The 72,089-nt window shown below is 41.9% G+C and overlaps 1 pseudogene; it reads right to left on the bottom strand.

The window, feature by feature from the left end:
• Positions 1 to 54,133: 54,133 nt before the first annotated feature.
• LOC134488641 (thioredoxin reductase-like selenoprotein T) lies at positions 54,134 to 54,793 on the bottom strand (annotated as a pseudogene).
• Between the last annotated feature and the right edge of the window lie 17,296 nt (positions 54,794 to 72,089).

Raw genomic sequence — 72,089 nt, 5'->3', positions numbered from 1 at the left:
CCAGGGGCCCCCGCGAGTCCGAAGGGCAGTACCTTGTACTGGAAGGCGCCTAGGGGGCAGTTAAACGCCGTCTTCCATTCGTCCCCCTCCCTGATTCGGATGCGATAGTACGCCTCGCGAAGGTCCAATTTGGAAAAGACTTTGCCCGTGGAGAGGTGGGCGAGCATGTCCTTTACCAGGGGTAAGGGGTATTTGTTGGACAGGGAAGCCGCGTTTAGGCCCCGGTAGTCGGTGCAGAGCCGTAGGGTCCCGTCTTTCTTCTCCCGGAATAAGACGGGGGCTCCGACCGGTGAGCATGCTGGCTCTATGAATCCCCTGTCTAGGTTTTTATCGATGAACTCCCGGAGGGTTGCCATCTCCTTCGGGGTCATCGAATAGATCTTTGGTCTAGGTAGGGGGACGTCGGGCAGTAGGTCGATCCGGCAATCCGTCTTGCGGTGGGGGGGTAGTTGGTCTGCCTCTGCCTCTCCGAAGACCTCGGAGAAGTCGGCGTATTGTTCTGGTAGGTCTGCTGTGGTGGCGGCGTTGTCTTGTGTGGTCGCCTCCGCTCGTCCTACCGTGGGGTTGCTTTTGCCAGCTGGTGCTGGTGCTCGATACTCGCCGTCGCCGAATGTGAAGGTGCGGGTCGCCCAGTTGATCCGCGGGTTGTTTTTCGCGAGCCATGGCATCCCCAGGACTGCAATGGGCCGTCCGATGGGCGTGACTACGAACGATGTGCGCTCGGTGTGAGTGCCCATTTGCAGGGTGACCGGCTCGGTTTGTAGCGTGGCTGGTTTCCCTCCCGCTGTAGAGCCGTCCAGCTGGTGGAATGCCAGCGGCGTGGGGAGGGGGAAGCAGCGGAGGTCGAGTTTGGCAACTAGGTCGGGGTGGATGAGGTTTTTTGAGCACCCCGAGTCCACTAGTGCCGCGGCCGTGGTGGCTCCGTTGCCGGCAGAGAGTTGGATTGCTGCCAATATTACGGAGCTTTTGTCGTTTCGTTGAGGTGGTCCGCGTTGCTGTCCCACCGCCTGCCTTGCCACGCGTCTCAGAGCAGGCGGGGAGCATTTCCCGCCGGCTGGTCGGGGTCGGTATTGTCCTCTTCCCCCCAGTGCGCGTCCCAGCCCTCTTCCGGTGTCGCTGTGGCCACGGTCATTCGGCGGTGAGGGGGCGGCCCCGGGTTGGGTGGTTTGGGGCTAATTTTCGGGGCGGGCTTGGGCGCGCTGGTCGGCGGTCGGTTGGCGAAGCAATCCGCCGTCTTGTGCCCTAATTTACCACACCTCCCGCAGGGCTCCCGGTTGAACCTCTTTTTTGAGTATATGGGGCCGGCCATCCCCCCGTGTGGTGCGGGTACCTTTTTCCCGACATAGTTTGTGTCTTCCGTGGTTGTCATAAGGAAGGTGCGGTGCGCGTGTTCGGCTCTCCCCGCGAGGTGGATCCACCCGTGTAACGTTTCTGGGTCGTCGCGGTAGAGGGCCCATTGGAGAACGTCGCGGTTGAGCCCCCTTTTGAAGATTTCCAGCAGGGTGGTCTCAGACCAGTCGCAGACCTTTCCCGCGAGGGCTTTGAACTCCAGGGCGTAGTCAGGGACCGTGCGTGTGCCCTGTTTAAGTCTCTGGAGTGCGCTTTTCGCCCGTACTTTAGCTAGGGGGTCTTCGAAGTAGTTTTTCATCTCTTTGATGAAAGCAGGGAAGGTGGCGAGGGCGGGGGAGCTGGACTCGTACAGTTGGACGTACCAGTCCGCTGCCCTGTCTTGGAGTTTGATCGCCACGGCGGCGATCTTGTCGGCCTCGGAGTCATAGGAGTGTCCGTGCCTCCCCATGAACTCCCTAGCGTTGGTGATGAAAAACGAGAGCTTTGAGGGGGTCCCATCGAAGAAGATGGGGAAGTCCTTTGGGGCCCGGGCGTTTTGTGCGGCCCCGCCTCTCGCTTCCTGGGGTGTGGTGTCGGCCGCCTGTGCCGTCTGCTGGCTCTCCGCTGGCCCGTGTGGGTTCGGTGCTTCGCTCGGGGTGTGGGCTTGTGCGGGGACGTCGTTGGGTGGCGTGGGGGGCATAAGCGCCTGGAGCATGGTCCGGAGTTCCGTCAGCTGAGCCCGCATGGCCGCGAGTTCAGCTCGTGCTTCCTCGTCCACAGCCCGCGCCGCCGCTGGGGCCGGTTCCGTTGGCGCGTCCTCGGGGGTGGGTTGCCGGTGGGGTTCATCGTCCCTCCGCCGCGGGTCCGCTTCCTCCTCCGTCTGATGGGTGTCTCCGTCGTCCTCCTCCGTGTTGAGCACCGTGGGGCTGTCGCTCCACGCCCGTTGCTGGGGTGCGATGTGGGGCGCGGGGTCCTCCGCTGGTTTCGGAAGTCGTGCTGCTCCCTCCCGCGGTCGGGTTGCCTCCGTCGCCATCTCCCCTTGGGGTTGGAGCTGAGGCTCGGGTCGGGTGGGGTGGGCGTCCATGGCTCCGGGAGTCCGCGGTGCCTCTGGCCTCGGTCGGTCCTCCTCTGTCTCTTGCCGCGCGGCTCGCCCTCCTTGCCCGCGCCGTTCCGGCCTCATCTTGCTGGTCTTCTTGCCGTCTACTCCTCCCGCGGCTCGTTGTCGTCCGGTGGGGCTCGGCGAGGCTGAGTTTATGACTCTCAGCTTTATGTCATGCGCTGCCTACCTCTGAATAACATTCAGACGCTGGTTTGCAAAGCAGGTTCTGGTTTATTTCAGGTTAGGTACAACGTTGGTAGAAAAAAGCTGAGAGTGACAGGAGCGCGCCGGTGCGGGGTTTAAATACCCCGCGCCGGTCAGCGCCCCCTCGCTCACAGTCACGTCACCCCCCTTTGTCCCATGCGTTGCCCTGCCATTGGTTGAGGGTTTCCAGGATCGCCCATCCTCAGGTTTCCATTCTTCTGCTGATTGCTTTCAGCTGGGCGATCCCCGTTGTATTGTCGCTGATGGCTTGGGTGGCTCCGTGATTCGTTTAGCTATTGTTTGTTAGCCGTTAGTCGTTGTGGGTTGATGGCTACTTAACTTGTGCCCCTTCACTTATTTCCTTGTCATTGTCATGAGTGCCATTGCGCTGATGACTTTAGCTCAACGGCACTCATGACACTAAAGCAGAGAGAGGACTTGCCCTGCCAGCAAAAATACAGTATAGGAAACGCAAGAGCTAGAAAGAAAACAACTCAGCTTTGTAAACCAAGTGCCTTTTCAGATATAAGAGATGTTGCCTGCCAGTGGAAATAGAGCACATGGGTTTTTCTTGATAGGCTATTCCTAAATCCAGACCCAACCAGTACGATGGGTCCAAAGGATACAGAAGAAAAACACTTCTTGTATTCCTTTCAGAGATTTCTGCCATCTTATTCTCCTGTTTTATTTAGCTCTGGCAATTTAATCCATACGCTGTTACATACTCTCCTATAATTTAGCTGCCATTGTAGTTTGGGCAAGACAATGATTACTTATGGCAGAACTGTAATACGTTGTCAGCCCTGGTTACTCAGTGTTTGTTGACAGTGGTCTAAAGTTACCAGAGATGCAGTGTCACCGCAAAATTGTTTGACAACACCAATGCCATGGTTAACGGTGAGGGTGAACAAGAGCAGGGGTTGAGGGAGGGCAGAATGAAAAGCATCCTTTGGGGGAAAGGGGAAGGAAAGGAAAGGTGGAAGACAGCCAAGACAATTGAGCAGTAGATGGCAACCCAACAATGCATTTATTTTTGTTCTCAACCCTTTGCTTGGGTTTCAGACTCTCCCTCCTCCAAAAGCCAGCCTGGTGGAAAATGGCTGGCTTTCTCAATGTGGCTCGGGAACCTTTGTAGAATTCATCCCCAGAGGTGCTGTTTATGTTCAGTTTCTCCAAGTGATCCACTTGCTTGCTTTTTCAGAGCACACAGTGGCAAATGAGCATTAGCATGTGGGTGGGAAGATTACACGAAACAGCTGGAAGTTTGGGGTCTCCTTGTGCACCTTGGTAGGATGGAGATGGGTGGTTGTAGTTCCACAAATTCATATCACAACTTGAAAGGACTTCATCTTCGTAGTGTTCATTGGTGCCACTACAACAGACAACTATGGGGTGGGGTGGGTAGTCCAGATGGCTTCCACATGCAGTTGTTATATGGCCGTGTTTCTTGTCTCCAACACCTCCTTGCCTCTCCCATTACCAGATAGGAGCAAACAGAATAGTATTAGTTTTCAAACGTTGTTCTGAGACCTAGGGAAGAATGTGAGTGCAGTTTGGCCTAGCAGCTTGATTTACCAGTACATGGGGCCTCAAGTGGGAAGTGGTAGAGAGAAAGCATCTTATAGAAACATAGAAAGGATAGGGTTTGAAGAAATCTGGGAGATCATCAACTCCAACCCCTTGCCCTGTGCAGGAATCCACCTCCATAGCTGACAAGCTCCTAACTGCAGCAGACAGCCAAGGAAGCAAGAAAACAAGAGTCTCATTAATCAGGTTTAATGCCAGGAGAAAGGGTTTATGTCACAGAATCTCAGAAACTAGATACTTCAGTCCTCACTTGTTAGCAAATTCATTAAGGTCTCTGTATTGTTTGAATTTCTTTCTTACAGGATCCTTAACAGATGGACTGATGACTCGCTTAAGAGATAAGGGTGGAATGAAAAGTCCATCTGCTCCTCATCTGCCACACTTTGAAACTCTGCTTTTTCTTTCCCAACCTCAGCGAATCCCCTTATAATAGCACTGCTTCACAGGGTAGTAGAGAGGAAGTTGTTGCTATGGGTTCACCAAAAAAAGTGACTCCATTTTATTTGTTTGTTTATTTATATAATTGTCTACACTTGTGTGCAGCCTTGTCAGATGACTTTAGGTGGCTTACAATATGTACAGTTTTTAAAGCATCAATAATAATATCTGTTAAAAACACTACTTAATGAGTTAAAACGGGTGCTCTGAATGCCTTTCAGAAGAGGACTGTCTTGAGAGTTGATCTAAAGGACCTAAGGACATCTGACCTCAGAAAGACCATGTTCTGTCCTGAGAATATGGTCTGTCCCAACTCCTGACCTCTCTTTGAAGGGCAACCAGAGTGTCTTTTTTTTTTTTTCTAGACTATGTAGGGTGGGCAGATTCTACTTGGAGAAGAGGATCCTAGTCACAAGGGCCCAAGTGATATAGGGCTCTATAGATAACCACCAGCACCTTCACTTGGGCACAGAAACCTATTGGTAAGCACTGCTGCTCTTCCAGGACATATTTTATTTTCCTTAACTGAGTAACACCAGTAAGCAACTGCTTTCTGTGCCCGCTGCAGCTTCGGCATTGTCTTCAAGTTCAGCCCCATATAAAGAGAATTGTAGTAGTCTAACTGAGAGATGACAAAGGCATTATTGTCTCCAGCACTTCATGGTACAAGAAGAGGCACAATTGGTAGGCTAACTGGATATATCAAGGAAGAGACACCTGTAGCCTCCAGCCTATTTTTTCTAGCCCCTGGAGTCAATGCTGAACATCAGGAACACAAGGTCCTACCATCTGTACCACCTGGGTGCAAAGTACGCACACAAAAATACACTTTAAGCCAGGAAACCCTTATCTTTTGTGCCAGACTGGGAGAATAGAAGGAGGAAGGAGTATTGGGTATGTTCCCCGCCTTGAGTTATTTATAAAAATAATAAAGGTGGGATAAAAAAAAATTCTAAAAAAAATTCTGGGTTAATAGTAAAAGGACATCTGAAAAGGGCTTGGCACAGAACCATTTCGAAAATACCAATTTACCGCAATGCCTTGCAACTCTGTTGCCATTTGTCTTGACCATGAAAAAATGATTCCCTGGCTTCTGCAACCTCTTTTTTCCTGTTTTGTTTTGATTTGGTCTGGGTTTTTTTGGAGCAGAAATACCACTTCCTAGGGAATTGGTGCTACCAGCTGCGCAGCAGTTTTTTCTTTTTTAATAAATGTTATTAAACGTTTTTAAAAGAACATAAAAAACTAATACAAACTAATACAAAATGGAGAGAACAAAGAGAGAAAGAGAGGGAGAAAAAACAAAAACAAAAGTGCCATGAGAAAGAATACAAAGAAATAGAAAGAAGCTCTCAATTTTCTCTGCAGCAAGTATAATTATGATTACGAAATTATCTCTTACTCTATCATGACAAAAAAACTCATTTTTTTCTATTATCCATTTTTTTTCTAGTCATCAAAACCACAAATCATAAGTGCATTTTTTCCATTTCTATGCGAAAAGTCCATAAGGGGTTTCCAGTCAGCCATAAATGTAGATATTGTCTTTTCTCTGATCAGAGAAGTCAATTTAGCCATCTCAGCAAGTTCTATCATCTTCACCCACCACTCCTCCATTGTGGGTAGTGTCAAACCTTTCCACTTTTGAGCATATAATAAACTCGCTGCAGTTGTCATATATAAAAACAAAGTTCCATGACTTTTTTCTAGTTGGATGTCCAGCTATACATCAGTTTTAAGCACCGTTCCCAAGGAATATCGATCTCAGAGAATGTGCAGGGATGTGTTCATTCATTCACTTCTCTGTGGGAATATCATGAGATCAATGTACCTGTGAAAAAGTAGAAGAGAAAAGGAAAATAGTAGGGTTCCCCCCCCCCCCACTGGTTAAGGTCCCTAGATGGGAGAGAAAATGAAACCTGGGAATCTATCTGTCATTACCCTGAAATTGTTCCACTTTATGCCTTGTAAAACCAGAAACACTCCCTGGCCATATGGCCAAGACATAGTAAGGTTTGGCTATAGGGGTAGCAGAATTTATACTGACATAATTTTCTGCCAACCCAAGGACAGGAGGAATCCATGTTATTGAGCTCATACAAAAAAGCTTTCTCTGCCTCTGTCAGCCTTACCAGATAAACAGGAAACAAGTCCAGATGAGCTAATTCTACTTTATTGTAAGGCTACATTAACAGAATCTTGCATGTCTGAAAGTACAAATCTCCCACCATCACCTTTACAGCCTGATAACTTAGGGAGGATTCCTCCTGAGCCTCTTGCTCCACCCACTATGCAGCTGTGGGCTATGCTCCCTTTTATCTGTTTCCTAGATAGCCTCCCATTTTGCCTCTTTCCCTCTCGTAACACCAAGTAAATCAGGGTTCTGCTTAAAGCTTTTGTTGGGACTCTAAGTGGAGCCCAACCACACAAGTACATGGCTGGATTTATGAAAGAGTTTGGAAACTGTTTCTTGTTCTTTACTGTGAAAGGCCTATATTAATTTCTTTCATTTAACCCCCACAGCAATTCCCCAGGATGGTTTACAGGAGTTACAACAACAATTAAAACATGTTCAGCGTTTCCATGTGCTTCCCACCTGAGGATGGTGCTGACTGTGTTTAGCACTCAGGGCCACAAGATCCTGTGAAAGTAACCAAAAGGGCACTTGAATTGTATCCGTTGGTTTTACCTAAATCAGTTCAATTTCAGATCAAGGAAATTTATTTTTAATGTTTATTGCTGTAAGCAGGCAAATGGCAGTGATGCTATTTTTTTTTCTGTTACTCTTACCATCATGCTGCAACCTCCCTGTTGTCTTATGCTTCCTAATTTTGCAGGAAAAAAAATATATTCAAATATTTATAGACCACCCACTTCTGAGGGCTTGTGGCAGTTTACAAGAAAATGTAATAGCAAATAAGAAAAGAAACAATAAAACAAATAAAAACAGTACATAAATCTAATCTTATCTCCAGTCTAATGCCTTCTCTAATCTCATCTAACCACTGCAAGGTAGCCCTTTAATCTACAGTGCACAAATATTATGTGGAAAAATAAGGTCTTTAGTGCCTTATCAAAAGCTAACTTTTAGCGTTATCTCAGAAGACAAGTTGTTCCAAAGGGTCAGGAGAACCATGGAGAATGTCTTTAGTAGTTGGGCAGTGGTCTCCCTCACTTCACATGGAGTGGGAACCTGCAACATAACCTCCCCGAGTATGCTGCACGGGATAGGCCAAATCTGGGTGGGAAAGATGGTCTGAAAACATGGAAGTGTTCCCTCCTAAATTCCTTCTTAGGGATTGAATGGAAGTGTGGGAAGTCATGGAGGGTGGAGAACCAACAATATGATGAATGAAACTTAGGATATCATATATATTCCTCAGCTACCTTGTGCCAGATTTCCACATCTCACCCGTGATAATTTCATCAGCATTTTCCTATCCACCGGGGAAAAAAAGAGGAAAAGAAAGTAATTTCCTTTCAATCCAGCTGAATGAAAAACAGACCAAATTTTAGGCACTGCAGTGTGACTGTCTCTTTTGGCATATCCACATGGACAATGTTTAACAGAGCCATCTGCTCATTGATTGCATCATGTTGGAGATGTGCAATTGAACTGACAACCAGTTATTGGCATGCGTGTGTAACTCATTACAGCATCAAGGATCTGGCTGTTCTGCTGAGAAAAAACCATGTGTGCTCCATTGACACCCAACTTCCCTTTCGTTTTGCATTGTCTGATACAGCCAATCTTTGTCTCGTAATCCTTCACGCCAGGTCCCCCTCACTCCATGTCAAGCCAGGAACTTGTCAAAATAATGAGTTACGGTTCATCCAAATCATTCTGTGGCAGATGCCTTCTTGGGTGGTCTGCTTTTTTTAAATATTTAGCAATTTATTAAGCAGTGGGATGGAGAGCTGAAGGTGTTTTCATTTGCATTGGACAACCTTGGCTCATATCTTTCCTAAGGCAGTGAATCCTCATACTTCTTGCCTTAAATGTAGGACTTTTCTTTCAGCTGAGTATCATAAATCACAATGTCGGTGGCTTATAGGTAAGGATGAACAAGTGCAGCTTATTCTTTGCCTTGTCAGTTTTGCACATTTGTACCCAGTGTTCTGCTTCATTTCTGCCTGAGCCTGTAATTTGTTTTTTTAAAGAAATGTTCTCAACATAGCATATTGTAAGAGATATACATTTCATTAATTATGTATTCTGTTGCATTTGCAAAGTCAGGAACTGTGTTTAAACATTCAGGGAAATCTATTGTATAATTCAGTTCTGGAGGTCTTCTAGACAATGAGACTTTCTGTCGCCTAACTCTTCTGAAACCAGTTTAAAATGCATCCAAGACTGATCTGGGCTTTTTTAAGTTCCTCAGATCTAGTCCAATGTCAGGGTGCTAAGAACCCAGGTAAGTTTAGGCGATTGCAAGTCTAGAGTCTAAAGTTTAGCGATCCAGCATGGTATAAACTTTAAGATGTTGGACTAGACATCCTTAGCCATGGCAGGTCACTGGGTAACTTAGAGCTTCTCAGGGATGTTCTTCTGGAAATCAAATAAAAGGAAACCCCCAACTAAGTTGTGTTGAAATCCCGGAGAAAAGAGAAGATGGGATGTAAATCTAATAAATAAATAATATATAAATATCACCACCAACCAATCGGTGCTATTCTTTTTTAATCACTATTGGAACACAGACATTTTTCAGCCAATCAAAGCTTATTTGCTGGCCAGTAATTGAGTTCCTTGTCTCAGGTCCACACCTTCATCTTTTTTTTTTTTTTAAAAAGGGATCCTAGCATTTCTCCATGATTCTGTAGTAGCAAACTCTTGTTGCCTTCCAAATTCCTAATGTTGGTTTGTCAACCATTCCTCATATGGATTCTGTAACCTAATCATGCCTAACCCTTCCTGAGCCATCAAATTTTCTAACGATTATCCATGGTTACATCCTGTTTTGAATATTGCAGTGAGCTATATGTAAGCTTCTTCTTGAAAAGTTGCAAAAGGATGGAAAATGCAGCAGTTTGATTGCTAACTGGTACAAAGTATATGGATCACCTGATGCGCCTTGAAAGAGATTCACTGGTTGCCAATTGCTTACTGGGCAAATGTTTAAATGTTGGTATTGATCTTGAAAGTCCTAAATGACTTAAGGCCTGCTTATCTGAAGGATCTCTTTGCTATTATAAACCTGCCCATCTCTTAACACCTGCAATAACATATTGTTTGTTTGTTTGTTTTTTTATTTGAAATTTGTATGGATGCCCATCTTAACTCTGGGAGGCTCCCAATAGCAATTAAACTATAAAAACATATGATAAAAACTAAGAACCCAGCATCTCAGTCAACCACCCAGGGTACCACAACAACCATCTGCAGGCTCCACCACTCTACCCCGATCCCTGGGTGAAAAGCCAGGTTTTAGTGGCCTTCCAGAAGACTAAGGGGGTGCGAGTCTACCAGAGTGCTGTGAAGAGTGTGTTCCATAAGGTCAGGGCAGTCACGGAAAAAGCATGCTTCCTAGGTCCCACTAGATGGCAATATTTCAGGGAAGGGACCTGGAGCGTGGCCACTCTATCTGATCTAGGGCGACTGGCAGATACCCTCAGGGAGAGGCAGTCCGGCAAATAGCCTGGTCCCATGCCAGTCCTATACTGACTGATGTAAATTATGGAATTTGCATTATTTGCTCAATAATATCATGATCCGTGTGATGATATTACAGTCCTTGCAGACACCTATGAACTTGGGCATTTGAAGGGAGGCAGGTAACATCCTTGGGTAAATCATGCAGATTATGTACAGCTATTTATAGCCTGACAGCCAGTTTGGTGTAGTGGTTAAAGGCACCAGGGTAGAAACTGGGATACTGTGAGTTCTAGTCCCACCTTGGGCATGAAGCCAGTTGGGTGACTTTGGGCCAGTCCTCTCTCAGCCCTAGGAAGAAGAAGCCAAGGAGAACCACCTTTGAAAAATGCTGCCAAGAAAACTGCAGGGAGTCATCCAGGCAGTCGCCATGAGTCATGAATGACTGAAGGCATGCGCGTGCACATGTGCACACACACAGTATAGCCCAGTGTTTCTCAACCTTGGGAGCTTTAAGATGTGTGGACTTCAACTCCCAGAATTCTGCTGGCTGGAGAATTCTGGGAGTTGAAGTCCACACATCTTAAAGTTCCCAAGGTTGAGAAACACTGGTATAGCCTAACTGGGAACAAAGTGTTGTCAAACAGATTCAGAAAGACTTGGTTAGATAGACCAGTAGCCTGACTCCTACCAGGGTAGCACCCTGTCTTGAGAATGGAAGTGTATCAATATATTATCTTAACTTTAAATAAGCCTAGATGAGAGAAGGGTCTTGCTTACCTCCCATTTTACACCCTAGAGAAAATTTCACATCTGATTAAATAGTTTACATAAACTTAATTTCTCCCCCCCCCTCCCATTATAGACTCAGATATTCTTCTCATTGCTATTCCTGTGGGAACCATTAAGTGTTCATTTCTTCAAAATGAATATGAGATCTCCAAAGCATTAGTCATCTAAAGAGCATTTTAAAAAAGGGTTTATTGCTTTGCGTTTAACATTATTTTTCAAGTTTCTGTTTAGAAACTTTTTTTTTCCTGTAAGATGAAGCTAATTTTGCATTTAGATTAATGGGAGATGCATTCCATCCGAAGTACTAACATGGGAGCAATGTGTATACACCCACCCACCCACCGACATGGGGAACAAATCCAACCTCCAGGTTAAAACTCTAGTGTGTTACATTTTTACTAGAACTGTGTTGGCAAAACAATCAGTTCTCAGCAAGGAAAAATGGTGTAATTGGTCTAAATGGCTAGAATATGGAAACAAGTGTATTTTCAAGAAAACTAATATAGCTCTATTTAATAATTTCCTTCAGGGGTTCAAACTTCATGTGCATTGCACCCAGCTTGAGGCCAACAATTTGCACCAGTGTTGTAGTGGAACTTACTGGGGGGTCAGGTAATCTCTCTGATTTCTAGGGAGTTTTCTAAAGAGTGCCCAAGTTAATTCTCCACTTGCAGTGTCCTTTCAATAGAAGAGAATATCTGTAGCTCAGGGTTGAACTGTGGAGTCCTTGGTGCTCTCTGAGCTTGGTTGCTTGCTTGGAGACATTTCATTACCCAATGAGGTAACATCATCAGTGTATAGAAACAGGGAGCAAACCCCACACTCACTAGCACTGATGTTACCTAGTTGGGTAATGAAACGTCTGCAATTTTGGATAGAGGGATTTAGTTAGAAAAGCAGCATGGGTGAACAATTAAACCTCTCTTCAACCAGTGCCACGACCCAAACTGGATTCTCTACCTGAAGTGTACCCACAACTGCAATTGCCATTTTAAATATATGCAGATCTAATGATGGACCACCCACCAACTTGTCCAGTTGTACAGTTTGCTTGTAAGTTTATTCATAACATTGTCTGATTCAGACTGTCCCAGTTTCAGTTCAGTTCACAAAAAGGACTTTTTTTTTAAGGGATCAGGATAAAGGAGATGGGAAGGACTTTCTCTAAGACCCTGAAGAATCAGAGCAGACAGTGTTTGGGATGGCAAATGTATCAAGTTTAGCTTCTCAATGATTTTTGCAAATACATTTGTTTCAGTTTCAGATTTTCACAAATATGTCAATCTTTGTTTTTCTGTTTCTCATTTCTGCAAATCAGTCAAGGTTGTTTTTTCTCAGTTTCTCATTTTTGCAAACATAGTTTATTGAACTTGAAAGTTCAGATTAAAACATGTGTGCATTTGATGGTTTTTTTTTTGTTTGCAATTTTACTAATGCGTTTTGCCTATGTGTGTAGCCTGCAATTTAACCTAACATACACAACTCTGCAAACCATTTTTCCCAACAGAATGCATTTTTACATCTAATTTTTTTTAACGTATGCATTTTTACGGACTTCTCCTTAATACTTTAAAAAAAAAAAGAGATTGGCAAACTGCAATTCAAAATTCATAAAACCGAGAATTCCAGTGTTACTAAATTACAGTCTGTTTGTTTGTTATCAGATCGGATATATCCCACCTTTATTTTGTACAATTCAAGATGGTGAACATAATGTTCCTGCCTCCTATTCTCCCCACAACAACCACCTTGTGAGGTGGGTTGGCTGAGAAAGAGAGGGGATTAGTTTGTGGATCAGTATAAGAATGGAAAATTAGATAATTTGTGTTCAGATGCAAACTTACTGAATTTCTTTTCCATGCCTTGATAGCATTAAGGTAAATGATCAAATCCTCTGAATGGTATTAACGAAGGTTTCTGTGTCTCTATGCAAATTATTTATTTAGACTAAGATGTTCTCTTAGGTGAAGAACAAAGACTGACAAGAATGAGCAGAGTGGTTGTGTTCTTGAACGTACTTTGATCTTGATGTTGATGAGGCAGTAAAAAAAAGTTTCTGAATTTTATTTGTATCCCATATTTCTTTGTAAGCTAAGAGAAGAAAGGATGGTATGTTTAGCATGGAGTAGGCAAAATAGGCTGGCACAGATGAGGGAAATTTATTTCCAAGTTCTCATATTGGATTGCAAAATTGATCTTGGCCTTTATGTATTTGAACAGACTGAGACCTCCAATTTATCTCATATTAAAATTAGAAGAACTTTATACTGCTGTTTTCTCTCTAAACAAAACATTGAGGTCACATATTTAAAACACTCTTACTGAATTAACCTAATTTCTGGCTTCACCGAGTCAATTATAGACCCAATGGCTGCATTTGCCCCACAGGCTAAACTTGGTTAATGTTAACCTTAGTTGAGTTTTCATTCATTCCTTGCAGATCCTTTAATGATGCTTTAATTGTTCCAATTCTAAGCACTTCACAGCCAAAATAAAGTAATGCAATATAAATGTAAGATTGTCCTAAAGCAGATACAATAATTATACAATAATAATGCAAACATGTTATACCCAATCCTATAGTTACAACATAATCAGCATTCATCCTAAAGTCCTCAGTCATCCCAGGTACAACCACCTACAAATACTCTTTGAATTAACACAGTTTCCACAAGCTTTCTAAATACCCATCTGTGAGGGTGTAGGTCTTATTTCTGCTGGGATGGGCATTTGGATATGGGCTTCTGAAGAAAATGCTTGCTTCTAAGTCCCCTCCCATAGCACCTTGTCAGGGAGAGGACTATCAGCAAACCCCATCTGTGGGCACACCTTAGACCAGTGTTCCTCAACCTTGGTAACTTTAAGAAGTGTGGACTTCAACTCCCAGAATTCCCCAGCCAGCATGACTGGTTGGGGAATTCTGGGAGTTGAAGTCCACACATCTTAAAGTTACCAAGGTTGAGGAACACTGCTTTAGACAGTGTCAGCCCTGAGGCAGGCCACCTTAGGAAACAGACTCTGCAAGAAATGCTGGAACTGCTTTATTAATAAAGGCTATAATAGCAGACTCTTGAAAGCCTGACAATATTTTCCCTTCCCTTCCTCTTATACCCAAGGCAGAGCCAGTTTAAGTTGCTTTCTAACTTTTTCTTCCTTCCCTGGACTTGATTCACATTTTGCTAACTGTTCATTCCTTCTCCAAGGTCATCTCTGTAGTTTTCTGCAGGTAGGAAGATTTAACTTGGTAGAAGCATAGACCATCAGGCCTCAAGCCTTTGGAGGACTCTAAAGGTGATCACCATCACCTTGAATTGCCCCAGGCAACAAACCCACAACCAATGAGGTTTCCACAGCATTGGTGTTATTAAAAGAATATTGTGTGGTCCCTAATAATAAAGCATTTTGCTGTAGTTTGCTTGTTTGTTTAATAAATTTATATGGCTGCCCAACTCACACACAGTAGTTCCAGCTTCCAGATGGAAAGCAGAGAGGATTACGGGAGCCAGCATGTTTTCAATGGCCCGTTTGATTGGCTCTTGGTTCAATGGCGTGTGCACAACCAGAAAATAGATGAATTCAATCATCAGGTAAGGCACATTCTTCCTGCCGTGTAGAATCTCTCACCAACAAACACAACTTCTCAACAGCAACCTTGAAAACTCAAGGTCCAGCCCACCTTCTTGGGAGTTGAAAAATGATCAAGCAGACTTCCCCAGCCAGGCACTTTCTTTCCAGGGGAGTTGGACTCCAGCTTCCATCTCCCCAGCCAGTGCCATCAGGCCACCCAGGAGGTAGCTGTCCATTTTACTCTAATGGCTGGGAGCTCTTTTAAGCAGCTTGTGGTGCTCCCTCCTCCCTTCCACCTGCTTACAGGCCACAAACAAGGATTGAATTTTGTCAGGGCTGTGATGAGGAGAGAGATAAATAGGTGTGACATTTATGACTGATGTGCTGTCAAGCCTTTCTACACCAGACTTGAGAAAAGTGACACCACTGTCAACCAGCCACTGCAGAAGGAAGAGGTCTCTGATGAACCTTCTAATGTGGTAAATGGGACTCTTAATTCTTCATTAACTGGGAAGAAGGAGATTTGGCTATGTAATTTTCTCCATGCTGCCTGTTTTAACGATTCCAATAACCCAGCATTTACAGTTGACTAAGCAAAGATTGCTTTTGCTTGCCTGCCTGCCTGCCTGCTCTCACTCCCCAGCCCATGCCTTCTCCTGGACCAGGCTTACGGATTCGAAGGAAGCATTGCTTAAACACAGACTTATTGCCTTAGTTATCTTTAATGACTTTGAAATGTATTGGCCTCATTATGAAGCAGTGAAGTTACCAGTTCCTCTAATTAGGTGATGTGGTCCCATAAGAAATTCAACATTAAAGTGCCATTTTAAAAAAAAAGGAAAGAAAAAAGAAAAAAAGACGGAGTTAGTGGCATCTGTTACTGGCAGTGGAGGGCAGAGTGAATTTTCAGTCGCAGTATATCCTCTCCCCCAAGTGATGAATTGCATTAGATGGCCAGACATATACCCTGTGCCTGTCTTTCCAAGTGCATGAGGAGAGAGGAAAGGATGCCTTTTTATATACAGCTTTCTTGAAAGTATGCAAAGAAAGTTTGGTTGAAGACCCACTGGGGAGCGTGAGTGGAAACACTGCAGATTTTGTTTGCCAATCTCTTATCCATCCTGTTTTTTTTTTTTTAATCCTTTCATTAAAGCTAAATGAATGAAAAAAATAGCATGCGGCAAAGCATCCTTCCCCAGGCATATATATTTTCCAAAGGGATTCTTAAAGGTAAAGGTAAAGGTTTCCCTTGACGTAAAATCCAGTCGTGTCCGACTCTAGGGGGCGGTGCTCATCTCCGTTTCTAAGCCTTAGAGCCGGCGTTGTCCGGAGACACTTCCGGGTCATGTGGCCAGCATGACGACTCGGAACGCCGTTACCTTCCCGCCGAAGCGGTACCTATTGATCTACTCACATTGGCATGTTTTCGAACTGCTAGGTTGGCAGGAGCTGGGACGAGCAACGGGGGCTCACCCCGCCGCGCGGTTTCGAACCGCCGACCTTCCGATCGACAGCTCAGCGGTTTAACCCGCAGCGCCACCGCGTCCCAAAGGGATTCTTAGCAAATGCAAAAAGAAAAGTGGTGGATGATGGCTATTGACCAGAGCTTTGTTTGCAAGGGGGAAAAACTGCCCCAAAGCTGGCAAAGGTCAGCTGAAATGAGAGAGAACATCCTGAAAAGCTAACTGGGTGGTGGGGAGCAGTGTCACTAAGTTGCCTTTTAATTTAATAACAGAGTTTTCCAAGAGTGAATATGGTCATGGTCTCAAAAGTACCTACTGGTCACCGAAGGAGGGACTTCTCATTTTCTGACACAGGACAGAGGCCACCTGTTTCAGATGCTTGTTGAGCAGCTGCAGGAGTATCACATCATTTAAGGTAGCAGCCAGCAGTTCCCAACACTTTCTTTATTCCTTCTAAGAAGGATCATCTAATCACTCTCCCCCTTTGCTGTTGATCGATCCTAAGGTGCTTGGAATTTTGTGGAATCTCTTTCTTAGCAATGATCAGAAGTATGGTAAATGGGCATCACAGCTGGCCCCAATACTGGGATATCCTGAGGGTTTGCTTAAGTTGCTCAGCTTGTTAAGCAGTAGCAGTGCCTGATCCAAATCTGCTCTCACTAAGGGATGTAAATGCAACCACTTGAAGCTGAAACAGGTTTTGAGTGAACTCAGTTTCAAAAATGACACCAAAGGTCTATGGTAAACTATTCTGATGGAAATTAAAAATGATTTTGGAAGTGGGTGAGGAGGGCTAAACAAGGAGCTTCAGGCAGAGTGAATGGAATGGAAAACACACATTTGGAAAAAAAAATGGTATGAAATTTAAGAAATATAGGTGGAAGTATATTAGAGACAATAAGGATATATCAAGGAGAACTGAAACAAAGGTATAAACAATAGTTTCCAAGAAACCATGAATGTAAAGGAAATCGTAAGCATTGTGAGAATGTTGACAAATGGTAAGGCTCAGGTGCAGATGGTGCACCTGGAGAAATATTAAAATGTGGATGGGGTGGCTTATGTATGTGTGAAGGCTGCATCTGTACTTAATAATTCGGAAAATGCTGTAATTGTCTCCCTATACAAATATAAAAGTAATAAGAGTATCAGCCCTTTGAGGTAGACTGGATCAGGAAGCAGACTTCTCAAGGACTACTAGAACTCAAATTGATTGTTAAATAAAAAACAGAATCATGAAATCTTGACTGAGATCTTCTCTTCCCCTTCTTATACCAAAGAGCATCAAGTTGGGGCAGTCTTGACTTTCTTTCTCATTCTCTTCTCCCTTTCATGGCTAAGCTGGGATTTACATAATGGCTGTCTAATACCTCCTTCAAGGCCATCTCTGTACTCCTCTACAAAATGTGAAGGCAAAAACAATAAGGAGATACTGTAAGTTTGTTAAATTTGCCTAGGAAGGTGTTCGGAGAATTCTGGTTGAAAGGTATGAAAGATGCAACAGAAAATGGAATGGGAGTTTTTATCGAACAGGAGGTGTACAGACTACAGTTTTCCTCAGCAAGTCACTAAGAAATGTATACATGTGAGAAAGAAAATGTATTGTACCTCTGTTGAATTGGAAAAATTGTATGATAAAGTGAATTGGCTTGAATTATGCAATGTTTTGTGCAAATATGGAGTTAAACATTAGTCGCTGAATGTGTTAAGAATGGTCTATGCTGGAAATAAAGCATGCACAAGTATAAATGGAATGTTTAGTGAATGCTTCAACATTGAGAAAGGAGATGTATGATGTCCCCTTGGTCTTTTCATGTATTTATGCATAAATGTTTAAGGAATGCTTGTAGTGATGTTGGAAATGTATTGGCTAGGGACGTGAATATATATTTACTTTTGTATGCAGATGATGCTGTGTTGTTCACTAAGAACCTGGATGACTTGTAGCAAATATATGTAAATTGTATGATGGAATGGGAAGTATGGATCTGAAAATTAATGTTTTGAAGACCAAGGTTGTTATGTTTGACAGGGAAAATGGAGTGAACTATTGCAAGTTAAATAGTGAGATACCAGAGCAAGTAGATGAATTTTTATACCTTGGTAGAACGTTTGCAAAAGATGAGAAAATTGCTGGAGGATTTTTTAAGACATAGAAATGCTGCTTTAAAAGGTAGTGGATAATCCTCGCTCCTTCTGAGGAATGCATATTTGTCAACAACAGTAAAAATGGTTGTGTGTGTTTCTGCCCACTTTGTTTTATTGACGTGAAAGCTGGATAAGTCAGGAAAAACATTACATTAAGTTGAATGCAGTGGAACTGGGGTACCTAGGAAGTTGTTGTTTACTCGTTCAGTTGCTTCTGACTCTTCGTGACTTCATGGACCAGCCCACGCCAGAGCTTCCTGTCGGTCATCACCACCCCCAGCTCCCCCAGGGATGGGTCTGTCACCTCTAGAATATCATCCATCCATCTTGCCCTTGGTCGGCCCCTCTTCCTTTTGCCTTCCACTTTCCCGAGCATCATCATCATCTCCAGGGTGTCCTAGGAAGTATGTGTGCTAAAAGGTAGGCTCAAGCATGATTGCATGCTGCATTAATGTGGATTTAATAGAACAGTGAGCGCTCCCATCACCTGCCATATCGTGAGAGGACATGTATATGCGGTGCCCCAGCCATCAAAGATATTGCTCATGTTTTGTTTGACTGTCAACTGTATGCCCCTTTTAGGCTTAGAACAGTATGAAAGAAGTGCATTCAGATGAATGAGGATCAGACTACAAAATAAAGATAGGAAGGAAGAGTGACTGGGTTGAGAGGGAGAAGAAGACCAACTTGGTTGGTTGGTGTTGATGAGACATTAAAAAAGAGAGAAGGAAGGTTTTTTTCTAAGGCAATGATGTATGGATATGGTTGAAGCAAGGATGGTTTGCAAGGACAGAAAAGTATGGAGAGGTACACTGAATGGTGTTGGTGTAAGATAATTTTAGTTATTTGCACCATACATTTCTTTGGTTTGCTATTTATTAATCCCCTTCTGCAATCTGCATAATATTGCTTACCTCAAAATTTTTTGGATTCCATGGCCAAATATGGGCACTTCCCATCATTTGTCATATCATGAGAGGACATGTTTATGAGGGGCCCCAGCCATCAAAGATATTGCTCATGTTTTGTTTGAGTGTCAACCCTATTCCCCTTTTAGGCTTAGATATTTAAAATCCCTACTTGAAAGAACAGCCCACTGGGACCTGAATCACAGATGGTCCTATTTCCTCCTGGGCTCTAACATATACATCGTGAACAGAACTGGTACATTTATAGACAAAGTGGTTCAGCTAAGAATCCGTTATATCGAACAGATTGGGATGTCATGAAGAGGTGATGTATTTATCTGAATATTGACTATTTGTTTTTAGCACATATATATTTTATTATTTTATTTTATTTTACCTATTTTCTCCTCAAAATAGACCTTATATTTCACCTTTATTTTATTTTCTTTGATATGATTCTTTGATTGATTAAGACTAATCAATTTTAAAAAAATCAAAATCAAAAGGGAATAGTGCGATGGATATGTAAGTATGTAAAAGGTCCTGGTTCAATTCCCACATCTCCATAAAGACAATAGTAGGATGTTGTTAAACCCTGGAGAGCCATTACCAGTTAAGCAGACAAGAGGCTATATAAAGCTTGACTGGAATGATCTATCAAGTGGCACTTAGTGGATCAGAGTAGTAAGGTTGTTTTGCTTTGGTGCCTCTCCAGCCCTTTCATGATGTTATGCGTAGCATGGCATAGAAGCTGGGTATCTGGAAGTGAAGAAACCAACTGTGGTGGATTAGCTCCACTCAGTTCTTCATGGAAGAAATTGAGTCCCTCAAGGATCTGTGTTGGGAAGGGTGTATTATCTAGACTGACCCCTGCATTGAGAATGATACTAATCTATTTGGGGAGGTAAAAAGCATAAGAAATTGTGAAAAGGTCCAGAAGGACCTCTAACTTTATTTTTTTTATTTTTTATTGATTTTATTGTAATTTCTTTCTTTGATTGTTGTGAGCTGCCCAGAGTGTTGTTGAGAGTACATACAAGTTTAAATAATAATAATAATAATAATAGAATAATGAACCAAATAGCAAATATAATTCAATTTATGTATGTGTAAAGTGATATAAAAATGACATGTTGGGCAAAATACCATTACTTCATATATACAATGATGGATACTCAGCTCTCTGTAAGAACCAGGAAAAGGATCTTGGGGTCAAAGTAAATAGCTTAATGGAGTCATCACAGTGTGCAGTAGTTGTAAGAAAGGCAAATTCCATGCTAGGAGTCATTAGGAAAAGAGTAAAAATTGTATTTATTTACTTACTTGATGTCTAAACAACTGCAATCATAAGAGTCTTGTAATATAAATAAAATTAAGATGCCATAATTATAAAGACCCTATACATCTGCATCTGGAGCAGTCTGTACAGTTCTTGTCACCACTTTTGAAAGATGACCTCCTAGAATTGAAAATTTATCCAGGAGGGCAACCAAAATGATAAGGTGGCTCAGTGTATTCCCTACAGGAGAGGAGAGAATATGTGGGACTCTATCTTGGAAAAAAAGGCCTTTGGGTGGGGATATGATCAAGTTGTATAAAATCACACCTGGCATAGAGAAAGTAGATAGGGGAAAGTTTTCTTCCTTTCTCCTAATAGTAAGTCCATGGGTCCTTCAAAGAAGCTGACTAGAAGGAAAGCTCATAACTCACACAGCACAGAATTTAACGTGTGGAATTCATTGCCACAAGATGTGGTGATGGCCAATAACTTCGATGGCTGTAAAAGGAGATTGGAAAAATTCATGGAGGACAGGTCTATCAAGTGCTATTAGACCTGAACGTCATGGTTACTTCTGGGGAGCTGGGGAACTTGCTTCTAATTACCAGTCACTGAGGAGGAATAGCAGGAGAAGAGTTTGTCTCTACCAATGGCATCTGTTTGGCCACTGGGAGAAACAAAATGCTGGACTGAGATGGACCTTGGCCATCTCTTATGTTCTTATATATTGCATTTAGGAGGTTTGAAGCTTCAATGTTGGCTCCCCCAGTTAAATAAAAAGTTTTCAGCTGTGAAAACTAGAAAGAATATCCCAAGATGTTGATGTTGGAAAGGTACCATTGGTTAACATAGCTGATATTGGGCAAGATAGATGAGGTAAAGGTAGCTTTATACATTCAAGGTGACTTCAAAAACTTGTGAACAGAGACAAATCTACCCATGTTTCTTGCACAAAAGGTTTGTTTCACTTCCATTCCACTTTCAGTTCTAGAAATCCCAGTTCCTTCTTGGTTATCTTTCGTTAACTTGCAGTGTATCTCTGGACATCCAGTAGATTACTATCTGTGAGGACTTTTTGTACACATTAGGTATCTCTAATCATTCTAGCCTGAATTCAAATACTATCCTTAAAATTATATATCAACATAAGTGAGAGAAGGCTGTGTATACTATCTTGACTTTGAATATAATCAACTTTCCCTTCAGTGTTACTTCTTCCTCAAGTTGAATGGAAGTTGGAAAAAAACACACCCTTCATTTGTGTTCACTTGAATGTGGGCAAAATATGAGCATAACCCTTTCCAAGTTTATCAAAAAACATTGCTCCTAGTCACATGGACATTTCTACTGATGCTCAGAAGATGGTCTATAGATCTCCATAAAGGAAGGTTGGAGACAATGGAGGGGGTCTGACATGTGTGTCTCCCTTTACTCATACTCATGTATTGTTGGAACATAGATAATATAATAGTATTTTGTCTCCCAGCCGTGAGATTCATGTTCTCTGATGCTATCAACAGAGATGCAAAACAAAGCATATGGAGTGGAATAAATGAAGAAAATGCACCCCTCAGTGAAAATACCTTTGAAAGTGAAACCTGAATTGCCTTCCTTATCCCCAGTAGATTTCAAAAGTACTTCTATTATTTAAATGGATGCATTTAGCAAAGATGGTGTGTTGTGCTTGATTGTTGTTTCTGCGCCTTAGGCTACCTCAGTGATGAGCACCAGACCTGGCAAGCACAGAGTTTTCAAAGGAATGTAATTTAAGTAACATGCTTTTCAGATACTGCAGGTATGGTCAGGCACTTCTGGTTTCCTTGAAACAATTCAAGGTTCTCCACTTCTCCAACTGCTAAGAGCATTGCATATCCTTGAATTGTCTTCACATTCTTGCACCAGGTGTCATATATACTGTACATGTAAGCTCTAGAAGGACATTCAGAAATTACCATTTCTGGAGGGATATCTCCAGGAAACAGGAGTGTATCTCTGTCTTGGAATCCAGCCCTCAGTGGAAAATGATCTCCTATGAAATTCTTAGCATCTTTACAAAGAGCTGAAAAGATTCTAGTCTAAAATTTCAGAGATCCACTGCCACTCAGTCAAGACATGTGTAGACAGTTTATGAGTTCCTTGGGCAAAAGACAGAAGACATCTTTCCTGATGGGCTTGAAAATATAAAATAGCTTTCTGGGTTTTGTCTGAGAACTTCAACAAAGACTTCTTCAAGAGACAGAGAGAAAGTGATGAAATACATGGGATTGATGGTACTGGATTAGAGGGGAAAGTTGTGTATTAATGGTGTAGTGTGATTGTCCACAGTCTGTACACCTATCTAGAGTGGCTTGGCCAGATAGCAGGATTATCAGATCAGGGTTGGTGGGGAATGGGAGGTGGGTGGAGCTAAGGCTGTGGATTTTAGGTGGAATCTCAGGACTTGCCAATGATATGGAGTGGTGCTATAGGTGAACTAATGGAGTGGAAAGCAGGTGAGTACACTTCTTTGTGATGGGTTGAGGAGGTGTGGTGGGGCATCAGGTAAGACATTGCAGGGGAAGACCAACAACCTGTTATTGATCCCCACATCTTGTGATAATCCCCCATTCCCACATCCAGGTGTCTAGATGACGGGTGACCCTGACCTCAATGTACTGATGTTGAATGTCAAGTCCGTTTGCAACAGGACGTGTGGGCCTGGTGTACATTGCTGAAAAATGATTGGGCAAGGGAGGTGGCAGATCTTGGATCATGACATTGCTTCTGCCATCTTGCCTTTTCTGACTCCTTTATATAGCCATCCAGCTCTTATAATTGCCATTCCGGGCAGCATACATCAAATAAAACAAACAAAAAATGATTACAGGTAAGAAACCATACTAAATCAAAAGAAAAGCAATCCATAAACAACTTATATACGGTGGAGGTCAACAAATGCACACAGCACCTCCAGAAAATGTACTTATATATCATCCTTGCCCAGTGCCTGGGGGGGAAATCATGTTTTTAAAACTTTCTGGAAATCTAACAAGATTGGAACCATCCAAATCTGGGAGTGGGGTGGGGAGACTGTCTCAATGGGCAAGTGTTGCCACAGAAAAGGCATACCTCCTAAGTCCCACCAGATGCCATTGCCTGATGAGAATTCATTAAAGCAGGGTCTCTTTGAAGCTGTTGAATCTCCTTTTTCCAGAATGTTTGCATAATGAACTAAGAGTCCATTTCTTTAATAAGCCTCTAATGGGGAGCCCCATTTGCTGACTGGCTGTATTTAAAGATACCCCCCTTTCTTCCTCAGCCTCAGCACACTCTCTTACAACTATCCCCATATTGATCAAAACATCTACGCCTGCTTGTTCTTAATCATTTTCTCTAACATAAGGAGGTTTTGCCCACAACTTCCCAAATATGCAAAGAACCATTTCATGTATTGTGCTAAGTCACAGCTTACTTAAACATTGTTTGTTGAATAAATCACAATTCCTTGAGTTCACACAACAGCTTAAGTCAAAATCATGTAAAGCATATTCTGGTTTAAGGTGATGTATGAACCAGATCAGATCAGAGTTTTTAATACATATCTCCCAAGGTACAGAGTTGTTTAACATACATTTCCCTGTAACCCTGTAATATTTTTACATAATTACCCTGAAGATATACTTTCAAAAAATGCAAACTTCCCAGTATAAATTCCTTTGCACACTGCTTTCAGAGACATATTCTTTTTCCACTGATCTTTTGGAACTCTTTTTTATTTCATTTTATTTTAATGTGGATCTTTTGATTGGAGAATGATAGGTCCTGGTGGACTTGGTACACTGCTGCGGTGTATGCCTGAGTCTGTTTCGGTGGCTCTTTTAATTCCAATCCCACAGAAATTTATGGCAGGTTTATCTTACATCCCAGCTTTGGAAGAAATTGAGTAGCTGTAGAGTCAGGATTTCCATTATTATGTAAAGCTGAGGTCCCCAACCAGCTACCTGGGGAAACCCATGCATCTATATGCACTCCTTATTACTGATTATTACATTAAATAATATGTTCTGATTTTTTTAAAAAATGGGAAGCTGGCATGCTACAAAAGAAAGTGGCAATCTTGAACAACACCTTCATTTCTAAGTATGCTTCTAGTTCCCAAATGGGCCCCACAAGCTTTCTTAGAAAAAGAAAAATCATAGTCCATTGTTTGTTTAGGAATGTGTCTAGCAAAAGTGGGGAACAGAACATTATCCAGGAAGGAGGGCTAGAGGAAGAGGTGAGAAACAGTCTGATAAATTGATAAATTGTTGTTGATTATGTTATTCAAGGCACTTTTTTTTTTGTGAATGGGCAAAACAGTCTAACAACAATTTCCCCAGTGCACCCACAACTGAAAATCCCAACCTTCCCTACCTGATGCAAAAGGAGTCCCCCCTTGGGGGAGATGGGCAGTGACAGAAATTTCAAATATAAATAAATAAATAAAATCCCCTGTAGGGGAGCTCCTTCTTCCAACAGCAGACCAATAGAAGGTGGATGAGAGCAAAAATCTAGATAAATAAAAAGAGCAGAGCTGAGCATCCAATTTTGGAGTCCATATTACTCAGCTGCTTTATAGTATCTTCGGTTTGGCAAAATCCAGATTAAAAGCAAGTGGGATCAAAGGCTGTTTAAAGGCAGGTGAAGTCAAGTGAGCTGGATTTGTCTGTGTTACAGACATTTTAGCATCTCAGGACCTTTCTTGCCAAGTCAGCAACTGAGGAAAGCATAAAATGTGAAATGGTAAACCCAAGATTGTGTTTATAGACAGAATTTCATATTTTAAGTGGCATGTGTATTTTTTCTTTAAGAGCAGCATCTGGTGTTTTGAACCAGGGGCATTGAAGGTGGGGGAAGGCATCAAAAGTCAAGATGGCCATGACTGCATGATCAAAGACCTGTCCCTTTTTTACATGTGTCACATGCAGCACACATGTAATGCTTCAATCATGCACTCACAGCCACCATACTGACTTTTTTGACCCTCCTCGTGGACACCCCTGGTTTGAACAAAATTATAATTCTGGTATGCTGTCCCTTTAACACCTCCCTCTTGTTCCTTGAATGGAGTTGCTCAACCTTCCATCCCAGAACCATCTCTCACTCCCCGATACACACGCGTGCACACACACACACACACTTACTTTCTCCCTGACTTTAAAAAACAGCAATTATGTGCAAATGGCATCTGATTTATTTGAGCCCAAGTCACTGGCCAGTTGTGAGTCACTACAATTTATGGCCAAACGTCACTTGTACATGATAGGTTTGTAACAAATATCTGCCGCATATTGTTAAATTAATCTTCCATTTAAAATTAATGGAGTTAGACTCCCCAGGTTCAATGTAATTTCGTGTTCATGGGTAGGGAGCGGCGTGTGCCGCATACTGAATGAGGGAAGGCCAAACAGCCTAATTTTTCATCACCTTGAACCTGGTGGCTAGGACAATTCCCGGCACCAACTAATGAGATTGAGCTGGTTTGTCTCTCCCGAGGACGCAGTCTCAAAGCCATGTCTCTCCCTACCCCCCGCCCCCCGCAATAGCTGCCTTCATCTTATTTTAATAATTCCTCAGATATGACAACCCTGATGTTGTGTATGAAAGAGCAAGGCTCAAGATAAAAGGCAGAGGGGAGGGGGAGAGATGACATGAATTTTACATCCTGGCTTCGGAAACGGGATTGGCAAAAAAAGGGGATCGGTTGTGGTTTAAAACAGAGTAAGTATTTTAGCTGTGAAATATGATGACAATGGGCAAGAATCAGGCTTGCAGGTTCTATAAGGAATCGCCTTTGCAATTCTGGCTTGCTTTTCCCCCTCTTCATGTTTATTCCTTCTCCCCCCTTTATTTCTTATTTCCATTTGGGAAGAAGAAAGAGGGATCACAATGCAGGAGATTTTCATTGAACCAACCATGAGACTGGTTGCATCTGATGCTAATTGTGTTTCTTGCAATCCCCTTCCCTTCCCTTCCCTTCATCACAGCCATTGGCCCTGGGTCCTGAGTTTCCTGAGGGAAGGAATTACAAATACAAGGGAGCATGGATATTTTCTCCTGCCCCCAACTTCAGAAGTCACCCCACTGCAAATGGAATTGCACTTTCATTGACAACAACATGGTACTGACAACATCATTTCTTTAAAGCCAGGTTTCTGAAGAACCCCTCCCCACTGCTTTTGTGTTATATATTTATTTGTAGCTTGCCACTGCTTTCAGTCCAAAAGTTTCTTGGGAGGGCTCATAAATTATTTTTCAAAATCCAAAACAATCCCTGCTTTGAGGTTTATAATTCCAGCTCTAAAATTATTGTTAGAAAGAAAAAGGGGAAAGGAAGAGAAACCAGGAAACAGATAGACACACACCTCCAAATTCAAGCACCAGCTCTCCTCACAGGGCTCATAATGGTGAGATGTAATGGAAACTGGCCATGGGGCATTAGTGGAGAGGTCAAAAAAGTCAAGATGGGGACTGTGTGTTCAAAGCCCTGCCCTGTTTTATATGCATCATATGGATGTAAAAAAGGGATAGGTTTTGACTGTATGGTCATACCTACCATCTTGATTTTTTTAAAATACCCCTTCCCCCAACTTCTCTGGACAGCTTCCAAGGACACAGTCAAAACCTCCATAAACAGATCATTACAGATATAAAAAAACAAAACTAAAATAGCAGCATTAAAAGGCCTGGGTAAATAAATATGACCAGCTAAGTGGAAGCTTCAAGCCAACCTTGGCTGATGTCAAAAAGGCTAAGCAGGTTTTGTGCTGGTTAGACATTGGGACCAGGTTGGATAGTTATCTGTTATGTCTGTCTGTAACTGATCTGCAAGATGGGGAAAAAAAATTATTTGGCCTCTGGCACACTGTATATTGACCGTTGTAATGGTTTTAAAATGCTTCCTTCCTTCCTTCCTTCCTTCCTTCCTTCCTTCCTTCCTTCCTTCCTGCCTTCCTGCCTTCCTGCCTTCCTGCCTTCCTGCCTTCCTGCCTTCCTGCCTTCCTGCCTTCCTGCCTTCCTTTTCAATAAGTTTTTCCACAGAGTAAAAACAGTACCACCCAGAGTCATACATGAGATGGGCGGTCAATAAATATGACAAATAAATAAATAAATACAAATTTTGAGTTAAAAATAAGAGACATGGAGAAAAGTAATAGAAAAATGAAAAAGAAATATAAAAAAAGAAGTAGAAAAGAAGGAAAGAAAGAATAGAACTGGATTCTGGTTTTCTTAATAACAGTTATAAGTACATTTATATTTTGCCCTCTCTCTCTAAGGTTACATCAGTTTCTTTCTTTCCATAATCTACCCTTTCTAATTTAGGTGAGGCTATTTGAAGCTATGTTCTGTTTGTGAACTTACCAGAGGTATCTTATTATGGGCCACAATGCTGGAGTAAATAGCATTTGATCTGATTCTCCACTACCCACCCATCTTCCTTCTTTCCATCCATCCATCCATCCATCCATCCATCCACCCCTGAAGCTCAAACCAGGCCTTCACTCTCCCTTCCTCTCATTTTGATTATGCCCCATCAAGTTGGTGTCAAAAATCCTAACATATGCTAAGATGAGAGTGCCATTCATCGATAAGTAGAGTTTTGCAGGATCACCCCTTCTATTAGGCAGAATGAAGCAACAATATCAGATGGTAGACGATGTTGGTGGGAGTAGAGGTCTTCTACTACACTATAGAAGAACAAAGAAGCATAGTCTGTCCAGCAAAGAAATTCAGAGCCATTATTTTCCCCTTATCCCTAATGTATAATAATTTTTGCTCATTCCTTTAAAAAACAAACATGAGTTAGAAACATCTAGGAAATTACAAGCAAGAATTGTCTTATTTTCTTTAGCTTGACATCAATCATCAAGGATGCAGAGTGCATCAAGAAGAGAGACTTGCAACAAATCTTAGATTTATTAATGTCTTAGATATCTATTGAAATCCACAAAGCTGGAATGAGCTTTTAAGTAAACACTATCAATTTTGATGGCAAGATTTTGATAGCAGTTTCCCTTCTTTCCTTTCTTCCTTCTCTCCCTCTTTCCCTCCAAAACAAAAATCATATAAAAGGAGTATTGCAGATATAAACATGTGAGACAAAAACCAGTAAAGTGCTTTTGTAATTAAGAGGTTTTTTTTTTACCTAATGTATATTCCCATTGTGATAATTTGTAGTAAATTACTGACAAAGGCAGACATGTTGGTTAGCTTCTCTCATTTTTCCAGTTCATAAATTCAGTTTATGCCGTTTCTGCTCTGGTGCAATTAAAAAAACCCACACATGCGCACTTTTTTTTTTTCAAATCACTTTTCTCTTTTTTAATTTGTCTTCACAAATATATGCATCTTTGGCTGCACTGGCTCCCAGCCTCCCCCACAGCAAAATCTGTAGGCACACATATTGAGAAGGATGACAACACTTTGGTTTGTAGGATGCTCCGTCAACAAGCCGCAGTTAACACTATTTTAAGATGAACCCATTCGTAAAACCAGCCAGCCAGAAGAGCTGAATATGAAAATGTGGATGGCACTGAAGACAGAATCAAACAAAGGAAAATTCTGAGAGTGCCTTGGACTGCAAGAAGATCCAACCAGTCCATCCTCCAGAAAGTAAAGCCAGACTGCTCACTTGAGGGAACGATATTAAAGGCCAAACTGAAATACTTTGGCCACATAATGAGAAGACAGGATACCCTGGAGAAGATGTTGATGCTAGGGAGAGTGGAGGGCAAAAGGAAGAGGGGCTGACCAAGGGCAAGATGGATGGATGATATTCTAGAGGTGACGGACTTGTCCCTGGGGGAGCTGGGGGTGTTGACGACCGATAGGAAGCTCTGGCGTGGGCTGGTCCATGAAGTCACAAAGAGTCGGAAGCGACTAAACGAATAAACAACAACAACAAACAACTGAAGACAGAATCAAACAAAACGGTTTTGCATATAGCTCAAACAAAAGCTATAGCTTAGAACCCGACAATGCATGATACAAAATCAGTTCCTGAGAGTTCCATCTCTCTGGGCTTCTCCACACCGCTCTGTGGGGGTCCTTAGGAGGAAGGTATGCCCCAGAGTTGTCCTTTCATGAGGCCAACACCAGTTCAGTTGTGGCTTCCATAGAAAATGATAACAGTATTTTCTGGGCAGTAATGGTTTCCTCTGGGCTGGGAAGATCCAACAGTTGAGGATAGAAGTTGTGTGCTGATTGTATTTATCTATGCAAACAATTTAAATAGCAGCCCATCTCACAGCTATCTGACTCTGGGTGGCTCACAAAGAAGTAAAACCAGAAACGAAAGCATCCTAAGCAGACACCTAGGTCTAAGAGAGCCAGTTTGGTCTAGTGGTTAAGGTGCTGGGCTAGGAACCAGAGGTCTGTGAGTTCTAGTTCCGCCTGAGGCATGAAAGCTGGCTGGGTGTCTTTGGGGCAGTCACTCTCTCTCAGCCCAAGAGCCAATCAGGCGTGGTAGGAGAGCTCTAGTCCCGCCTTAGCTGTGAAAGCCAGCTGAGTGACCTTGGGCCAGTCACTCTCTCTCAGCCCAAGAGCCAATCAGGCATGGTAAGAGAGCTCTAGTCCCGCCTTAGCTGTGAAAGCCAGCTGAGTGACCTTGGGCCAGTCACTCTCTCTCAGCCCAAGAGCCAATCAGGCGTGGTAGGAGAGTTCTAGTCCCGCCTTAGCTGTGAAAGCCAGCTGAGTGACCTTGGGCCAGTCCCTTCTCTCAGCCCAACTTGGTGCAATGTAGACTAGCCTCCTTGTGGTGGACCCTGGGCAATGTGACTTGTCATGGCTAAATAGTCTACACATCTGGCTGCTGGACCTCACAAGGATTTCCCAGCAAGAAAAAGCAGCATGAACACCAAACTGCTATGCCATACAATTTAAAAACATAAAACAAAAAACTGAGGTCTAAACAGTCCATTTTCTATCCATAAAGCCAACCAGGACAGCCAAAGTGTTCACTATAAATAGCTGTTTCTGGAAAAAAGCTTGTGTATCTGATTTTCTGGCTGTTTGATTCCTCCTTCTGGGTTAGGTCTTAGATCAGTTTTTTCTTTTCCATTTTCCAAGCCTGGGTCTTCTTCCAAACCATCTACTGGGTAATTTCCTAGCTGGTGAAAGTCTCCAGCCTCTTTTTCTCCATGTGTTGACGGACTATGTGAACCATTCTCCACTCCTTTGCATTCCCCAAGCTGGGGAAAGTGCTGCAAGGAGAAAAGCCATGTGCTTTTCACTCACAAGCACTCTTTCTCTCTTCCTTAAATCAAAGCTTTATCTCTTCTTTTCCTTATCTCTTTAGCTTTGCCTTGCCTTTCTCCTAACCTTTGCCCTCCAGGCTAAACTTCTGCTGCTGCTCTCCTCTCTCACTCCTATATTTATTCCTAATTCTGAGTTTCATTTCTTGCTTCTCTACCCTGTGGGACAGAGCCCTTCCCTTCTAGAGATCTCCTAAGACTGTTTCTCTTAACTGATTTCAAGCCTCTGCCAGGAACCTCTTATCCCTTCCCTTAATCTCTCTCTTTATTTACCTTAGCCTCTCCAAGGATCCCATTTCCTCTGCCTCTGATTTTTGTCTTTCAGTTACAAACCTTGTGCACCCATTAATTTCCTTACTTCTGGCAACTTCTGCCAGTTTTCTTATTTCTCAACTCTATTGCAACCAACTGGGGTTCATTCATACTCCCCAAAGCTCTCTGTAAACTGGAATACAATCCTAATTCAATATCTGTTTTGTCTTATGTGGTCAAATGTTTACTGACCAATCTAAATTGTTCCACAGAGTTAAAAGGTGTCCTACATGCATCTATTATGAAAGCATGTGCACCACAAATGCCTGTGTTGGGTGGAAATACCATTAAAAACATGTTTGATTAGGAGAAGACAATTTCCTTGTGAGCAATATTTATTTGCTTGATCTTCCAGGAGTATGGGCAGGGATATCATGCATCACCAGAGTGGGTAGCTCTAAAGCTTTCACTGTTTGGAATTTGGATTTTTTTTTTCTGAAGTTGGGGGATAAGGGGCAAAATGAGTGCCTTAAATCAAATTGTTTATTTTGACTCTTAAAGTACCCCAAACATGTGTCAGCCCTCCCAGACAAACTAGGCAGGAAACATTACGAGATGAGCTAATTCTACTTTATTGTAAGGTTACATTAACAGAATCTCACAAGTCTGAAAGTACAAATCTCTTGTCCTCCATATTTGCTACCTGAGTAATTAGGGTGGGCCCTTCCTAAGTTTCTTTCTTTGTCCATTACTTTGTTGTGGGCTCCTTTCTCTTTTATCTGATCATCCCCTAGGCAGCATCTCTTCCCTTCTCCCCATCTTCCAAGGTCACCCTCACATTCCATCACAACATGGCCACTTGAAGGGTTGTGTTGGTTATATTGGGGGAGCCGACTCATGAAGGGAGGTTGGAGAGTGCATATAGGGCAAAGACAAATGCCTCCTAATTCACTGAACTATAAAAAGGAGGAGGAGGTCCAGCACAATCGGACTTTCACAATTCTGTTATCCTTACTATACTTATTAGTATAGCCAATCTCAATAAAAATAGTTTTAGCCTTCCTGTGGAATTGATTTCCTGGTCTGGGCTACCTAGTGGGGCCAACAGAATGCAATAATGTGTTGAATCAATATATGTCAGGAGAAAGGTGCACAAAGAGGCAAATAATGGTTTTGAAGTTGCAAATTGGTGTGTTGTCAGCCTTCCCAGGTAGACCAGACAGGAAACATGACCGGATGAGTTCATCTTTTATTATTATTATTTAAATCTGTTCAATCATGTCCGATTCTCAGAGACTGCCTGGACAAATTCCTGTGGTTTTCTTGGCAAGGTTTTTTGGAAGTGGTTTGCCATTGCCTCCTTCCTAGGTCTGAGAGAAAGTGACTGGCCCAAGGTCACCCAGCTGGCATCATGCCTAAGGTGGAACTAGAACTTACGGTCTCCTGGTTTCTAGCCTGGTGCCTTAACCACTACACCAAACTGGCTCTCGAGTTAATCTTACTTCATTGTAAGATTATATTAACAGAATCTTGCAAGTCTGAAAGTACAAATCTTCTGCCATCTCTTTATAGCCTGTTAAGTTAGGGAATTATGGCAACCAGCTTGATTGATAATTGGCAAATAGAGGGAGAAAGCGTAGAGGCAGTGAAAGACTTTGTATTTCTAGGTGCGAAGATTACTGCAGATGCTGACTGCAGTCAGGAAATCAGACGACGCTTAATCCTTGGGAGAAGAGCAATGACAAATCTCGATAAAATAGTTAAGAGCAGAGACATCACACTGACAACAAAGGTCCGCATAGTTAAAGCAATGGTGTTCCCCGTAGTAACATATGGCTGCAAGAGCTGGACCATAAGGAAGGCTGAGAGAAGGAAGATTGATGCATTGGAACTGTGGTGTTGGAGGAAAATCCTGAGAGTGCCTTGGACTGCAAGAAGGTCAAATCAGTCCATACTCCAGGAAATAAAGCCAGACTGCTCACTTGAGGGAACGATATTAAAGGCAAAACTGAAATGCTTTGGCCACATAATGAGAAGACAGGACACCCTGGAGAAGATGCTGATGCTAGGGAGAGTGGAGGGCAAAAGGAAGAGGGGCCGACCAAGGGCAAGATGAATGGATGATATTCTAGAAGTGACAGACTCATCCCTGGGGGAGCTGGGGGTGTTGACAACCAACAGGAAGCTCTGGCGTGGGCTGGTCCATGAAGTCATGAAGAGTCGGAAGCGACTGAATGAATAAACAATGAAACAAATTAGGGAGGATCCTTTCTGAGTTTCTTTCTATGCCCATTATGCAGCTGTGGGCTCCTCTCCACTAGGCAGTATCTCTTCCCCCATCTCCCAAGGTCAATCCCATGTTCCATTACATGTGTAAAAGGAAACAGAAGAAATTTAAGGTTGGAAGGGGTGTGAAATTGATTTTAATAGATGCACCCCTCCATGCAGTACTTAACAAAGCAGGTGAAGTGTGTTTTTTATTCACTACAAAGAAAATCCTCCCACAGTAAAATCCTTTTTTTTTAAGCTCCTCAAAAATGTATGGGTGTGTGAGAGAGGGGGAAGGTAAGGTACTTGCAAAGAAAAGCTTGTGCAAAGGGGAAAAAAAGTTCTTTTCCTTCCTACACAGGGCATTTGACTGGCAATCAAAATGACAGATACTTACCCCTCGAACGGTCTTTTGTTCAATTCAGCTCCAGTTACAGAGCCTATTAGTTGGAGTTACAACCTATTTAGGAGCAGTGCTTACCAGTAATAGGGGCCAAATGATTTTGGAAAGTTCAGATTTAGCAGGTTCCCTACAGAAATGAATTCAACACTCAACATATTGATGCCGAACCAGTGCAAAGCCATCTTGGCTGGGGCTCAGGGAACTGTGTGTGCTTAGCAAAATATGTGCAGCTGGCGGAATGAAAGATCAGATAAATGTGAGGCCCAAGGGCAGGCTGAGACTCCAGGGTTCCTCACACTGACTCCCTCAGAGTGAAATGAAGGTTGGGCCGGCAGGGAGCACCAATGTGTGCCGATCAGAAATCTGTTTTGCTAAAATGGCGCCAGACTTGTAGCTACAATTCCACTTCAGTTTCCTGCGAGCTTTCCTAATGGGGAGAGGGCTGTGTCCTGCTATCCATTTTTCCTCAATGGAAAATTGAACAATGAACAATAATAATAATAATAATAATAATAATAATAATAATAATTTATTAAATTCATATGCTGCCCAACTCCTAGCAACTTTGGGTGGTATATGATTATGATTATTCGTGTTGACTCCTGGCGACTGCCTGGACTAGTCTCTGCAGTTTTCTTGGCAAGGTTTTTCAGAAGTGGTTTGCCCTTGCCTGCTTCTTCCTAGTGCTGAGAGAGAGTGACTGGCCCAAGGTCACCCAGCTGGCTTTGTGCCTAGCTGAGATGAGAACTCGGTTTATATATATAGCACTTTTAACATGAGAATCCTGTAAAATCAAGCACAAGGTAATCCATGTAAGCATTTTGTTTCCCAGTATGGTTAATCAGATGATCTGAAGAAGCCTTGTAGCAGAAAATATGACCCATGACCCTCTGTTTCTCTTTCTCTAAGGAATACAACAGTTGAAGCTGGAAGTTCTATTTAGCTTTTTTTTTTTTATTCATTCAACCATGTCTGATTCTCAGAGACTGCCTGGTCAAGTCCCTGGAGTTTTCTTGGCAAGGTTTTTCAGAAGTGGTTTGCCATTGCCTCCTTCCCAGGGCTGAGAGAGAGTGACTGGCCCAAGGTCACCCAGCTGGCTTTGTGCCTAGCTGAGACGAGAACTCGGTTTCCCAGTTTCTAGCCTGATGCCTTAACCATTACACCAAATTGGCTCCCATTAATTAATTAATTAATTAATTAATACTATAAAGTTTATATAGTGATGTTTTTGATGCAGGAAGCCTTGTGCCATCATGCCATTTCTTGATTCACCTTGGCCAGTAGGAGATTCAACTATATGGCCCCATATGATCCCCATCTTCTAAGCAGAGGGCTCTTTGGCAAGAATCCAGACAACTAGCCACAAGATTGGGGAACTATGGGCTTCTCTTGCAGATTGCCCCCTTATAATGCATGCATTCCATCCAATATTGAATCTATATTTCATCCTTTTTGGATGCAACATATCTTTCATCCTTTTAAATGCCAACCTACTTCATAAATTTCTGTTGAATCAAAGGAAGCTGTTCCATATCAACCATTTGTGTCTGTAATTAATACAGTCAGAATAGCATGAGTATGTAGGGATCATAAGAAGTGATTTCTTAATCTGCCTTTTCTTTGGGGTTAAATCATGGCATTTTTATGTTGGAGTTATAGGACATTTTCCATGTGTAACACAACTTTCTCAATTGGCCAGAACTGTAACTACTGTTTTTATGGTTCTTTAGTGCAATTTTGACAAAATGAAGATAATATTTATGGGGTCTAATCCAATGGTTCCCAATCTTTCTCATTATGTGGAGTCTTGCATCATTATGGAAACCACTTGCAGTACCCTCAGCTACCATCAATGGTCTACAGACCACAGGTTGGAAACTGTCGGTCAACCCTCTGAATGTTTACTGAGATTTAAGTTTTGCCAAATTGAGAAACAAACTGGGGGCCAGCTCTACTATTAGTGATAATGAGACAGCTACATAGATACTGTGAAGTCTGATGGACGTCTGAACTAGGAGGCCTTCTAGAAGAGTGTTTTTCCATCCTCCCACCACACTGTCCAAACCACTGGCAATGGTAGCAGGAATAGTAGTAGCATCACCACCATCACCACCACCACCACGTCTTCTTCTCCTTCTCCTCTGCCCCCCAACCCCGTTGGCAATAGCCTCATTCTCTTTCTAGCCAGCATGTGCTGATACTGTTTTAAATATTTCCATTATGAGTGATAGACAGCTAAACCAACCAGAGACTGCCTTGTAGGACATTCAGCCAATTAAATCCCAACCTCTTGCCATTCTGGTTTTGCCTGCAAAACCACATATATTGTGTGAGCTGAGGAAACCCATATCTATAGGTCTTCATCCATTATTCGAGAGAAGGCAGGAAGGAAGAAGGGCCGCCAACAGTTTCTTAAGTCAACCCTTTACTGCAGTTTGTTTCATGGCAGAACTTATGCAGTAAAGTAATTTTAGTCTCTGAGTTCAGAATTCTTCTAGCAAGGATACACATGGATGAAACTAAGCACAAATTAAATTTGTGTTGACTTTCTATATGTTTAAATGCCGTTAATATGATTACTCCCCTCATACATTTAATTTAAATGTGTTTAATTATATTAAATATTAAATAGCTATATTTAATGAACTATTAAATATAGTTAATAGTTTCTATCACAGTGAAAATTACCATTTGGTTACAGCTCCTGGGGAGGGAGGGAGGTGCCCCTGGGGCTGCATTTTTCAAGGACTGCTTTCAAGAACCTGAAGCTTGCAGGACTTAAATTCCCTCTTAAATTTTAATATAATTAATTAATAATGCCTAATCGAAATGACTGAAGGCAGCATACAGAGGATTAAAAACATCAGAAAACAAAACAATATAGGAACATGATGTTTGCTTTTTGAAAGTTTATATGTTCTCTCAATCATTCAAGCAGCTCACAAGTCACCTTGCTCCAAGGCTAGCAGGTAAACCCACATTTTTAATGCTTTTCCAAAGGTCAGCAGGGTTGGGCCAAACAGACGCACAGCAGGCAGGAATGACAACAGGGAAGTCATTCTTCCAGAGTCCCACAAGATGGCAATGTTCTGTAGATGGGACCTGGAGCAAGCCTACCTTGCCCCATCTGATAGGTTGGGAAGCCACAGTTGGAGAAAGGAGGTCCCATAAGCCCCCAGACCCTTATCCTCTTTATTGATGACAACCAGCACCTTGAATTGCACCTTGAAGCCACCAGTGCAGCTCACAAAGTAGACATGTCATATGGGTGACCAGGTATGCCCACAACTACTCACACAACCACATTTGGGATCAGCTATAGCTTCTTAGTGGTCTTCAAGGTTAGCCCCATATGTTGCAGTGTATTAAATGGCAATCTGTATTAAAGCCCACCACCCTCAGCTTTGCTTCAATGATATGGGAAACCAGTATTCTTGTATTTGGAGCTACTTCTACTCTGCATGACCCCATTTTAGCTTTGTCTGGTGTCTTGAACAGTACCAGTTATCATACATTTCCATTTAGTTGTTCTACATATAAGTGTGTACACAACAACTTTAAGTTCAGTTTCAAACCAAAATGGCTTGAAACATTGATGATCAAATAGATAAAAAAAGATAAGCAAGGTACAAAGCAATGGGATTGAAAACTGAAACCATGTCTACATAGTTCAAGAATCAAAGGTTGGAGTTCTCCAGGATTCAGAGATGGAAGAAAGGGCAGGGAACACAAGGCAATGTTTCTCCTAGTTCAGTGAGGTCTATGATGCTCAAAGTGGCAGCAAATGTTCCAGGAACTTCTGTCACTTTCCCCCTGAGCTGAGGACTCTTGAATTTTACATTGGGTATCCCTTTGCCTTGAAACCTATATCTACTAAGATCCCAACCAGGAGATTTATTAGCTGCACAAAAGCAAAGAGGGAGGCAGGCAGGAGGGAAATGCAAAATGAACAGAAGGAAGATGGAATAGTAGGAGGGGAAGGGAGACAGAAGAGAAGCGATGGATGAATGAAGACAAATGGGGAGGAGATGTGGCAGGGAAGTAGGAAATTCAGACCAGAGTTTCTGGCGAGCACATGTTAAAAGTGGGGCCTGGGGGAACAGTTTTCTGCAGAAAGTGGTGTAAATCAATGAGGAGGAAATTAATAGGGCAATTGTGCAAATGGAGGAGGCTCATTTAAGGCATGTTCAATACATCACGGATGATTTAAAGAGAGCAACGTACATAGGGCACACCTTACAATTCATTGAAGGAGGAAGTTTGCTGACACTTCAGAAAATGGGGCAAAGGAGGAAAGCCTGAGACTTGCATTGCTTGCTTTTCTTTTCAAAAAAGAGTGAGTGAGGAGGGGAAGGAGGAAATTAAGCCAATTATAAAATGTTGAACATATGAATATGAGTTAAAGAGTTGCTTTCTAAAGCTCAGGAGCATCAATTCATTGTTCATTAATACTGGGCTGGAAGTCTGCCTTGCAATTTCTAAAAAAAGAGCAAGTCTCCTGAGAAAGTAGTCACTGTTTTCCTACTTTATTCTCAAAATACTTGAGCATTTGTTTCAGATTTCTATGAATGGCGTTTTTCTGCTGAAGTTATCTTTGAATGTGGTGGGTCCAGTTACTGTTATTTTCTCTGACATCACTTCCTTCAGTCTGGAACCTCCCTAGATGCTTACATTTCCTAATCTGAAAAAGCCCTGTGGGATGAATTTCCCCACCATGATTTCCCATTAAATCTACTGAGATGTAATGGAAGTAGGGCATATCAGAAAGGCTGTAGATCGTTAAAGAAGTTACTGTAAAATGAAAGACAGGATATTCACATACATTCCGTGACCACTTTGTAATGAAATGTGTGCAAAAATACCACACTCTGCCCATAAGAAATGCATCAAAATTCTTTTCTCCTTTGTAATAAATTTCGAAAGCACACACTTTTTCATCAGATTCAGGGAGAAGACTGGGGAGTGGGGGAAAGAGCACGAGAGATTGTCAGCCAGTTATTATTTGTGAATGTTTTTTGAAGACAAGAACGGTTTTTTTTTCCCACGTGCTTGAGAAGCTGATATGCTTTTAGCAAAAGGAATGGGTATAGGACCTTTGTTATTCAAAGCATGAGCTCTTCTATTAAATTAGAATGACACCATCCCATATTAGCCACATGCCATTTCATAGTCACCATAAATAAAAGTCCTGAGGTTCTGATTCATGCAAAATGAAACATCAGTTTAACAGACACTTACCCACCCCCCTCATTTAGTAGACATCATATGTAACAGACAAAACTTTAGTTTGAGCATCTTCCAAAACAGTGGGCATCTCCTTTTCATCCTAAGTGGCCCATATGAGGCATTAAAAAATAACAAAAAAGTTAAATTTATCCATGGCAAATAACATTATTTATGTCAATGTACATAATTCGCATAATGACTGACATAATTTGCATTATTTGTGTAATTGTGTCATTGCATAAATGATGTAAATTGACACAAATGATATAATTTCGTGTTCCATGGGCATTTGGGGAGATTGGTCTCCCCTGCCCTGAAAGATCCATGATGTCAAGGTTCAATTGTATTCTATAATCTGTAAACTATTTACCACAAATTTCAAATGTAAGCGGGCATAAGGCGTGAAAGTCAGATCTCATATAGCATGTTCACAATGCAAATTCTGTTTCATATCAGTTCACGTACATCAACAATTGTCAAATCACATAAATCAACAGCATTTAAATGCCAACTGATTTAATCAATGATGATTGATTATGTGCCATCAAATTGGTATTGACTCTTAGGGGCCACATAGATGGATCTTCTCCAGGATGATCTGTCCCAAATCTGGCCCTTCAGGTTTTCTAACCGTGCATCGCTTGCTGCTATAATCAAGTTCATCCATCTTGCCGCTGACCATCTTCTTCTCCTCTTTCCTTCCACATTTCCCAACTTCTCAAGAGAACTAGGTCTTCGCATGAGGAAGTTTAAAAAATCTCACAACAGGTCTTTGAGCTATGTTGTTGTGAGCAAATAGTCTAAATCTGTCTTCAGTTAATTGAACGGAGAGAAGTAGCTCCATCATATTGAGTAGACCCAAATTTCTTAGTGTGGCTAGATAATTATATCACAATATTATTTGAGAAGGCACTGCTTTTCTAGTAGAAGAATATCATTCTCCAAAATCAACTTAGCCCAGAAGTTTACCTGCATGTATACCTAGCTAAGCACCCCGATGTAATGCGAAGGCGGGAGGGGGGAGAGAGGTGAATATCATATTGTGCATTTACCCAGGCTGGAAAGACTCTTATGCTTCCTTTTGCTCCTAGATATGGAGAAGAAACTTCCCTGCAGACCTTACAACTTAATCAGTGTTATCTTTGGAAGAGATGGTCCTTTAAGTTGTCAGCCATTAAGCCTTCTTAGGGATAGGAAAAATCTTTAGGACCAATCAAAGTGAATATTTGTAGCTCAGGGTTGAACTGTGGAGTCCTTGGTGCTCTCTTGGCAGACGTTTCATTGCCAGACTAGGCAACGTCTTCAGGGTGAGCACATATGGCCGTCAAATGCTTCAGGCTCACACTGAAGACGTTGCCTAGTCTGGCAATGAAACGTCTGCAAGAAAACCAGAAGGCTCAGAGAGCACCAAGGACTCCACAAAATCTTTAGTCTACAGCCTCAGTATGAGTAGAAAGCTTTGCTTGAACTCTTCCAGGATTTTGGCAGTCAGGTGGATCTACTCCTGTTTCAATGGAAAGAACTGTCTTTTCTAGTGGGACGTCCATATTTTGGAACCTGGTAATAATGGCCCTCACTTGTGTAGTATCTCTTTATCTCTGTTATTCAATGTTCCTTCATAGCACTCCATCTTTTAATAGATTCCGATCAAATCTGAAAGTGGATCTTCTCTCCTATCATTCCAGGAGAGAAACAAAAGTGAGGTGGGTGGTGCCTGAATTTGATATATAAATAAAAATAAAGAAAAAGTCCACGCTCACCAGCCTACCCTTGGAGGCTCCAGCAACAGTAACTGCTTTTCATCAGTTCCTTTAATAGAAAGGCAACAAGGGTATTTGCATGCAAGCTCCTGATCAAATGTTAACTAAGAATTACTTAATTGCCTTAATGGTTTAATTTTATTTGTCACTAATCGGATTAGCAAAGAGGAACTAGTGGGTGGGAGGCTGCAGGCAAATTCTCCCTTTTTCTGTGGCATTATAGAAACTGCAGGGGATTTGTTTAAGGCAATGTGGTAACAGCAGAGCCCCCCTCCCCGTTTTTCTTCCAATACTACTTTTTTCCCTGCTCAATTTTGCAAGGCTGTCCATTTTTTTCCTGAGCATTTCCCTTAAATACATGGCTTTAATAACATGCATTAATTTCTGTCCCAGATAAGGCGAGCCATGCTGCTTCTTGCTGAGTAATTTAATAGGGCCTCAGATCTAATTTAATAGATCCTTTACGTCTCTGTCAGGGACAGTTAGTGCTGATTGGTATAACATTTTATAGAAGTCAGTAAATACATTAATCTCTTGGGAACTTGGGACAACAATTCTGTTAGCTGTGGGAGAGAGCTACAAGGACAGCTAAACTAAAGGGACAGAATAATAAATGATGAGATCCCTGGTTTGGAAAACAACCTGTTTTTAAGCTTACAGCCTGCTGAGCATCCACCTACCCACCGTGGGCAGCTCAGCCTTGGGGCCTCTCAATAATTCCAGGTTCTCACAGCCCTCTGGAGCACTTGATGTGGAATTTTTTAAAATATTGTCAAGGGCCCTGACTTGCCAAGCCATCTAGAAACCAGGAAGAATCCCTGTTTAATGAGGTGGCAACTGTTGGTTTTCATGGCTTCCTTTGTGTTTGTTTAGGTTCTGAAAAAAATATCTGCTCTATACCATATTGTAGGTTGTCTTCTCAAATATGGCACCCTCCAGATATTGGGGAGAGGACAGTTATCAGAGCTCCATGAACCTCAGACACCAGGAATGATTAGAATTGTAGTTCAAAACATCTGGAGGCTACTATGTTCAAGACCATTACTTTCAATCTATGGAGAACGTCATTAACTCCAGCTAATGTTGCTAGTGACTCTCCCAATGATCTGGACCTTGGTCCTGGAGAACCATTATCTCTCCTAAGGGCAACTCCAATGTGGTGCCCTCTAGACTTCTGAAGTACAATTGTCATAGCCCCAGTTCATTAATTATGCTGTCTGATGAAGATTACAACCCTTAGCTTTAAGGAGAAATGAAGGTCTTGGAGCCTCAGGATGTGTATGTGTGATGACCATACTTGGAGAATTGCTGGTCTGTACCATGGGCTGTCAACCTGCATCCCAGAGAATAATATAATAATATTATTATTATTTCCCTTTCTTGCCTTTCTTCTGGAGGAATTTAAGGAACTTTATCTTCATTTTTATCCTCTCAACAGCACTTTTTGGTAGAATGGGATGAGAGACAGAGATTGGCTCGAGCCTTCCAGGGAATACACTGTCCTGGTTCTCAATCTTTCTGTGAGAATGTGTTGTCCTGGGTGCAGTTGAGATCTGTTTGACCATAGCATTTATTTCATTTATTAATACATGGAATTGATTATATACAGCTTTGGAGAGTTCGTTTTTCTTTCTCTTCTTCCCCCTCTGGCCCCATTTTGGCCCACCTACATAGTGACTGCACCCCTCTTGCCTCCAGTCAACCTCAAGGGTTGGCCATTTCTGAGATGAAACAAGGCTTTACATGTCTTCCTCTGACTTGTCTGGAATAAAGCAGCATGGGGGTAGGCCAGCTTTGGACCCACCCATTTGCCACACTGCTGGGCCCCCTGGCTCGGTCAATGAAAAGCTCTTATCTCAAGAAGAAAATCAGGATGGGGTGAAACATGATCCAGAGGCATGGAGATCATGTTATTTTGGATGCAAAGCAGAGGCTTATCTTTCTTACTGTTGCTGCACTAGAGAAAATCAATTTTGACACGGAGCTGCCACTTTACAAGCAAATAACTATACTTTCCAATAACCTAATCTGTGCAGAGCCTCCTGAACATTCCCTGAAGAACAAGTAGTTAAAACCTCCATTAAATCAAAGGCTTTAATATGGGAAGAGAAAGAAGATGCCGTTTGACTTGGGAATGTAATGGACGCAGTGGGGAAATAAATTCGTTGTTTTATGTGTACAGTTACGGAATTTGAGAACGTTGCCTCTATTTCAAAGGGAATTCTCTCGGCGCGTAACTTATTCCTAAACAGATGTGATTTTTGCTTATCAAAAACATTTAGGTAACAATTACTGCATAATAAATTATAATTGCTCCCTTTTTCAGGGGGGAGGTGGAGACACAGTGACTTTGCAAACAAACAGGAAGGAAATGCAATGATTGAAAATCATAAATCCTATTTAACAGGAAGGTTGAAAGCTCTGATGCAAAACCTTTAAGAAATAATTTAAACCAATATATAAGTATTTTGTTTAAATATATGAGAGAAAGATGGTTAAGTAGACATATTATAGATTTATCCCAACAGTAACAGCCCTGTGAGGCAGTGATTAACCCAAAGTTTCCCAATGATCATCTATGGCTGAAAGTGGATTTGAACAGAGACTTCTCAGCCCCAGTCCTAGTCTAGCAGCTGAATATCACATTTTTGTGGATGTTTTGTCCTTCCCCTCATATTATTTGTCTTCAACCTGCCTGCTTTTGTAATATGGCCAATGGCATGCTACCTAAAGACTAAATACAGTTTTCACCCCCTCCCTCAAAACAGCTGTCTTACATCTTGTGTGCTTAAAGAAAAACTTCCTGTTATGCATTCCCTCCTTGGTATTCCTCTCAACTACAGAAGTTGCTGCATGTGTTGGTTTTAGAAAGTATGGCCTACAGGAAGTCCTCACTTAACAACCATTTGTTTAGTAACAGTTCAGACATATGATGGTGCTGAAAAACCAACTTATGGACAGTCCTCACCCCTATGATTGTTGCAGCATTTCCTGCTGTAACATGATCACGATTTGGGCACTTGGCAATTGGTTTTCATTTATGACCGTTGCAGTGTCCCCTGGTCAAATGATCACCATTTTCAACCTTCCTGGATGGCTTCTGGCAAGCAAAATCAACATGATTCAATTAATGACTGCCACAAAAAGGTCATAAAATCAGTTTGGATTCACTTAATGACCACTTTGCTTAACAACCAAAATTCCAGTCCCAATTGTGGTCGTTAAGCAAGGACTACCTGTACTTCATTATGGTCCCAAGACTTGGACATTATCACTTAAGTCTGGCTCTTTAGGAAGCTTTTTTTTTTTAAATGAGGATTGTATTAGATTTAGAACAAAGATATAAAAACTATAAAAAGCAAAAAAACTACAAAAAGCAAAAAAGAAGAAACTAAAAGTGTGAAAACACAAAAAGAGAAAAAAAATAGATTACATAAAGAGGTGACTTCTGACTTTTAACAAGAATATACAACAATTTTATAATCAATCCCTTACTCTATATTAAACCAAAATCACATTATTTCTATAAATCATTCTATTAGCACATTATAAAAATCACTAAATAGATTTGATCCTTCTCCGTATATTAAAAGAAAAGAAAGAATACAAGCCTCCTAGTCAATTTCCCCCTGTAAAATAACATTTATTTAATTATTTCCTTCCTACTACTATTGTATATTTTATTATCTGCTACAATAAAGAACAAACTAAAAAGCATATAAATTGTCTGCTATTATAATGAATAGTACAACAATTATAATAATATTAAGTCTAAAACCAAGCATTTATTATTATATCTTACTAAACTTAATCCAAATCATTAAAGAGAAGTGAGGTCAAACAAGCCCTAGAAGCAATACAAATAATTATTCTTAAACCTTTACCCCACTTCAAAATAAACCAGAACATTTACATATCTCCACAATACACACAAGGTATTTTTCATAAAGAAATCAGACAACCCAATTGCCCCCTTTAAAAACTGACTTCTCAGCAGAAAACCTCCCATATATAACAATCCCTCCTTTTCCATAGCATTCCATCAAAAAGACAATCTCACTCATGGCTTGCAATTCTTTTCTGTTCTGTTCCGTTCTGCAGTTCTGTTCCGTTAAATTCTTCAGCTCAACTGCCCGATCGTCATCTGGCATTTTAACAGAAGCCTCAATCTTGCTGTTAATAGAAATGTTTCCATTGTTGTTAAGCTCTTCAATTTCTTCCACAACATCCCAAGCCAGATGACAGCATTTTGGAACTGATGTTCTCTACAGTGTCCCAAATATCTTGCATAATAACTTGACAGGAATCAAAAAGAATCTGTTTAAGCTCACAACAGAATTCCAAAACTGTCTGCTTGAAATCCTCCATGTCCCAGGCAGTAGGTTATGGTGCCCCCTAGGTATTTAACTAGTGAAAGTAGGAGTTAATGGAAAATTTCTGAAAGATGTTTACAAGTGAAAATACGATGATAGGCAGTCCCAGAGAAAGTAGTAGGAGAAAGCTAAAAGTTCAGAACAGCAGATTCAACATGTAGGAAAATAGTAAAATCTTCAAATTTAATGCAAAGATAACATGGAGATGATTACTGTAAGGTTTGAGTCTGGCTCTGACTCTGAACAAGGGGAAATTGAAACCTATGCTGAGTCAGAAGGGGAAAACAAAACTTATCTGGAAGGAATTGGGGAAATAGAAACCAGAAGTGACTCAGCAGAGTGGGAAAATTCAGAGAAGCTGATTGGGCAAAAACTGGATGGAGGTTCAAATCCTCCAATCAGTGCTTGTGAGAGGAGAGCTGAGAAGCGAGCTAAGCAAAAGGCAGCCCAATTGGCTACAGAGGAGAAACAGTATGAAAAGGATTGGATAAAAAGGCACCAGCGCAAGAAGCAAGCCGCTGGAGACAACTAATTCACTGAGCTAACAGCTTCTTCAGGAGAGTCCTTGCCAGAACCGGAAGCCTTGCCTGTAGCTGACGTGGAACCAATGCCAGCTCCTTCCATCAATGTGGACTTACCTCCTTTGCACTCCGTTCCAGCTGAGTCCTGTCTTGCCTCCACAACCAAGCCTTGTCCTAGCACTCTAGCTGATTCCAGCCTTGCCTCCAGTTCCAAGCCTCGTCTTGCCATTCCACCTGAGTCCAGCCTTGCCTCCAGATCCGAGTCTAGCCTTGTCACTCCAGTTGGGTCCAGCCTTGCCTCCAGATCCGAGCCTTGCCTTGTAGCTCCAGCAGAGTCTTGCCTTGCCTCCACTGCCAAGCCTAGCCTCGTCTCCTTACTGTGCCCTGTAGTCGAACTTCAAGCTTCATTCTTGCCATGTGCTCTACCCACACCCAGTCTTGCTGCTTCATTGTGAGGATTAGCCAAGTTCTTCCTTGCTGTGTTGCCACAAACCCCTTCTACTTCTGATCTTGCAGCCTTGCCTTGTTTTCCTCCACTGCCTGGGTGGACTTGATTGAACTGTACTGACTAACCTGTGGATTCTTATCTGTTATAAATAGTTAATTGTAAATAAAGAACTTCCTTTTGTAATCTGCCTGGCTGTCTCTTAGTCTGAACAGGACAGTTACATATTCTCAACCCTCCTTAATATTTGGATGGAAAGCAAAATCCAAAACTTAAAAAGAATTTTAAAAAATAATAACCCCAAAAATAATGATAAGCACCAAGAGAGCTCCTTGCTGTGAAAACCCTCTCTTAGGCTACATAAACTTAAAAAAGTAATAAATTGGGTGGTTTAGAAATGGGGTGGCTGAGTGTCCCTTAAAGGCTACAGCCCGGCTTGGAAATGATGACATCCCAGCCTTCCAGCAGCTCTTACCACATTAGCATGAACACTGTTTATGATCCTCTGGCTGCAAGTCACCATTCTGGAGGACAAATATTATCCGTGAAAATGCTCCAGGGCTTCAAGAAATACCTGCCTGAGTCCAAAAAAATCCTGCCGTGTTGTCAGTTCTGCCTGCGGAGCTCACGGACACAGCTGTTCAGTCCTCCATGTTCCCACTGGAAGTCCTCAGGAAGCTTTAATTGTCTGAGATTGTTTTGCTGCTTGATTATCCTCTTGCTATTCCTCATCCTCACTGGATCTTAGTTCTGCTGATATCTCTTAAGTGTGTTATATTCCTGTATTGGAGGAAAAAAACAGGACAGAATTAAAATTAGCTGGAGGCCAGCATGAAATTTACAATTCAGGTAACATATATTAGTGAATGAGTATGTTTCTGTTAATAGTCGTTCATATGAATCTTTGCTTTTGATCTACTCATGCTCTTTAGACAGGCTTCCTGGATATATACAAACTACTCTCTGCTGACCTCCTTGATCTTAGTTATTCTTTGTCCTTTAGAGCTGAAGATGGACAAGACCTCCTAAAAGTCGACTTGGTCACCTTGGCTCAATGTCTTTTTGCTGGCACAGTTCCTAAAAATATGTTTCATTTGAAGTCCTCGACTTTGTTACTTTCAAAATGTAATGCCCTGGAGCAGCAAATGCAATAATAAGAAAACACTTTTGAACTTCCTCCTTCTTGTTTTCCTCCTGTTTTGTGAAGGATGATGTTGGCTAGGAGGGAACCTAGGACCAGACAAGTTGGTTGTGTGAACACACTGCCGAAGCCATCAACAGCCAGGTCTGAAAAATGGACTGCTAGATCTCTGTTACAATGAAAGGGCAGGAGAAAGAAATCCAGTTTTAAAGCCCTGGGGCTACACATAATAGGGCTAGGTTTTTTGGCTCTGTAGAAGGTGATCTTCACTGTTAGTAGGACTACTCTTTCTTTGCAGTAAAAGCTGGTTGTCTATCTAACTTTGCTATGACTATTCCATGACAGCTCTATTGCAGTGGCTTAGGTATAACCCTGAAATCCTCCTCCTGGAGGTCCTGTCCCTCTCAGGTTGTCATCTGGTTGGGCATGTAGATGAATAAAGGAGAAGGTGTCCTTCATATAACCAGGTCTGGAGCCTATATGTTATTTGTCCTTGCCCGTAGGACTGTATGTACTATATGGTCTATGTCTATTTACCTCTGCACAAATTACTCTTGATACAATTATATGAACAACAGTTTTGCTTACTATTTCATCAAGACACACCTATGCCATTCCAGTTCCATGAGGTGGAGGTGGGGAACCTTTATATACCTTATTTATAACAAATCAAGATTGCATATTATCTCCAAAACAATGCACAAAAAGAGTCTTAGGACATGATTATAAAGCACAGAATCAAACCAGAATTGATTTTTCGCCAGATGGCTTATCTCCTCGATTTTATCAAGGGATGGGGTTACAAAGGTGGGCGATCTTTTGGTAGCCATAGGCTGCATTTAATATTTGGGGAGGGGCTGAGGATCACAGAATGGATGGGAACCCATCAGACAAGTGGATGAGACTGAATTTTTTAAATGGAAATTGGAGGGGGGGACTTTGTTTTTCATTGTGATCAGCCTATTTTAAGATTTTGTCTTCAGCCTATTTTGGGGACTGAAACTATAGTTTTCACCTGTTTCCTACCGCCAAAAGGCAGGAAACATAGTGATCAGTTTGCTGTGATCAGTTTGCCATGATCAGGCTATGCTATGAGGGCTGCAAGAGGGCCATGGCAGATATGCTAACCATTACAGAATTACTGGCAGTAATTCTTTTTGATCTCAAAGGCAGGACAGACAGACTCTAAAAACAGTAATGGGATTGAATGGGGAATAGAGGCTATTTTCTTAACTGTCCTTATAATATTTTGCTTAATATGTAAACATGTCTGGTTTATTTAAGATGTTTACTTAACATCTTAAGTAAACCAAAAGACCCAGTAGCCCAAGAAGAAAAAACAGTCATCTACAACACACAGTGTAAGGACTGTAACAGCCACTATATGGGACAGACAGGCAGAAGACTAGCAAAGCGCATCCACAAACACCGTAGCAGTCAGAAGACACGATAAAAACTCCTTAATCTCACAACACATGGACTGACTCAGCCATACTTTCAACTGGGAAATTTTGAGCATCCTAGACCAAGCCAAATCCAAAAAACACTAGGGAATACCTGAAATTCAGACAAATCAGCTCCCAATAGACATATAGAGATACACCACATTTACACACCATTCAAAATAAAAGACAATAAAAAAGCTAAGAAGGAGACCAAAAGACAAGAACACATCCTCTGCAGCAGCTAACACCCAGTTAGGCAGGGATTAACACCAGGCAAACAATCAAGCAGAAAACAGTACCCTAATCAAAGAACTACCAAGGAGGAAACTATACCCCTACCAAAACTGGCAGGGCAAGCTACTGTATATAAATGGGGAGCAAACCCCACACTCACTAGCACTGATAATGTTACCTAGTTGGGTCATGAAACGTCTGCAGGCAAACAACCAAGCTCAGAGAGCACCAAGGACTCCACAGTTCATCCCTGAGCTACAGATATTCTCTTCTATTGGAATCTGCAAGATTTAGACACTTCATCCCAATAAGGTTAATACCAGCTTAATCTCACCCCTGTAAAGGAATATAGCCATGAGAGAAATAAATTTTGGCATTAAACATAGGACAAAGCTACTTGGTATATTTTTAAGGATTGCCATAAATGTGATGCATAAATATGTGCATACTCCACTGTTATGCAGTTGCCAACATACCACCATGAATTCTTTTTAAAAGAAAGAGAAAAATCGTCTGGTAGAAAAGCTAGTTTCCAGCTTGGAAGCACCAATTCATAATCCTTTCCTCTTTTCTTCTCTATTTTTCCCACATTGCTTGAAGTTTGCTTTAAATAACTTTTCATTTCTTCAGCAGCACACTGTTAAGCAGAATGAACTCACATGTTGCACCAGGACATGTCTTTAACTAATAAAAATAAATCACAATTGACCATGTTGACATATTGACCTAACCCATAAATCATGGTTTATCAACCACAGTGTCCATCAGCAACTATATCACATTAAGACTTGACATGATGTATCACCTCAGCCACTGAGTTAGGAACCAACCAGTATAAATTTTAGATGTTGCTTATCATCTATAAGCATATAGTTGAATAAATTACATACCTCTAGTTCAAAGGAACAAGGTTTTTAGGGATGCCGTTTGATTCGCTTCCAGAACCACCTGGCTTCAGAGATCATGGTTAATGGATAAAGTTTGTTTTAGCCATTGGTTGAATGTGTGTGCATGCATGCGTGTGTGTGTGTGTGTGTGTAGAGAGGGGTGGAGGAGAGAGAGAGAGAGAGAGAATACATGCACACATATTAACTATATTAAAACCATAAAACACAATTTACAAATCACAGTAGCAGGTTCACTTCATACCCTGTGCAAAGCAAACCACATTACAGCTTAGTGCAACATGTGAATTCGGTCATTGTGGGACAGCAAATAAATGCAACATTTGTCACATGATTCCCTATCCTAGGTTTATTTGTATTTTAGCAAGAGCAGCATGAAAGGAGGGAATGTGATCCAGGTTGGGACTGTTGGTTAAAGATAATGGTCTTTATTCCTTTGCCAAATACCCCCATAGCATTCAATGTGTGATCTTACAGTGTTACAAAGCTGCCAATGAGATGTTTGTGTCCTGGGCTTCATTGTACAATTCTCTGTCCTGGGTGCCGCAGCCTCCCTGACTTCCCACACTTCCATTACATCCCAAGGAATGAGCTCAGGAAGATATGACTCCCATGGAATTTTTGCACGTAGGGAAGTATGAGGAGCAACCAGGCTTCAGAGAGAAGAGATGTGCAACAGAAACAGCACCAGCAGTAGCCCATGGTCTCCAACCATTACAGACTTCATCCAGAGACATTTTCAAGAGCCCTAACTTTGGGGAGGGGAGGAAGGGAAGAACGTTCTTTTGTAAGGGAAGACATTTCTTTAGGAATTCATATTTTTGCACAGCATTGACAATAAATCATTAGCATCTGGAATCTGAAAGCCAGAAGAAAAGAAGTGTGATGTGGCGGGGTTGGGGGGGAGGGATGGCAGCAGAAATCCTGCTTTCAAAATAAAAAGTCCTCTTTACATTAGACCAATGTTTCTCAACCTTGGCCACTTTAAGATGTGTGGACTTCAACTCCCAGAATTCACCAGCCAGCTTGTTCTGCCTGGGGAATTCTGGGAGTTGAAGTCCACGCATCTCAAAGTGGCCAACGATGAGAAATGTTCTTGACATGAGCAGGACCTCCCTTTTGCTCAACAAGGTAAGATAAGGTGGAGCCAGAATATATGGGGATGCTGGGCCAGACCCAGCTTGCACGGCCTGTGCCTCTTATATTTATTGATAGACAGCGCATTGGTGCCCCATTCAGATGGAGCTACAGACTCGCACAGCTTGTACAGAATTCTTGCTATCAAGATTTCTTTTCTATTGTTAACACACTTGTGTTTGTACTTAGTATCTGGAAACTAATATTCTCCCAGTGAGCAATCCCGGATTTTCTTTGAGATGGAGATTTTTGAATGAGCATAAATCATGACTGAAAGGCTCTGCTTTTAACAGAACCAAGGGTTTTAATGCTGTCTCTTTGGCCTCCAAACACACACTTTGTTCACACTTTTGAACTGCTCCCTTTCCCCCATAACTATCTTCCTCTCCCCACAAAATTTCTTCAGTTGCTACTTCATCAAGTTTTTCTTCTTCTTCTTTTTTTTAAAAAAGCTTCCACAGACCTTGCAAGGAGAGTAATTTCCTTCCTTCCTTAGCAGAATAATATATTTGCAGAGGTTTCTGAATACAGAGCCTCTTCTTTTGCCAAGTTGAACATCTGTCCAGATGCACATCGGGAACCAATTATACATCTTTTTGGCTTCCAAACCACTGTGAACAAGGTCTTCTGCATGGCCCAGACTGTTTCTCCCTGCTCCACCTCCTGGCCACCCATGTGTCACTTTTATCATGTTTTGCTTTAGTCATAAAAGTGCCAAATTAAGTTAGTGGTTTATTTAGACATGTTGGGCTGGAGGCTCCCAAATTGCTGGTGGCAAGGGAGCAGTTTGGTCTCAAGGCCTCTTAGGAAAACAACAGGCCTGCCATTATCTTGTGGAACCCCCCCCCCCTTTGATGTTTGGCTCCCACAACCCAGGGGGCAATGTTACCGTGCACGCAAAACTTGATGTACTTGACATTTTATTGCTAAATTGTTTTCCTTAGTTCTTGGTGGATGGCTTTGGCATAACTGCGCTAAACATCATGCAAAGGCAACAACATCACTCCCCTCTCACTTCCATCCACATGCAGTGGCCGGAGAATCCATCAGCAGACGTCCCCCTACTTTGCCATCACTGCTGAAATATTACCTTAGGAGGGACTTGTCACTTTCTTCCCCACCTCGGTGCTCATGGAGAGCTTACTTAATGTCTTCTCCCTGGAAAAGATGAGATGCTCCTACAGCTTTTATTTATGTGTTCATGGCTGCCACATGCTCACCATGATGAATACTTAGTGTATGACATTCCTCCTCCCCTCCCTTCTCTTCCTCCTCCCCCTCTCTTAAATTACTAGCAGGTGATAAATAGCGACTACTTTCCACTCCATTTCGCTAGGCACAGCTTCTTCCTTGCCCTCATGAGGTTTCTGACCTTTCAGTCAATGCCTTTTGCAGCCCCCCAGGGGCCTCTGGGGAGCAGTAATGAACTCACGTTAATTGCCTGTTGAAGGACAGAAGCAGTTCCTCACAGGATGATTGGTGATCCCCTTGTGGATACAGCTGCCCCGCTCTCTGCAAAGAGAGATCTCCCGAGCGCACACACACAAACATGCCGGGTCAATTCATCTCAGCCGAGCAGCATGCAAAATAATCAATGCACCAGCTCAAGCCAGTTCCAGCCCTGTAATTCAGTTTGCTAGCGCTGTGGCTCAGAGGCGGCGAGGGGGGTGGATGGGAAGCTAGGGCCATACATTCTAACCCTCTAGTGAGCTGTCGTCATTTAGACCAAGGATACCCTGCAGAGCTCCTGCATAATCCAAAAGATTTATAAAGTCAACCTTCCTTTCCTTGGTCGAGTGAGAGAAGACCTTTATCTGCTGATTAGATTTCTAACAACTTACAGCTCAAGCTTTGCAAGGGTCATTAAACCAAGACAAAATGGAGAAGGAAGACGATCTGCGATGCACATTTTTCTCCTTTAGGAATGGCAGCAATAACAGGGTTGTCTTTTTGTAGGTGCCTGCCAACTATGTCATTTGATGCATTGTTGTTGTTGTTGTTATTGTTGTTGTTATTATTATTATTCTGGTAATCTACAATTAGATTCACAGTCAAAGACTGGTGAAAACTTAATAATTCAAGTCCTAACTAAGGACCTAAGAATTATTAAGGAAGCATCTGAGGATATAGGCTGTTCCAAGTAGGGCATTTTTTTGTAAAATTAGGGTGTTCAGGTCTGATAAATTCAACATTTCCAAATATCAAGGGAGTCCTTTAAGTATTGCTCCAAGGGCTCCAGTCATGATTGGTACAACAGTGGGTTTCTTTTTCCATAAGCATTCAACTTTGATTTGCAAGTCCTGGTATTTTGTAATTTTTTCCAATTGTTTTTCCACAATCCTAGCATCACCCAGTACAGCAATATGAATGAACCAGACTTTCTTCTTTTCAATGACTGTTATGTCAGGCATGTGATGAACAAGACGTCTGTCTGTTTTGATCTTAAAGTCCCATAAGAGCTTAGCCTGCTCATTTTCCAAAACCTTCTCAACTTGGTGGCCCCAATGGTTCTTGCTACATTCAAATCCAAACCTTTGGCAATGTTTCCAATGAAATTATCATTATTATTATTTGAAAGACTAGTGAGACTGTAAAGAAAAGGAGAGAGGGTAGAGAAATTTGTCCTCCAGACTGACTCAGGGTGGCTACAGATTGACTCACAGACTGATGACTGACACAGTCTTTTTATCCTTCACATGGAAAGCAAGTTGTGTGTCTCCTTTATTTGTGTTGTTGTCACTATTAAAACGTATGTTCATATCTTGAAGCAATTTAGCAAATATTTTAGTTTGTTTCTAGGTTCCAAATAAATGGAAAAAGCTTTGAAGTATAGAGTGACATTTCCCCAAAATGGATCCCCTGGTATTATTGTCCAACAGCTCCCATCATTCCCATCTTCATGGGAATTGTAATCTAATCGTATTGGGGGACCCAAGGTAGGGAGAACGGGTTTAAATCATTGTCTAATTTCTGTTTTTCACCAGCAAAAATATTTTTTCTTCTGGCTATAATCACTGCTCCCAATCATTCTTTCGAATGTGGAGGAGGAGTTGATGAATGGATTAATCTGTTTTTCCAGAGCTATATTTTCTAGATAGCTAAGTGCATCTTCTCTCAAGTGCATATACGCGTCAAGACATGTGCATAATCATCAATGTACAGTTTTATTTCTGAGGGAATTTCAACAAAGATCCTATTGTGGGAGGTTTTTTCTTCCTACCAGATATTTAACTCAAAGAACAAATAGCTTCCTAGCTTTAAAAATCTACGTAATGCTGATTGTCCATTTGTTTTATACATCACTGAGAAATGTGTTGCAAGGACCACTGATGTGAGAATGGAATATTACCAGTATATTCCTAGTTGGGCTTCTTGAACAAGTTGCTGCATAGAAGGAAGATCCCTAGACTCCAGCTAAGATCACACTGGAACATCATTTAAAGTTATTTCAGATGTACCTATTGACATACATTGGCTCTCACTCATGTTGCGCAGGAGGAAAACCAACATACAAGCATATACTTTATTTTCTTGACCCTGCTGCAAGATTCTTGGAGCCTGCGTGCCAAAGAAAGCAAATGGATCCTTGCCAACAATAATGAAGCCTATTAGCACAAGTTTGAAGACTGACAAAAAGGATGCTATACATCTATATATAGGTTGAGGAAGATAGTTTTCCCCTTCAATGCAGATGTCTGGGTACTGCTGGCCAATAACCCATATGTACCCTTCAAACATCTGCCTATATCCTCAGGAAACATAGATCTGGAACTTGAGCAATGGCCTGGTGGTGTAGGCCATGCATAGTTTCTTCCCAGGTGGCAGCCTGCCTGGCTCAGCCCCAGCACCACTCAACCACACTGCCACCAGCAAAAGCAGCACCAGGGTTGGCTTTATCTTGCCCTTGATGCCCTTTGGACCCAGGATGCCCCCACCCTGCCCAGCTGTCTGGCTTCTTGAAATACTGGGCAGCACATCAAATTGTATTGACTTCATTAGAGTCATTGTATAAAAGCTAGAAAGCACTTAGCTGACTTTGGCTAATCTCAAAAAGCTAAACAGAGCCAGACCTGGTTAGTATGTGATGGGAGACCACCAGAAAATCCAGGCTATACTGGAAACTTTTTAAAAACAATCCAGAAGGCAATGGTCTTTCATAACACTGCCAAGAAAACTAGGCAGACTTGTAATTATCAGAAATCAAGCTGTACTCAGCAGAGACAACACTTACTACTTCTTTGTGGGACCATCCAATTGGAACCAGAAAGCTTTTGAGACTGAACAGTGTTCAGGCAAGGATTTCAGGAAATATGTCCATTGAGTACATACAGAACTGCAACACATTTTTCTCCTTTGTAGCTCTCATAGCTCTCAATAGCAAGAACAGTCTGCTTCTTGGGGCTAGGGGCTATATTTTTTATTTATTTTGGGTGGGACTGAGAACCACGGTGAGAGGAGCCATGACACATTAATGTCCAGCTAAATGGGGGGGGGGGTGGCACAATTTTCTAGCTGCCATGGGTTCTGAATTTATTTTTGAAGAAAAAGTAAATGGTTTTGACAGTTTTAAAGCTGTAGCAGGCTTCTCCAAGGGTATCGTCTAGATGACTTTGGATGACCTTGAAAAGCTAAGTATGATGAGAATAACTAGCTAGCAGTTCTGAGCAGCACTTTGGATTCATTTCCAAAATGGGTTTTGGGAAAGGCTGGATTGATCTTGGGCAAGATTTTCTAACTGTATTGAGTTGAAGAGAGGTGCTTCGTTTGCATCCATGCATGTCCTGGAGCACCTTTTTGGAAATTTGAAGTGCTACAGGAAAACTATGTGGAGATAGACATAAAATCACTAGGAGTGGCATTCAGATTGAATAGGCCTTTTCCTTTCCTTTTAAGAACCCAGTTAAGAGGTTTATAGATTCTTTTTTTCCTTTGCTTTTAATTGAAAACTATCCGAATCGATTTCATGTGGCAAATGTGCTACCTTCTAAATGACCAGGTCTGGGAAGTTTCCACAATAATGGCCAGATTTTGTGCCATTGCAATAAAAGTTAGAAGTTACTGGACCTAACTGTAATCTAGATGTATTTAGTCTCAGGTATGAATAGGTTTTTCTACTGGATGTTTCTAATCTGTATTCTCTTCTTAACCTTCAATCTTTTTTGGTCTATGGTTTTATATTTTAATATATTAAATTTAATTAAAAAGTAGGTGGGAGGTCAGATGATCTCAAAAAGTCTTTGCCACTCCTAGCTTCAGGGATACTTTATCTTTTTTGTTGTTTATTCATTCAGTCGCTTCCGACTCTTTGTGACTTCATGGACCAGCCCACGCCAGAGCTTCCTGTCGGTCGTCAACACCTCCAGCTCCCCCAGGGACGAGTCCATCACCTCTAGAATATCATCCATCCACCTTGCCCTTGGTCGGCCCCTCTTCCTTTTGCCCTCCACTCTCCCTAGCATCAGCATCTTCTCCAGGGTGTCCTGTCTTCTCATTATGTGGCCAAAGTATTTCAGTTTTGCCTTTAATACCATTCCCTCAAGTGAGCAGCCTGGAATACTTTATGGATTATGGATTATGGATTTATGTATTCCTTCCTGGAATACTTTATCTAGTTTAGAGGATAAATCAGGATTAGGGTTAGCTGGGCCTTGGTCTCCCTGGATTTTTTCTCATGCCATTGTTTTATACTAGCTGGTAAGTGTTAGAATCTCTTCATTGTCTTGCAAGTAGCAAATGTATTGTTTCTACTCTACTAGAAAGTGGTACTTTAAAATGTCCAATTTTACCAGTAATGTTTTAAAAGGAAAAAAAAAAGAGTTTCTGAAGATAGGGATTCTGTTTTCTTTACGGGAGGATTCATAAGACGGTTTCATCTCAAACAACTTTCATTGTGCTTCTCTCTCTTGTGAATCTGGACAGGCAAGCAATAATATAACAACAGGTAAAACAAATCTGAATTGTTCAAAGAAGTGGAAAAGCTCACTTGGGTGATACATCATTTAAAATTACCAGCATGAAATGCTTTTTGGTGTACACAGTGCTATTTATTTATAGATGTTTCTCACATAGCCGAGTACTGATATGGATATTAAATAAAGGGAAGGAAGACCGAGCAGTACCTTACAGTCAACTCAAAGTGTGTGCGTGTGTGTGTATGTGAGAGAGAGAGAGAGAGAGAGAGACTGTGTGTGTGTGTCTTTGTCTATGCACAGGTACTCCCCCTGCAAACTCTGAGGCATCATGAGTGAATTTTATACTATATGCTATTTCACAAATGGCAACAGCATTCAGGGACGCGGTGGCGCTGCGGGTTAAACCGCTGAGCTGCTGAGCTTGCCGATTGGAAGGTCGGCGGTTTGAATCCGCGTGACGGGGTGAGCTCCAGTTGCTAGTCCCAGCTCCTGCCAACCTAGCAGTTCGAAAACATGCCAATGTGAGTCGATTAATAGGTACCGCTTCAGCGGGCAGGTAATGGCGTTCCGTGTAGTCATGCCGGCCACATGACCACAGAAGTGTCTACGGACAAACGCCGGCTCTTCGGCTTTGAAATGGAGATGAGTCAGACATGACCGGACTTAATGTCAAGGGAAACCTTTACCTTTACCGAACAGTATTCAAATGGTCACTTGAATCTGTGAGCATGAAAAGGAGCATTTCCCAAATGACTCCAGAGGAGTTTCTCAGCACCAGGATTTTTTTCCTGCTGACTTTTATCGCAACTCATCTGGCCATCATTTAGCATCTTCCACAGATCCTGGGTAGAGCACTGATCCAGAGTGTTGTGGAAGGGAATGTTAGCCTGCATAGTTCCATGATGGAGAAAACTATCAGTAAACATGGTGGAGAAATCAAATAAGAATATTCTGTGCAGTGGCTTCTTTTTCTTCAGATGAAAATAAGAAAATTTGAAAGAGTTTTCTTCCTTCCTGAACTGCACAACACTGAACTGCTTTCATACTTTCTGCCTCTCTTTCTCCTCCTAGAAAATCAGAACAATTGGAGTTAAAATGACAGCAACACCAAGTCTGAACCAACTTCACATCTGAGGCAGGAAGAAAGGTGTTTAGGCCAAAGAGCTGGTGGATCCTGGCATCATTTTAAAAATGGCTGGCTTTACCCTTTCAAGTCTGAGTCAAACCCTAACCCTAACCTATGACATTGGAAAAGTAAGATATAAGCTTATTGACCTAGACTCTTAATGGGGAAAGCATAGGAAAGGTGGGTATCACCATTAGCTGGGCTCATTATGGCACGGTATCACTGGCAACTGCTTTAAGGCGCTAAGAATTAAGGACCAGGTCTGCACACTGAAAAGTGTATGCTTTTCCCTGACTAACAATGATAACAATTTGGCAAGTGTACATACAATTCTATTGATAGGCTAACAAGGAAAGGGAAGGAAAAGGAAGGGAAGATAGGAAGGAAATAAAAAATGGGAAGGGAAGAGGGAAAGGGAAGGGAAGGGAGGGAAAGAGGAAAGTGAAGAAGGGAAGGAAAAGGGAAGAGTAAATGGAAAGTGAAGGAAAGGGGAAAGGAAGGGAGAGAAAGAGGGAAAGGAAAGGAAGACAGGAAGTTTTGAAGACACAAAAGGGGAGGGAAGAGGGAAAGTGAAGAAGGGAAGGAAAAGGGAAGAGGGAAAGAAGAAGGGAAGGAAGGGGAAGGGAAGGGAAAGAGGGCAAGGCAAGGCAAGGCAAGGCTGACAGGAAGGGGAGAAGAAATGGGAATGGAAGAGTGAAAGTGAAAAAGGGAAGGGAGGGAAAGGAATGGAAAAGGAAAAAGGAAATGAAGACAGAAAGGGAAGAAGTCAAGGAAGTAAAGGGGAAAAGCAAAAAGAAGACTAATAATGAGGCCCTTTCTAATTCTGTGGTTTTATAATTTATGAATCTGCTACCCAATGTCATAATCCTTTGCACACCTTATGTAAAACTTCCCAGCATGCACCAGGAAACAGTCCCTGGTTACCAAGGCAACAGCCAACAAATTTCTATGATAATGCACACGGCAATCCAAATTGTGGGACAACATCGGAGAAGTAGCTTCTGCGAGCTAATTGGCAATGTATCTGCACTCAAAGATGATGTGTTAAAGGCATTTCTTTTCCTGTATTTATTAGCTCTGACTCCTCACCCACCCACTGTTTTTTTCCCTTTTTCTTTTTCAAACTAGGGAAATGTAACCTGAGGCTGAATTTAAATTTGAGCGGAGGAGACTGTAGGAACTTGTTTTGCCAGCTTACAAACCAATTAAGGATTTCCAGACTGACAGAGAATCAGCCTTTGTCCTTCCTTCAGCTCCCTCCCTCAGTTGCCTTTCCCTTCCAATGAGTTGAAATAAAAACGGATGAGGGTGTTGAGAAAAGAGAAGCCAGGCCAGAAACAGGAGCTGTGTTCACAAGCTGGTTTTGTGGCATCCCCTAATTAAAAGTGAAATGGCTGGAGTCTGGCCAGACAGTCAAAGAAAAAGCATTTTAAACAGGCTAGAAACTGCAAGGGGCTGGAGAAGAGGCTGGGCTGTCAGGGAGCTGAATCTTACAAAGCTTCCATGGAGGAGAGATTTGGGGTACTCAAGACCTGGGATAGGAAAGGATTAATGGAGGAAGGAGCTGGAACCCAAACCCAGCCTCCTTCTTTCCCTTCTAGAGGAGGAATTTCACAGCAAATAAAAGCACTTTTGCATGTGACATTGCTACCCCAGTGGTGTCTGCTGGCAATGTCATTCACATGGAGCATCATTCTGACAAAAGCAGCATTGCAGCGTTGTATTTGCAAGGTCCACCCCTTTGGCCCTGTGACGCAGGTAGAAAAAAGGGCAGGGCTTGCATTGCAATGCTTAGGTCATTCTGAACCCCTTTGCCCCACCATGGATGACTCTCCCTCCCTCCCTTCCTTCCCATACTGCCTACTCCAAAGATTCTATATGGCTTAGGTCTCCAAGATTCTAGATGGCTTACATCTCCAAACTATTTTAAAATACATTTAAAATAAGTTGACACAAAAAATATCAAGCTTTAGAAAGCCATGGGGTGGGGGTGGGGGTCCTCAACACACGTAAAGAAAGGGTGGGACTTGAATCACCATAGCTGTGGCTGTCATCTTGATTTTTTAAAATAATTTTTATTGAACAAAATTTTAACAAAATAGAAGCCATAAGAGAAAAGAAAGATAATAAAGAAGAATAGTAAGTAGTGAAAAAAGAAAATAGGAAAAGAAATAGGAACAGAAAGGAAAATAAAAATGACAAAGAAGCTCTTTCCGATCTTCTTGACAGCAGTTATAGATACATTTTTACTTTGCCCTCTCTCTCTAAGGTTACATCACAATTTTCTTCTTTCATTAACCTACCCTTTCTAATCTTCAAACCCATAAATCACAAGTTCATTTTTTTCCTTTTTTCAGCAAAAAATCCATAAGGGCTTTTCAGTCACTAATAGATGTAGTTGTTGATCTTTCTCTAATCAAATAGGTTAATTTTGCCATCTCTGCTAATTCTGTCATCTTCATCAACCATTCCTCTGTTGTGGTATTTCAGAGTCTTTCCATTTTTGCATGTATAATAGTCTGCCGTCATCTTGAATGTTTTGACAGCTCCTCCCGCCATGGACAGCCCTGTGAAGCCAGATTACCTCTCCTGAACAGCTGCCTCTAACATGAACCCAAAATATGTACAACCTCGTCTACATTTATGCTTCAAGATAGCATGAGCTGTAATGTTTTCTATGTGGTGATGGGTTTGGATCATGAGACTGAGGTCCAAGCATATGACTGAGTTCATACAACACACCAAGTCCAAACCAAACCAAAGGTATTGTGGCATAGCACAGTATGTGAACCTAATCTGTACGCCGTTATTTCATGGAGCATATGCTATTAATGGCAAAGAGTCATGGTAGTCAAATGCTACTTTTGAGCACCAGTTGCAAAGAAACATCAGCAGGAGAAAACTGTTGTCCTCTTGTCTCATTTGTAGACTTCCCTTTGGAAATGGAATGGGAGTTGGATGCTGAACTTGATTTAGTCCAGCTGGACTCCTCTTGAGGGTATATTCCTTGGTGATGTTTCTCAAAACCCTATTTGTGAAAAAAGATCCATGGATTCTCAGTCCTTATGACTGTGGTGGCATATTTGTAACTAAGCTGCTCTGAAGTTGCTTCAGAAAGCAATGCTCCTTCTTTCAAAACAATAAAGCAGATTTGCTGTGTTCACTTCACTGTGCATGACTTAGTGGTTTTCTCCTACATTTCCAGTAGCAGCTTCTGCATGTGCGTTACTATGCAAAGTTCCTCAGTGTGGTGAAACATGTCTTTGCTGGCCTCAAAAAGACAGATAGCATTTATCCAACCAAATTTCAGCTGCCTTACACAGGCCTATTGTTTATAAGAAGTTCCACCCAATTTCCACAACAATCTACAATTCTTAAAAAGGAAAAAAAAAAATCCAAGCGGAAAGCTACACAATTTTCTGGCTGCTAGATTTCAGTCAAGTTTTTTGAACAACTAATATGGGATGGGTAGTGAGATTATGAATAAAGAATGAAAATCTAACTCAACCATGAAGCTCCCTGAGCAGACCAAAATTTATCACATGCTCTCCACTTGTAGCGAAATATATGAAGGGGCAACAACCTCAGGCTCATTAGCTTCAACCTCATTATGTGGGTTTTTTCAGTCATAAAGTGAAAATAGGATTGTACAACTAAATGGCCACACCTTTTGCTCACGCCCAGTGACCCCAAATATCACAAGATTCCCAACTGCATGGCAAAGGATAGAGACATGAAATGATGCATGACAGAGAACTTCACCTGCAGGTTTATCTATCAACTCTCACTCAGTTTGAGGAAAGGAAATTTGCACTGGAAATAGGAAGGGACCATAGAGATTACTGAATCCAAATCAGCCTTAAATCATTATGACATGTGACATCCATGATAGCTTGGAGTGCCTATGGAAGAATCCAAGAATCCTTTATGCCAAATTCAGGGAGGTAGGAGTGGCATATAAATTTCAGTCCTTCTCTCTAAGTTATTTCCTATATTTGTGGACATTTCAGTAGAATATCTGTGGACAATTTGAGGCCAGGAGATATATAGGTTTCAACTTACCAATGATTCCATCTCCTGAAGTGGAATGGTATTTATGCCATGATTTGGGGCCTCTCCGTTTTAATGCATACAAAAGACCTAATCTGCAGACATGGGTTTTTCTACCCTGCAGCTTTAACTGCTTGACTCCTATATGTCAACCAGATGGAAAGGAACCTTGTTTAAGAAATCCCTTTCCAGTTTCAGCCCCTTCCACTGCTTTGTCCATGGTGATGGGTTGACATTATGTCCTGCCCATGTTTAGCACAGCCTGTAATTAGGGGATTCCTCTATTTCTTTATCTCTTCTATCACTGACAAAAAAGGAAGCACCAATCACTTTCCTTTCCATGGGTGGGTCTCTGAGGACATGTGGTTTCTTTTGATAGACCATTTGTATGAGTTCCCTCCTGTCGATTCTTCCTCCTACTTGATACCTTTCCATCTGATGTGTCTATGAGTACCCTGTTTTTTAAAAAAAGAAGGAAGAAGATAGAAAACATCAGAGTTCTACTTTTTTGTAGTGCAGTGTTTCTCAACCTTGGCAGCTTGAAGATGTGTGGACTTCATCTCCCAGAATTCCCCAGCCAGCATGGTGAAGTCCACACATCTTCAAGTTGCCAAGGTCCAGCAACACTGTTCTAGTCCCTCTGGCTGTAGGGGAAACTGACTGAATTCTTGTCAATTTCACCTCCTTTTTAAATAAAGGTCCACCATTTCACCTTTCCACTGGTGGACTTGTTAAAACAACCACCACAAAAATGCCAGCCCTTTTCTGTTCCTTATTTTAAGAAAAGTGCACTTATTTTAGTGAACTTATTTTAAGAAAAGTGCAACAAGAAAACAGGTTCCCCAGTCAAGGACCCTTCAGAAGGGGGCAGGTAGCCCATCAGCCTAGCACAAAATGATCAGTGAGGGGCAGCAACCAATGACTGGTGGGGAAGGGGCACTCCTGCCACAGTAGCCAATGGCAGGGGGTGAGCATTTGCTATAATGAAATAAACTGCAGGAGGCTAAGTGAATAGAGCCACTTGCACCAACACAAGTTGGAAAATACTATTTTTGACAGCAGGAAAGCAGAGGTTGAAGTTGCTTTCCTGATATGGGAAGGGATGGATAGAGGACAATAATGTATGCTGGGGCAGCATGGTCAGGCAGATGAGCCCTTGCATTGCAAGTCTACTCAACAGTTGGGTCCCTTAAATCCAGTGGATCTTTCTCGCAAGGAAGCAGCCCAGGTTAGCAATGCTAAAGCAGCTGGAGTGTTGAGAATGTGCTGCAGCTTGCTTCAATAAAAGGCACAAGCTCTTTTCAGCTTCAGCCAGGTTGCAGTTCACTTGTGACTGTGTCTTGGTTGTGTTTTACTTATTTCATCCATAGTTGCTAAGGAACAGGGGTGTCTTGTGAGGTTAAAAGTCAAGATGGTGGTTGTGACTTCATGATTGAAGCCCTGCCTTTTTACATGCATCTCACGTGACACAAATAAAAAAGGGACAGGGTTTCAATCACACAACTGGGCCACCATCTTGACTTTTTTGACCCCCTCTCCATGGGTGCCCTGCTAAAGAGCTGTTCCAGCATTGCTGAGCATGTTCAAAATAAAGGAAATGCATTTATGACTTGGAAATGGGTGGCAACTGGGAGGGGGCGTAGATGTAATTTAACACCAAGCCTCCGGTTGCTATTGAAGTCCTATTAATAGGACTTTAAAAAGTTGATTCCCCTCTGTGCATGGAGTTAGATATGTATCACATTGGCCACCACAAGTATGCATTTCATTTTTATTTAATAAGTGAGCAATTGTATCTTAAATACCTGCTGCCTTTTAAAAATAGGTCCCTTAAGGGCTGCAAAGTGTAGAATACTGGGCTGTTAACAAATTAGAAATAAAAAAGGAGGCTGTGTGACATGATGGATAAAAATTCAGGAGACTCTTGGAGTTTGCACATCTCCATGGTGACATTCAACCATCTCACATTGTTCTTGGCAATAACTTGACATTTTGGCACCTAAGGAATTCCATACCTTACCCACAGTACGTTTGCTTAGCTGCTACATCCCTTTTCCCTTTTAAGGGTGGGACAGTGTTATTTGCTGCTGCAAAGCATTTTAATGGTTTTTGCATCCCAACCTAGCTGTAGGAAAATTGGGGAAATCAATTAATGATCCTTATAAATTATGATCCTATTACTGTTACTAGTACTTAACATTTTTTTAATGTGCTGTTTTGAATAGTTGTTGGCTGCTGAAAGCACATTTTGCATTTATCCTGCAGGCCTTTTTTAAAAAAGAAAATCAAGTACATTAGGTCATTAGCAGTGAGGCACAGAGAGATTTTAACAGGAGCGGAATGGGACGTTAGGCCTTTGTGTTGAACATGCCGACTGAGTCCAATGGAAGCTGTAGCTCAACAGATCTCAAAGGTTCTATAGTAGAAGGCTTCTGTAGAATACATCTGTCAGACTTCTTTCTTTACAGTCTGGGCCAAAAACTGCTAATCCCAAGGAGAAGACTAAAACCTCTGATTACGAGCATTTATTAGAAGAAAGGTTAAGGGTACAACACAAGAATTCCAGCAAGTATCTTGTTTTCAAATGAGAGCTCTATATCTATCATCCACACATCCATCCATCCATCCATCCATCCATCCTTCTTTCTCTCTCTCTCTCTCTCTCTCTCTCTCACACACACACACACACACACAGCCCTAGGCACTCTAAGGCAGTAACACTCTTGTCTGTTTTCTCACACTCAGATAATGCAGACTGGAGGAGTCTTGCCTCTTTTGTGATGTAAGGCAATCTGCATCTTTTCATGGTTTTGGTAATTACTCTTTCTTTTATCAGTATGAAAATTAACTCCCACAATACCTTACTGGGATATGCAAGTTATACCATGTATGTATGCATTATGTATGTATATATGTATGTACAGTATGCATCTTCAAGACAGTGTTGACTCCTGCTTCCTAGGGCCAAGAGAGAGTGACTGGCCCAAAGTCACCCAGTTGGCTTTGTACCTAAGGCAGGACTGGAACTCTCAGTCTCCTAATTTCTAGCCCAGTGCCTTAACCACTACATTAGACTGGCTAGATAATAACATTTGTTGTTGTTGTTTATTCGTTTAGTCGCTTCCGACTCTTCGTGACTTCATGGACCAGCCCACGCCAGAGCTTCCTGTCAGTCGTCAACACCCCCAGCTCCCCCAGGGACGAGTCCGTCACCTCTAGAATATCATCCATCCATCTTGCCCTTGGTCGGCCCCTCTTCCTTTTGCCTTCCACTCTCCCTAGCATCAGCATCTTCTCCAGGGTGTCCTGTCTTCTCATTATGTGGCCTAATAACATTTAGACCCCATTAATTGTCTGTTGTGGCTACAGTATACAAAATCAAGAGTCTTTATAATGAAAAATTTACAGATTTACATCCAGATTCCATTTACACCTCATGCTGGCCATTTTTTTTTCTTTGATCAGTTCAGAGAAACAGCTCATTCATGGTATTTTATTTATTTGCTATGCTGAATGATAGGGGTTTATTTCAGGTTAGTTAACTGAGGATTAAAGTAGACTTGACATTAAATACATTTTGCACTTACCAGGCAGGGTTGTTATTATTTTCATTTAAAATAGCATGACATCATCTCAGAGTGTTTGGTAAATTTGGGGGTTACAGCAGGAGCAGAACTGAAAAATAATTTTTTGTCCCAATCTTGCTGAGGAAGCAAGCTTGCAGATGGCCAAGTCAAACTACTAAAAGCCGGAGCGGTAAAGGTTGGGAGTACTGATGAAACCCTAGATATGCTTAGAGTTTCAGAAACATCATAGTTAAACCTGGCATTTTTCAGATGATAATAGCATTTTCAACTGCAGAATGTCCCAACAAAGGATATTCGTTGATCCTTGAGGAATTTGACTTTTTCTCCAATTACAATATGAAGTAACCCATTGGAAAGAAGTTCTATGTTGGATGCAGCGCAGTTCTTAAAAATGAACATTAAAATGCATTCAAAATAATGTATTTTGAAATTGTATCTCATAATGTATCTTTTAAAAGCAACTATATCAAGAGAATCATATTTTAGATATACCTCTTTTAAAATGCATTTAAAATGCATTTAAAGCACAAATTTACATAATAAATATTGACAATTTCCATCTGGATTGAAAACAATTATGCAGAAATGAGACAGACGAGTGGTGGAAAGTGGCATGGATTGGAAATAGACTTAACCATGCAATCTTTTCCTTAATAGTAACTGCACATGGCAAGATGGGGAAATTCTTATAACAAACAACTTGTTACAAATTTCAGAATTTCAGAATTTCAGTTCACCATCAACTGTCCTAATGATGAAAAATATGTATTGTGAAGGACTAATAGCCCATCCTGATGTGTAATAAAAGTTATGGGGATCCATGGCTCTTAGCCTTGAGGGAAGTGGGACTGCCTCTGAAGGCCATTTGCTGGGAGACTAGTGGGCCATCTTGTGCAATTGGTGGGCCACTGTGAGAACAGATCGCTGGACTAGCTGGACTAGCTGTGATGCAGCAGAGCACTGCTTGTATTCTTATGTTCATGTTATCAAACATGATGCAATAGAGAACCATGCCTTCCTTTTATGCCAAACAAAAGCTCATCTTGCAGTAATAAAAGGGAACACCTTCTTTGAGTCAAGCCTGCCTCCTGGAGACTGCCTGGACATGTCCATGAAATTGTCAAAACCTTCTGGGATTTTTTCTCCCAACTGTTCAGTCTAACCTACAGCCCTGGGATTTTCTGGTAGTCTCTCATCCAAGTACTACCCAGTATGATAAACAAAGCAAAGAACATTCTACAAATTTGCCCATCAAGTGCAATGATCTCATCAAGACTGAATGCACTCTTGGTATGGAAGGCTTCCACCAACAGCTGAAGATCTGTCTGGTTGCTAGGGCATTTTTTTTCTTTTTATTATCAAGTAGATAGTACTCTATAGGGTGTTATAAAAGTTTACTCAAGCAGACACTTGCCAGCTGTCCAAATGATCTCAAGGAAGTATTCTTTCTCTAGTTCAATTTTCTTATTGATAAATCATCTGAAGCCCAGTCAGATTTCATTGTAAACTTTTAACTGTTTTATAATTTTTTTATGATTGCAAGCCACCCAGAGTCACTTGTTGAGATGGGTGGCTATAGAAATAAACAAACAAACAAACAAACAAACCTCTTTGGGATTTCCTGCAAGAATGAAACATGGCGTATAAATTATGTTCATATTTAAAATAATACAGTAAATGTGCTTGGGTATGGAAGGATTTTTTGCCCAGGGCTCTCATGACCTCTAGAGATATTATGCGTTGAACTTTCTCTGAAACATTGATAACAGAGAAGACTCCAGAGCAGCCTTCCTCAAACTGATGTTTTCCAGAACTTTTAGACCAAATCCGTTTAAATCCAGCCAGTTATGGTAGATGGGATCAATGGGAATATTGCTTCAAAATCTCTCCAAGAAAATATGTTAGGGAAGACTGCTCCAGCTAACATCTTCCTGAGACTTCTATTATTTCCCTGAGCTGTTTTTAAAATGACCATAATTTTAAGGCCCAGAGTGATGGGCAGATCCCCTTCACTGGGCATATTCAGTTTCAAGCAGAGGATGGACAGTCATCTGGTTGGGTTTGGACTCAGTGGCTTATGGTCCCTTCCAACTCTAAGATTCTACAGTTCTGTAATCCCATCCAATCTACACTGAGCATATTAGTACGAAAATGCCATCCTTGCTTCTTGTTCAAAAGCCTGGAAAGGATCATAAAGCTCTCTGCAGTAATAAAGGCGCAAAGTATCTTCTGCACCTGACTTGAGTTGACGTATGAGTACATTCTCTTCTTCTGAGACCTGGCATCTAATTCAAAAGGAAGGGGTAAGGAGACTGCCACTGAAAGGAAAAAGGTGTGCTCTGTTATCCTGCATAATTTGTCTCAAAAGTTGCCTCCCTCCCGGGTGAACTAAGGGGAATGAAAGATGCATTCTGGGCTCCAGTCCAGAGCACATTTAAGTTCTAAGCATGTCCACTGCAGCCCATTCTTTTTGAGTCGACCGTTTGATCCCATCAGATTTTTTCAGAAACCGTTTTTGCCATTAGCTGCTCAAAAGGTGTTGGGCTCGATAATCTCTTGAATAATGTAGGCTTCCTTTCTGCTTTCCTGTGTCGCTTATAATATATTCATAGAAATGGAAGCTTTTATCTCCTTTCTCAGCAGTGGTCTATGCTGATGAGATATTCTACTGCTATCCCCAGGATAGTCCACTCCCCTGTTCCCCAGGGAACTGCTTTAAATCATGAACATCATGGCTGTGTTTACAAAACATGCTGAACCTGGTACAGAATTAACTCATTGTATGAACTGACAGAGTACATGGCAGTAGAAAAAAATGTGTATGGACACACGTAGTAGGATTTAGTAAATCAACCAGACATACTATTAATGCTTTGATAGATACGAACAGGGAAAAAATTCAGGCACTGAAATTCAGGCACTGATTTTAAGATTTATACAATTGTATATGGTTTTTTTTCTGTTTTGGTGTGCTGTTGACAAAAGAATTTCTAAAATTGTGTCGAACTCTTTGACACAAGCACTTTGGCCCCTTCGTAGTTGAGATATTCTTTCCTCCTCTTTTCATATACATACAAGCTTTGACCCTGTAATTGCAAATATATATCTCAAAGCGGTGGCAGAATGTACAAGATCCCAGAAGATCAGTGAGGGAGGAGCATGCGTGTTCTTGATCTGCCTACTTTGAAGTAAAGGCTTCTTCATTGGGGCCAGTTTGCCAGTTTGGACCCATGGGGAAGTTTCAAGCCACTTAGAGGGGTTCATAATTTGTTTTAAACCTGATCAGCCTTGGGCAGACCGCATGGAAACATTATCAAATGTACCTTCACACTTGATTCCTTGCCTTGCTTTACACAAGCCCCGATCAACCATTGTGATATTGCAAAGTTTCAGATCTCCTGTGATTTACAGATTAACTATTAGATATACATAGTGTATTTATTTCTTGCCCAGTGCTAATCTTAATGAAACCGTTACTTTTATTCATGGGAGTCACATAAATTCATTTACCCTTTTAGGGGGTGCAGTACCACAAAAGTGGAGAACCCAGATCTGGGTTGCAAAAATGCAGACAACTGCTAAATGGCAGCGAAGGAGGAGAGCATTGTTGTGTATCGTCATGTGTTTTTCTGGGTTTCTGCAGCCTTGAGTTGGTAGTCCTATCATAGAGCATTCATAAAACTGCCTTCTAGGCCTGGTCTATGATCGAATAAAAATTGATTGATTGGTACCTTCTAGGCATTCTCTTCATCATGGTTTACATTCCTTCCACTTTTCCCAAAATTTCCTCTGCTTTCTATTGGTGTTTTGTTCAAGATTTATTCCATAACATTTTAAAAAAATACAACTTAAAGGTTCCCTGTGTTTACATGACATACTAAACCATACCAATCTGGAATGTAAGTCAGACTGTGCTTTGGATGGGCCATGTTAACCATAGTTTCTCATATGTTTACTAACCTCAACTTGGGCTCCTTGTATCAATTGGATTTGGAGTCTGGGTGAATATGAAATTAAGCTTCCTTTTGGTTCTCTGGCTAGAGAGAGGGAAGACCAGAACCTTCCTCTCAGCTGTGCAAGTGTGCATGGGGGGTGGGTGCCTAAAAGACCTCCTTCACCTCCTTTGCTAGGCCTTTAAACAATCATCCACCATCAAAGTGCTCACTAATGACTCTAAAAAAGAAGCAGCAGCAACTAATCACAGGTGGCAGAGGGTGTGAAGTGGGGGAGCTTCATGACCAATCTTTAGAATAATGGGGCTATTCAAGGCATTTTGAGAAGGGCTCTTTTGTCTGGCTAGCCATGTGCCCGCTGAGCTAAAAGGACCCTTTTGCTCAATTTGTCTAAAAGCAGGCTGGTTTGTCTCACAGCCACAGGGGGTTGCACCTCAGGTCAGCTTAACTCCTTCCAGCCCAACTGGGTTTGCAAATCTTCCAAGCTTGGCTGTATGCTTGCAACCCTAGAAAACAGATGAAGGAGAACCACGCTGGGTTTTGGAACATCCTGACATGAAGGGTTGGAAAGCCTTCCTGTTTAGACTAGACATTTTGTGCGGGGAGGAAACAAAATCTTCCTGTTTCTGATTCATTCTTTGGCTTGGCCTTCAGGCCTGAGATGACTTTGCTCTCTGAAGTCCTTGGTTCTGGCTTTGTCCTTTGCCCCATCTCTTTGCTAAAACAGCTTGGATAACTGTTTCTGGAAGGAACTGAAAGAAAGATTCTTCCCCAGGCTATTCTCTTGTCTTTTTGTTAAAACAGGGGTGAGGAATTTCTAGTCTGAGGACTTATTCCAGCTTGCACAGCTAAAATATCTGGCTTACAGGGCCTCACTAAACCCCCACTCTTTCCTCATGACCTATTATCCCCAGCAGTGCAAGTGTAATAATAACACCACCAAAAACAAAACACCTCTTTTGGAAGTTCTAAGCACTCTCTTCCTCTGGGGAAGAGGCTTCTGTTTTCCCACCTTATTCCCAGTAGAACGTTTGAGAACTTCCTTCAAATTTGTCTTGTGGGTGTTTCTGAACTGACCCTTTCTTGGAAATGGTGTTCCTCCTGGTGTTTCTTCCTTCCTTCCTTGCCTGCTTGTTTATTTATCTGTTGTCATACCTTACCTCTCCTGGGACATTTATAGATAGGTCCTAGGTAGGGGACAGTGACAACATCTGATGCAAATGCCACAATGTACATATTTGTGTCATGTATCCTGACACAAGTACATGATCATGACATTTGTATGATTACATCATTGCACAATCATCTTAGCAATTTGCTGCGAACACTGCTGAATCTTTCCTCCAGAGATTCAAGAGCATGCAGAGTGCTTCTCCTGCAGTTTTCCCCATAACAGCATCCACGTGAGGTAGGTTGGGCTTAGAAATGACTTCCCAAAGCCACACAGTAAACTTTTGTGACTGGGAGAGGAACAGAACCTAGATCTCCCTGTCTTAATCCAGTGCCTTAACCACTGGCTCTCTTCTTTCCCACATGAAGTTTCCTCTGGGATTTAATAGAAGTGTAGGAAACCAAGGAGGCTACAGAACACTGCATAATCACCAGGACCACAACTAGGGTCTGTGTCACCTGGGGTAAACATGGATTCCACACCCATTTTGGTGCCCCCCAGCACTCATTTTGGTGCCCCCCCAACACAGCGCCTGGGGCACATGCCCCGCTTGCCCCCCCTCCCAGTTGCGGCCCTGATAATCACTGCATAATGAAAGGCAGGCCATCAATTCATTCATATACACTTACATGCATACATACGCATGCATATCACTGGCCACCTCAAAGCTAAGTAAGTGAAAGAACATTCCATTCATGAGCGAAATTCTCTTCTTGTTTAGAAAGAATTTCAAAAGCAAGCATTTCCACTTTCTTTCATTGTGATGGGGATTCCCTTCTTTTGATCCCTGTCCACTAACAATAATGGATTCCTACACCCAGCAGAGGGTTGGATTAGATGAGCACCAAAGTCCTTCCTAATCCTTCGATTCTAAGATTTAACCATACAACCTGGCTCAACACCACTGATGGGCTGAATATGGCTCACAGGCTGCATTCAACTCCCCATCCTTGATTTATAGGATGATTCCCGCCCCTGCCCCCCCTGCCCCCGCATTGGAGACATTTATTAATGGATATCCTACACCTGAAATGGCATAGTGCATTCAATCAGTTCTCATCACATGGCCACCCTGATGAGTAGCATATGCAAACCAAGCCCCCTCTCTTGTAAGCGTAGCCACTGAATGAAGTCAACCTCCAAAACCGGTTGTGCTAGAACAGAGCCAACCGCCTAAACATCATCAACTAGGATGATCTTAGAGAGATGCAAAAAGACACATTTCACTTGGGCAGCTGGCTTCTCAAGAGTTAAAGCTCCCTAGTCAGTCATTACCTGGACCTCTGCTTTCTGCTCCCCTCTCCCCACCCCTCAGTCTCTATTCATCTTCCAGGAACTGAATTTTTCTTGCAGTAATTAAAAATTGTAGGTCAAGTCTCTCATGGCCCTGTTTTCTGTTAATATGGGAGAGCAACGATCAGATTTGCTTACGCGGCTCTTCGCTGTGCTGAGATTTAAAGGATGAAGGGTGACATTTTCCCCATTTTGTAAATTAATGCCAT

The sequence above is a fragment of the Candoia aspera genome, chromosome 1, assembly GCF_035149785.1.
Source record: "Candoia aspera isolate rCanAsp1 chromosome 1, rCanAsp1.hap2, whole genome shotgun sequence".
NCBI lineage: Eukaryota > Metazoa > Chordata > Lepidosauria > Squamata > Boidae > Candoia > Candoia aspera.
The sequence above is the reverse complement of the archived record's forward strand: the minus strand, read 5'-3'. Positions and strand labels throughout refer to the sequence as shown.